Source organism: Pseudophryne corroboree, chromosome 2, assembly GCF_028390025.1.
Source record: "Pseudophryne corroboree isolate aPseCor3 chromosome 2, aPseCor3.hap2, whole genome shotgun sequence".
Classification (NCBI taxonomy): Eukaryota; Metazoa; Chordata; class Amphibia; order Anura; family Myobatrachidae; genus Pseudophryne; species Pseudophryne corroboree.
In genome coordinates this window covers 550,061,393-550,133,481 of record NC_086445.1, presented here as the reverse complement: position 1 = coordinate 550,133,481, position 72,089 = coordinate 550,061,393, and the positions used below count along the sequence as shown (strand labels likewise).

Here is a 72,089-nt window from a genome sequence, read left to right as displayed (position 1 = left end):
TGTTGCTAAGCTCAGTGGTTTACATACATCTCAATAGTGGGACGTCTGCACTGCGCAGGACCTGTTCTGTGCATGTGCAGAATGGGTCCTGTGTCATCGCATGCAGTGCCTCCTGAGCCGCAGTCTGATTAAAAGGTTGCCAGTGTCTGGAGTCGGGGGTGGGCAGAGCTGGGCAGCACTCTCAAAATCGGGACATGTCGACCCTATTTTCTTGGAGTAGCAAGGCCAGGGTCAGCCTTTTTCAACACAGATGTCCTGGCTCCTGTTAGGCGCGGCGGTCTTCGGCCGTGCCCTGACTGAGCAGCGGTCACGGCCGCCGCGCCTCTCTCCTTCCCTGTCCCCCGCACGGCGCCTAGCAACGCCAGGACGCCGTGCGCACGATAGCCGCCGGGTCCCTGGCAACGCAGGACGCCGTGCGTGCAGGGCCGCCGGGTGCATAGCAACTGGGACGCCACAGGTGGACCGCGTTCCCCGTTGCTAAGAATAGTTAATTAGGTTGCTCGTGGCAGCTGCACGGCAACTAGTAATTAGAGTCTGGGGGCTGGTCCTGCTGGCCCTCCTGTTATTGGCCAGCAGGGCCTTTTTATGTGAGCCAGCACACTGCAGCCCCGCCGGTGATAGCTTCTTGTATGCTGTTCCTGCCTTGCAGAACTCTGTTCCTGTCAGCCGTGTTTGGTGGATCTTGCTCCCTGCCCTTTGGTACTTTGGAGGTCCGAAGCTGGTCCTGGGAATCCTTCTAAGTCCTTGCGAACCTGTCTGTCATCTGGGGTTCTCGCCCGGTTTCGTGAGTAGCGGCTTCTGCCGCGTGTTGCGGCCTATGCCGCTTAGTGTTTACTTTACTGTGAATTGGTGCATTTGCGGAGGTTTCCGCTTTCACTGTCCTCCCCGTAACTCGGCGGTGCCGTGTAGGGGAGTGGACAGTGGTTTCTTTGTAGTTCTTTTCCTTTGGCGGCGTGCCGCACATACGTTTAGTTTTTAGGTAGTTTATAGTAGAGATGAGCGGGTTCGGTTTCTCTGAATCCGAACCCGCCCGAACTTCATGGTTTTTTTCACGGGTCCGAGCAGACTCGGATCCTCCCGCCTTGCTCGGTTAACCCGAGCGCGCCCGAACGTCATCATGACGCTGTCGGATTCTCGCGAGACTCGGATTCTATATAAGGAGCCGCGCGTCGCCGCCATTTTCACACGTGCATTGAGATTGATAGTGAGAGGACGTGGCTGGCGTCCTCTCCATTTAGATTATAAGAGAGAGAGATTTACTGGAGCTTAGGACTAGGAGGAGTACTGTAGAAGTGTAGAGAGTGCAGAGAGTTTACTAGTGAGTGACCACCAGACAGTGCAGTTTATTTAATATATCCGTTCTCTGCCTGAAAAAAGCGATACACACAGTGACTCAGTCACATACCATATCTGTGTGCACTGCTCAGGCTCAGCCCAGTGTGCTGCATCATCTATATATATTATATATCTGTCTGACTGCTCAGCTCACACAGCTTATAATTGTGGGGGAGACTGGGGAGCACTGCAGTGCCAGTTATAGGTTATAGCAGGAGCCAGGAGTACATAATATTATATAGTGAGTGACCACCAGACAGTGCAGTTTATTTAATATATCCGTTCTCTGCCTGAAAAAAGCGATACACACAGTGACTCAGTCACATACCATATCTGTGTGCACTGCTCAGGCTCAGCCCAGTGTGCTGCATCATCTATATATATTATATATCTGTCTGACTGCTCAGCTCACACAGCTTATAATTGTGGGGGAGACTGGGGAGCACTGCAGTGCCAGTTATAGGTTATAGCAGGAGCCAGGAGTACATAATATTATATTAAAATTAAACAGTGCACACTTTTGCTGCAGGAGTGCCACTGCCAGTGTGACTGACCAGTGACCTGACCACACTGACCACCAGTATAGTTAGTAGTATACTTATATTGTGATTGCCTGAAAAAGTTAAACACTCGTCGTGTGACTTCACTTGTGTGTTGTTTTTTTTTTTATTCTATAAAAATAAAACTCATTCTGCTGACAGACAGTGTCCAGCAGGTCCGTCATTATATAATATATAATATATACCTGTCCGGCTGCAGTAGTGATATATATATATTTTTTATATCATTTATCATCCAGTCGCAGCAGACACAGTACGGTAGTTCACGGCTGTGGCTACCTCTGTGTCTGCACTCGGCAGGCAGTCCGTCCATAATTGTATACCACCTAACCGTGGTTTTTTTTTCTTCTTTATACATACATACTACTACGACATCTCTTTATCAACCAGTCTATATTAGCAGCAGACACAGTACAGTACGGTAGTTCACGGCTGTGGCTACCTCTGTGTCTGCACTCGGCAGGCAGTCCGTCCATAATTGTATACCACCTAACCGTGGTTTTTTTTTCTTTCTTCTTTATACATACATAGTTACATAGACATCTCTTTATCAACCAGTCTATATTAGCAGCAGACACAGTACAGTACGGTAGTTCACGGCTGTGGCTACCTCTGTGTCTGCACTCGGCAGGCAGTCCGTCCATAATTGTATACCACCTAACCGTGGTTTTTTTTTCTTTCTTCTTTATACATACATAGTTACATAGACATCTCTTTATCAACCAGTCTATATTAGCAGCAGACACAGTACAGTACGGTAGTTCACGGCTGTGGCTACCTCTGTGTCTGCACTCGGCAGGCAGTCCGTCCATAATTGTATACCACCTAACCGTGGTTTTTTTTTCTTTCTTCTTTATACATACATACTACTACGACATCTCTTTATCAACCAGTCTATATTATTAGCAGCAGACACAGTACAGTACGGTAGTTCACGGCTGTGGCTACCTCTGTGTCTGCACTCGGCAGGCAGTCCGTCCATAATTGTATACCACCTAACCGTGGTTTTTTTTTCTTTCTTCTTTATACATACATAGTTACATAGACATCTCTTTATCAACCAGTCTATATTAGCAGCAGACACAGTACAGTACGGTAGTTCACGGCTGTGGCTACCTCTGTGTCTGCACTCGGCAGGCAGTCCATAATTGTATACTAGTATCCATCTCCATTGTTTACCTGAGGTGCCTTTTAGTTGTGCCTATTAAAATATGGAGAACAAAAATGTTGAGGTTCCAAAATTAGGGAAAGATCAAGATCCACTTCCACCTCGTGCTGAAGCTGCTGCCACTAGTCATGGCCGAGACGATGAAATGCCAGCAACGTCGTCTGCCAAGGCCGATGCCCAATGTCATAGTACAGAGCATGTCAAATCCAAAACACCAAATATCAGAAAAAAAAGGACTCCAAAACCTAAAATAAAATTGTCGGAGGAGAAGCGTAAACTTGCCAATATGCCATTTACGACACGGAGTGGCAAGGAACGGCTGAGGCCCTGGCCTATGTTCATGGCTAGTGGTTCAGCTTCACATGAGGATGGAAGCACTCAGCCTCTCGCTAGAAAAATGAAAAGACTCAAGCTGGCAAAAGCAGCACAGCAAAGAACTGTGCATTCTTCGAAATCCCAAATCCACAAGGAGAGTCCAATTGTGTCGGTTGCGATGCCTGACCTTCCCAACACTGGACGTGAAGAGCATGCGCCTTCCACCATTTGCACGCCCCCTGCAAGTGCTGGAAGGAGCACCCGCAGTCCAGTTCCTGATAGTCAGATTGAAGATGTCAGTGTTGAAGTACACCAGGATGAGGAGGATATGGGTGTTGCTGGCGCTGGGGAGGAAATTGACCAGGAGGATTCTGATGGTGAGGTGGTTTGTTTAAGTCAGGCACCCGGGGAGACACCTGTTGTCCGTGGGAGGAATATGGCCGTTGACATGCCAGGTGAAAATACCAAAAAAATCAGCTCTTCGGTGTGGAGGTATTTCACCAGAAATGCGGACAACAGGTGTCAAGCCGTGTGTTCCCTTTGTCAAGCTGTAATAAGTAGGGGTAAGGACGTTAACCACCTCGGAACATCCTCCCTTATACGTCACCTGCAGCGCATTCATAATAAGTCAGTGACAAGTTCAAAAACTTTGGGTGACAGCGGAAGCAGTCCACTGACCAGTAAATCCCTTCCTCTTGTAACCAAGCTCACGCAAACCACCCCACCAACTCCCTCAGGGTCAATTTCCTCCTTCCCCAGGAATGCCAATAGTCCTGCAGGCCATGTCACTGGCAATTCTGACGATTCCTCTCCTGCCTGGGATTCCTCCGATGCATCCTTGCGTGTAACGCCTACTGCTGCTGGCGCTGCTGTTGTTGCTGCTGGGAGTCGATGGTCATCCCAGAGGGGAAGTCGTAAGACCACTTGTACTACTTCCACCAAGCAATTGACTGTCCAACAGGAAGATGAAATATCACAGCAGTCATCCTACTGCAAAGCGGATAACTGAGGCCTTGGCATCCTGGGTGGTGAGAAACGTGGTTCCGGTATCCATCATTACTGCAGAGCCAACTAGAGACTTGTTGGAGGTACTGTGTCCCCGGTACCAAATACCATCTAGGTTCCATTTCTCTAGGCAGGCGATACCGAAAATGTACACAGACCTCAGAAAAAGAGTCACCAGTGTCCTAAAAAATGCAGCTGTACCCAATGTCCACTTAACCACGGACATGTGGACAAGTGGAGCAGGGCAGGGTCAGGACTATATGACTGTGACAGCCCACTGGGTAGATGTATGGACTCCCGCCGCAAGAACAGCAGCGGCGGCACCAGTAGCAGCATCTCGCAAACGCCAACTCTTTCCTAGGCAGGCTACGCTTTGTATCACCGCTTTCCAGAATACGCACACAGCTGAAAACCTCTTACGGCAACTGAGGAAGATCATCGCGGAATGGCTTACCCCAATTGGACTCTCCTGTGGATTTGTGGCATCGGACAACGCCAGCAATATTGTGTGTGCATTAAATATGGGCAAATTCCAGCACGTCCCATGTTTTGCACATACCTTGAATTTGGTGGTGCAGAATTTTTAAAAAAACGACAGGGGCGTGCAAGAGATGCTGTCGGTGGCCAGAAGAATTGCGGGACACTTTCGGCGTACAGGCACCACGTACAGAAGACTGGAGCACCACCAAAAAACTACTGAACCTGCCCTGCCATCATCTGAAGCAAGAAGTGGTAACGAGGTGGAATTCAACCCTCTATATGCTTCAGAGGTTGGAGGAGCAGCAAAAGGCCATTCAAGCCTATACAATTGAGCACGATATAGTAGGTGGAATGCACCTGTCTCAAGCGCAGTGGAGAATGATTTCAACGTTGTGCAAGGTTCTGATGCCCTTTGAACTTGCCACACGTGAAGTCAGTTCAGACACTGCCAGCCTGAGTCAGGTCATTCCCCTCATCAGGCTTTTGCAGAAGAAGCTGGAGACATTGAAGGAGGAGCTAACACGGAGCGATTCCGCTAGGCATGTGGGACTTGTGGATGGAGCCCTTAATTCGCTTAACAAGGATTCACGGGTGGTCAATCTGTTGAAATCAGAGCACTACATTTTGGCCACCGTGCTCGATCCTAGATTTAAAGCCTACCTTGGATCTCTCTTTCCGGCAGACACAAGTCTGCTGGGGTTGAAAGACCTGCTGGTGACAAAATTGTCAAGTCAAGCGGAACGCGACCTGTCAACATCTCCTCCTTCACATTCTCCCGCAACTGGGGGTGCGAGGAAAAGGCTCAGAATTCCGAGCCCACCCGCTGGCGGTGATGCAGGGCAGTCTGGAGCGACTGCTGATGCTGACATCTGGTCCGGACTGAAGGACCTGACAACGATTACGGACATGTCGTCTACTGTCACTGCATATGATTCTCTCAACATTGATAGAATGGTGGAGGATTATATGAGTGACCGCATCCAAGTAGGCACGTCACACAGTCCGTACTTATACTGGCAGGAAAAAGAGGCAATTTGGAGGCCCTTGCACAAACTGGCTTTATTCTACCTAAGTTGCCCTCCCACAAGTGTGTACTCCGAAAGAGTGTTTAGTGCCGCCGCTCACCTTGTCAGCAATCGGCGTACGAGGTTACATCCAGAAAATGTGGAGAAGATGATGTTCATTAAAATGAATTATAATCAATTCCTCCGCGGAGACATTGACCAGCAGCAATTGCCTCCACAAAGTACACAGGGAGCTGAGATGGTGGATTCCAGTGGGGACGAATTGATAATCTGTGAGGAGGGGGATGTACACGGTGATATATCGGAGGGTGATGATGAGGTGGACATCTTGCCTCTGTAGAGCCAGTTTGTGCAAGGAGAGATTAATTGCTTCTTTTTTGGGGGGGGTCCAAACCAACCCGTCATATCAGTCACAGTCGTGTGGCAGACCCTGTCACTGAAATGATGGGTTGGTTAAAGTGTGCATGTCCTGTTTTGTTTATACAACATAAGGGTGGGTGGGAGGGCCCAAGGACAATTCCATCTTGCACCTCTTTTTTCTTTTCTTTTTCTTTGCATCATGTGCTGATTAGAGATGAGCGGGTTCGGTTTCTCTGAATCCGAACCCGCCAGAACTTCATGGTTTTTTTCACGGATCCGAGCAGACTCGGATCCTCCCGCCTTGCTCGGTTAACCCGAGCGCGCCCGAACGTCATCATGACGCTGTCGGATTCTCGCGAGACTCGGATTCTATATAAGGAGCCGCGCGTCGCCGCCATTTTCACACGTGCATTGAGATTGATAGGGAGAGGACGTGGCTGGCGTCCTCTCCATTTAGATTAGGGTTGAGAGAGAGAGAGAGAGATTGACCTGAGGCTGTGATACTGTAGAAGAGAGTGCAGAGTTTAGTGACTGACGACCACAGTGACCACCAGACAGTGCAGTTGTTTGTTTTATTTAATATATCCGTTCTCTGCCTGAAAAAAACGATACACACAGTGACTCAGTCACATACCATATCTGTGTGCACTGCTCAGCCCAGTGTGCTGCATCAATGTATATATATATCTGACTGTGCTCAGCTCACACAGCTTATAATTGTGGGGGAGACTGGGGAGCACTGCAGTGCCAGTTATAGGTTATAGCAGGAGCCAGGAGTACATAATATTATATTAAAATTAAACAGTGCACACTTTTGCTGCAGGAGTGCCACTGCCAGTGTGACTAGTGACCAGTGACCTGACCACCAGTATATATAATATTAGTAGTATACTATCTCTTTATCAACCAGTCTATATTAGCAGCAGACACAGTACAGTGCGGTAGTTCACGGCTGTGGCTACCTCTGTGTCGGCACTCGGCAGCCCGTCCATAATTGTATATACCACCTAACCGTGGTTTTTTTTTCTTTCTTTATAGTCATACTAGTTACGAGTATACTATCTCTTTATCAACCAGTCTATATTAGCAGCAGACACAGTACAGTGCGGTAGTTCACGGCTGTGGCTACCTCTGTGTCGGCACTCGGCAGCCCGTCCATAATTGTATATACCACCTAACCGTGGTTTTTCTTTCTTTCTTTATACATACATACTAGTTACGAGTATACTATCTCTTTATCAACCAGTCTATATTAGCAGCAGACACAGTACAGTGCGGTAGTTCACGGCTGTGGCTACCTCTGTGTCGGCACTCGGCAGCCCGTCCATAATTGTATATACCACCTAACCGTGGTTTTTTTTTCTTTCTTTATACATACATACTAGTTACGAGTATACTATCTCTTTATCAACCAGTCTATATATTAGCAGCAGACACAGTACAGTGCGGTAGTTCACGGCTGTGGCTACCTCTGTGTCGGCACTCGGCAGCCCGTCCATAATTGTATATACCACCTAACCGTGTTTTTTTTTTCTTTCTTTATACATACATACTAGTTACGAGTATACTATCTCTTTATCAACCAGTCTATATATTAGCAGCAGACACAGTACAGTGCGGTAGTTCACGGCTGTGGCTACCTCTGTGTCGGCACTCGGCAGCCCGTCCATAATTGTATATACCACCTAACCGTGGTTTTTTTTTCTTTCTTTATACATACATACTAGTTACGAGTATACTATCTCTTTATCAACCAGTCTATATTAGCAGCAGACACAGTACAGTGCGGTAGTTCACGGCTGTGGCTACCTCTGTGTCGGCACTCGGCAGCCCGTCCATAATTGTATATACCACCTAACCGTGGTTTTTTTTTCTTTCTTTATACATACATACTAGTTACGAGTATACTATCTCTTTATCAACCAGTCTATATATTAGCAGCAGACACAGTACAGTGCGGTAGTTCACGGCTGTGGCTACCTCTGTGTCGGCACTCGGCAGCCCGTCCATAATTGTATATACCACCTAACCGTGGTTTTTTTTTCTTTCTTTATAGTCATACTAGTTACGAGTATACTATCACTTTATCAACCAGTCTATATTAGCAGCAGACACAGTACAGTGCGGTAGTTCACGGCTGTGGCTACCTCTGTGTCGGCACTCGGCAGCCCGTCCATAATTGTATATACCACCTAACCGTGGTTTTTTTTTCTTTCTTTATACATACATACTAGTTACGAGTATACTATCTCTTTATCAACCAGTCTATATATTAGCAGCAGACACAGTACAGTGCGGTAGTTCACGGCTGTGGCTACCTCTGTGTCGGCACTCGGCAGCCCGTCCATAATTGTATACTAGTATCCAATCCATCCATCTCCATTGTTTACCTGAGGTGCCTTTTAGTTGTGCCTATTAAAATATGGAGAACAAAAATGTTGAGGTTCCAAAATTAGGGAAAGATCAAGATCCACTTCCACCTCGTGCTGAAGCTGCTGCCACTAGTCATGGCCGAGACGATGAAATGCCAGCAACGTCGTCTGCCAAGGCCGATGCCCAATGTCATAGTACAGAGCATGTCAAATCCAAAACACCAAATATCAGTAAAAAAAGGACTCCAAAACCTAAAATAAAATTGTCGGAGGAGAAGCGTAAACTTGCCAATATGCCATTTACCACACGGAGTGGCAAGGAACGGCTGAGGCCCTGGCCTATGTTCATGGCTAGTGGTTCAGCTTCACATGAGGATGGAAGCACTCAGCCTCTCGCTAGAAAAATGAAAAGACTAAAGCTGGCAAAAGCAGTAGCACCGCAAAGAACTGTGCGTTCTTCGAAATCCCAAATCCACAAGGAGAGTCCGACTCCAATTGTGTCGGTTGCGATGCCTGACCTTCCCAACACTGGACGTGAAGAGCATGCGCCTTCCACCATTTGCACGCCCCCTGCAAGTGATGGAAGGAGCACCCGCAGTCCAGTTCCTGATAGTCAGATTGAAGATGTCAGTGTTGAAGTACACCAGGATGAGGAGGATATGGGTGTTGCTGGCGCTGGGGAGGAAATTGACCAGGAGGATTCTGATGGTGAGGTGGTTTGTTTAAGTCAGGCACCCGGGGAGACACCTGTTGTCCGTGGTAGGAATATGGCCGTTGACATGCCTGGTGAAAATACCAAAAAAATCAGCTCTTCGGTGTGGAAGTATTTCACCAGAAATGCGGACAACAGGTGTCAAGCCGTGTGTTCCCTTTGTCAAGCTGTAATAAGTAGGGGTAAGGACGTTAACCACCTCGGAACATCCTCCCTTATACGTCACCTGCAGCGCATTCATAATAAGTCAGTGACAAGTTCAAAAACTTTGGGTGACAGCGGAAGCAGTCCACTGACCAGTAAATCCCTTCCTCTTGTAACCAAGCTCACGCAAACCACCCCACCAACTCCCTCAGTGTCAATTTCCTCCTTCCCCAGGAATGCCAATAGTCCTGCAGGCAATGTCACTGGCAATTCTGACGAGTCCTCTCCTGCCTGGGATTCCTCCGATGCATCCTTGCGTGTAACGCCTACTGCTGCTGGCGCTGCTGTTGTTGCTGCTGGGAGTCGATGGTCATCCCAGAGGGGAAGTCGTAAGCCCACTTGTACTACTTCCAGTAAGCAATTGACTGTTCAACAGTCCTTTGCGAGGAAGATGAAATATCACAGCAGTCATCCTGCTGCAAAGCGGATAACTGAGGCCTTGACAACTATGTTGGTGTTAGACGTGCGTCCGGTATCCGCCGTTAGTTCACAGGGAACTAGACAATTTATTGAGGCAGTGTGCCCCCGTTACCAAATACCATCTAGGTTCCACTTCTCTAGGCAGGCGATACCGAGAATGTACACGGACGTCAGAAAAAGACTCACCAGTGTCCTAAAAAATGCAGTTGTACCCAATGTCCACTTAACCACGGACATGTGGACAAGTGGAGCAGGGCAGGGTCAGGACTATATGACTGTGACAGCCCACTGGGTAGATGTATGGACTCCCGCCGCAAGAACAGCAGCGGCGGCACCAGTAGCAGCATCTCGCAAACGCCAACTCTTTCCTAGGCAGGCTACGCTTTGTATCACCGGTTTCCAGAATACGCACACAGCTGAAAACCTCTTACGGCAACTGAGGAAGATCATCGCGGAATGGCTTACCCCAATTGGACTCTCCTGTGGATTTGTGGCATCGGACAACGCCAGCAATATTGTGTGTGCATTAAATATGGGCAAATTCCAGCACGTCCCATGTTTTGCACATACCTTGAATTTGGTGGTGCAGAATTTTTTAAAAAACGACAGGGGCGTGCAAGAGATGCTGTCGGTGGCCAGAAGAATTGCGGGACACTTTCGGCGTACAGGCACCACGTACAGAAGACTGGAGCACCACCAAAAACTACTGAACCTGCCCTGCCATCATCTGAAGCAAGAAGTGGTAACGAGGTGGAATTCAACCCTCTATATGCTTCAGAGGTTGGAGGAGCAGCAAAAGGCCATTCAAGCCTATACAATTGAGCACGATATAGTAGGTGGAATGCACCTGTCTCAAGCGCAGTGGAGAATGATTTCAACGTTGTGCAAGGTTCTGATGCCCTTTGAACTTGCCACACGTGAAGTCAGTTCAGACACTGCCAGCCTGAGTCAGGTCATTCCCCTCATCAGGCTTTTGCAGAAGAAGCTGGAGACATTGAAGGAGGAGCTAACACGGAGCGATTCCGCTAGGCATGTGGGACTTGTGGATGGAGCCCTTAATTCGCTTAACAAGGATTCACGGGTGGTCAATCTGTTGAAATCAGAGCACTACATTTTGGCCACCGTGCTCGATCCTAGATTTAAAGCCTACCTTGGATCTCTCTTTCCGGCAGACACAAGTCTGCTGGGGTTGAAAGACCTGCTGGTGAGAAAATTGTCAAGTCAAGCGGAACGCGACCTGTCAACATCTCCTCCTTCACATCCTCCCGCAACTGGGGGTGCGAGGAAAAGGCTCAGAATTCCGAGCCCACCCGCTGGCGGTGATGCAGGGCAGTCTGGAGCGACTGCTGATGCTGACATCTGGTCCGGACTGAAGGACCTGACAACGATTACGGACATGTCGTCTACTGTCACTGCATATGATTCTCTCAACATTGATAGAATGGTGGAGGATTATATGAGTGACCGCATCCAAGTAGGCACGTCACACAGTCCGTACTTATACTGGCAGGAAAAAGAGGCAATTTGGAGGCCCTTTCACAAACTGGCTTTATTCTACCTAAGTTGCCCTCCCACAAGTGTGTACTCCGAAAGAGTGTTTAGTGCCGCCGCTCACCTTGTCAGCAATCGGCGTACGAGGTTACATCCAGAAAATGTGGAGAAGATGATGTTCATTAAAATGAATTATAATCAATTCCTCCGCGGAGACATTGACCAGCAGCAATTGCCTCCACAAAGTACACAGGGAGCTGAGATGGTGGATTCCAGTGGGGACGAATTGATAATCTGTGAGGAGGGGGATGTACACGGTGATATATCGGAGGGTGATGATGAGGTGGACATCTTGCCTCTGTAGAGCCAGTTTGTGCAAGGAGAGATTAATTGATTCTTTTTTGGGGGGGGTCCAAACCAACCCGTCATATCAGTCACAGTCGTGTGGCAGACCCTGTCACTGAAATGATGGGTTGGTTAAAGTGTGCATGTCCTGTTTTGTTTATACAACATAAGGGTGGGAGGGCCCAAGGACAATTCCATCTTGCACCTCTTTTTTCTTTTCTTTTTCTTTGCGTCATGTGCTGTTTGGGGAGGGTTTTTTGGAAGGGCCATCCTGCGTAACACTGCAGTGCCACTCCTAGATGGGCCCGGTGTTTGTGTCGGCCACTAGGGTCGCTAGTCTTACTCACACAGTCAGCTACCTCATTGCGCCTCTTTTTTTCTTTGCGTCATGTGCTGTTTGGGGAGGGTTTTTTGGAAGGGACATCCTGCGTGACACTGCAGTGCCACTCCTAGATGGGCCCGGTGTTTGTGTCGGCCACTAGGGTCGCTAGTCTTACTCACACAGTCAGCTACCTCATTGCGCCTCTTTTTTTCTTTGCGTCATGTGCTGTTTGGGGAGTATTTTTTTGAAGGGCCATCCTGCGTGACACTGCAGTGCCACTCCTAGATGGGCCAGGTGTTTGTGTCGGCCACTTGGGTCGCTTATCTTAGTCACACAGCGACCTCGGTGCAAATTTTAGGACTAAAAATAATATTGTGAGGTGTGAGGTGTTCAGAATAGACTGAAAATGAGTATAAATTATGGTTATTGAGGTTAATAATACTATGGGATCAAAATGACCGCAAATTCAATGATTTAAGCTGTTTTTTAGTGTTTTTTGAAAAAAACACCCGAATCCAAAACACACCCGAATCCGACAAAAAAAATTCGGTGAGGTTTTGCCAAAACGCGGTCGAACCCAAAACACGGCCGCGGAACCGAACCCAAAACCAAAACACAAAACCCGAAAAATTTCAGGCGCTCATCTCTAGTGCTGATTGGGGAGGGTTTTTTGGAAGGGACATCCTGCGTGACACTGCAGTGCCACTCCTAAATGGGCCCGGTGTTTGTGTCGGCCACTAGGGTCGCTAATCTTACTCACACAGTCAGCTACCTCATTGCGCCTCTTTTTTTCTTTGCGTCATGTGCTGTTTGGGGAGGGTTTTTTGGAAGGGACATCCTGCGTGACACTGCAGTGCCACTCCTAGATGGGCCCGGTGTTTGTGTCGGCCACTAGGGTCGCTAATCTTACTCACACAGCTACCTCATTGCGCCTCTTTTTTTCTTTGCGTCATGTGCTGTTTGGGGAGGGTTTTTTGGAAGGGACATCCTGCGTGACACTGCAGTGCCACTCCTAGATGGGCCCGGTGTTTGTGTCGGCCACTAGGGTCGCTAATCTTACTCACACAGCTACCTCATTGCGCCTCTTTTTTTCTTTGCGTCATGTGCTGTTTGGGGAGGGTTTTTTGGAAGGGCCATCCTGCGTGACACTGCAGTGCCACTCTTAGATGGGCCCGGTGTTTGTGTCGGCCACTAGGGTCGCTAATCTTACTCACACAGCTACCTCATTGCGCCTCTTTTTTTCTTTGCGTCATGTGCTGTTTGGGGAGGGTTTTTTGGAAGGGACATCCTGCGTGACACTGCAGTGCCACTCCTAGATGGGCCCGGTGTTTGTGTCGGCCACTAGGGTCGCTTATCTTACTCACACAGCGACCTCGGTGCAAATTTTAGGACTAAAAATAATATTGTGAGGTGTGAGGTATTCAGAATAGACTGAAAATGAGTGTAAATTATGGTTTTTGAGGTTAATAATACTTTGGGATCAAAATGACCCCCAAATTCTATGATTTAAGCTGTTTTTTAGTGTTTTTTGAAAAAAACACCCGAATCCAAAACACACCCGAATCCGACAAAAAAAATTCGGTGAGGTTTTGCCAAAACGCGTTCGAACCCAAAACACGGCCGCGGAACCGAACCCAAAACCAAAACACAAAACCCGAAAAATTTCAGGCGCTCATCTCTAGTTTATAGCCCCTAGCGTGGTTGTTTCAGTTAGAGGTCTCCTTGTTATTACCCTGTCTCAGTTCACGCCTTGTCTCTCTTTAAGACCTGAGGGGGCATCGGAGTTGGGCAGACCTAATCCGCCCTTCAAACGCGGCAGCCATGGGCCCAAGAAACCATAGTCGTTCAGGCGTGAATTGATAACACGGGTAAGACAACGGAGGTAGGGTGCTAGGGGCTATTTCCTTCCCATTTCCCAATCCCAGCATTCCGTCTTGGTGCTCAGGACTCACTACATAAGATCTCCCCTGTCCTGAGCATCAGGACCGTAACATTATCACCGGCCCACATAAAAAAAAAAAGGGGGGTTTAATTTTTTCCGTTGTATTGGTGGGCCTAGAAATTCGGCCTCATGAATCCGGCAGGTTTAGGGCCAAACCCCAGTCAGCTTTTGGTTAACCAAATACAGGAATTAACTCAGATGGTTCAGGACCTTACTCTTCGGGTGAGATCGCAGGAAGATCTTTTGTGAGCCTCCCCGAGTATGGTTCCAGAACCAAAGATGCATTTACCTGACCGTTTTTCGGGTAACCGAAAGGATTTTTTTAATTTTAAGGAAGCTTGTAAGCTTTATTTTCGTTTAAGGCCCCATTCCTCTGGTACTGAGTCTCAGCGGGTCGGGATTGTGATGTCTCTACTTCAGGGTGAACCACAGACCTGGGCGTTTGGGCTAAGAGCGGATGATGCTGCTTTGTTATCAGTAGACGCCTTTTTTAAATCCTTAGGCCTCTTATATGACGACCCAGATAGAGAAGCATCAGCTGAGAGTCACCTGCGTGCCCTTAAGCAAGGCAAAAATCCTACAGAGGTGTATTGTACCGAATTTCGCCGTTGGTCGAACGACTGTGGCTGGAATGACCCGGCCCTGCGCAGTCAGTTTCGCCTCGGTCTGTCGGAAGTGATTAAAGACAGTCTCCTTCAGTACCCCGCTCCTGAGACTCTAGACAAACTCATGGAGCTCGCTATTAAAATTGATCGTCGTCTCCGAGAGTGGAGGGCTGAAAGAGGAACAACTTTTAGGCCTAATCCATGTGTATATACTTTTCCTGAGGACGTCGAGGAGCCCATGCAAATGGGTCTCTCCCGGCTGTCCCCAGAGGAAAGAACCAGAAGGTTAAGTTCTGGTCTATGTTTGTATTGTGGTGGTAAGGGACATATTGCACGTAACTGCCCGAACAAGCCGGGAAACGCTCTGACCAAGTGAATTGTGAGGGGGTTCACTTGGGTCTGCAGTTAATCTCTAATAATTCTCTATTAGTTACGGTAAAGATTTCCTTTGGCAGCCTCTGTTCATTGGTGTCGGCCTTCGTCGACAGTGGAGCTGCAGGAAATTTTATGGATTTAGCTTGGGCTAAGGCTTTAGGCGTTCCACTGATACCCTTAGATAGACGTATCACCATGCACGGCTTGGATGGGGGTCCGCTTTCCAATGGGGTTATTACTCACCGCACACCTCCAGTATTGCTGACAGTGGGGGCCCTACATTCAGAAGAAATAGAATTTTACCTTACACATTGTCCGGCAGTTCCAGTAGTTTTGGGTCACCCCTGGCTTGCCTTTCATAATCCCACCATAGATTGGCGGTCTGGGGAGATTTCCCAATGGGGTCCTTTTTGTGTTAAGGAGTGTATTTCCCATCATGTCCGGGTTGCGGCAGTTACCCCAGAACTTATTCCTCTGGAATATCAGGATTTTGCTGATGTGTTCTCCAAGGGTAATGCGGATGTTCTGCCTCCCCATCGGTCCTATGACTGCGCTATAGATTTAGTTCCCGGGCCACTTTACCTAAGGGGAGATTATATGCCCTCTCCGGGCCAGAAACCACGGCTATCGATAATTATATCCAGGAAAGCCTGAAAAAAGGCTTCATTAGGCCTTCGAAATCTCCTTTGAGTGCAGGATTCTTTTTTGTTGAGAAAAAAGATGGGTCGCTCAGACCATGTATTGATTTTCGGGCTCTGAATAAAATTTCTGTTAAAAACACCTACCCTTTGCCTTTGATTTCAGTACTTTTTGATCAGTTACGCTCTGCCGTTATCTTCTCAAAAATCGATCTTAGAGGAGCTTACAATCTCATCCGAATAAGATCTGGGGATGAGTGGAAGACGGCTTTCAGCACACAGTCGGGTCATTATGAATACCTGGAGATGCCCTTTGGGCTGTCAAATGCTCCTGCGGTATTTCAAGACCTCATCAATGATGTTCTTCGTGACTTTCTTGGAAAGTTCATTGTCGTTTATTTAGACGACATTTTGATTTATTCTGAGTCTCTGGAACAACATATTACCCATGTGCGTCTGGTTCTTCAAAAACTACGGGAGAATCATTTATACGCAAAACTAGAGAAATGTGATTTTCACATCACGGAAGTGTCCTTCTTGGGGTATATTATTTCTCCCCAGGGATTTTTCATGGAACCGAAAAAACTCCAGGCCATCCTTAATTGGGCGCAACCCACAAATTTAAAAGCAATTCAGCGCTTTTTAGGGTTTGCAAACTATTATAGGTGGTTCATTCATACCTTTTATGATTTGGTCGCTCCTATAGTAGCATTGACTAAAAAAGGAGCGGACCCTTCCAATTGGTCGCCTGCAGCCGAGTCTGCCTTTCGGGCCTTAAAGCAGGCCTTTGTCTCGGCTCCTGTTCTCAGGCACCCTAACCCGGAGCTCCCCTTTATAGTCGAGGTAGATGCCTCAGAGGTTGGAGTGGGGGCTATCCTATCTCAGGAAGATCCGGAGTCTCAGGAATTACACCCTTGTGCCTTCATGTTCAGGAAATTCTCCTCCGCAGAATCCAACTATGACGTTGGTAATCGAGAATTGCTGGCAGTTAAATGGGCTTTCGAGGAGTGGAGGCATTGGCTGGAGGGAGCTAGGCATACTATTACAGTGTTTACTGACCATAAGAACCTGCAGTATATTGAGTCAGCTAAACGGCTTAATGCTCGGCAGGCACGTTGGGCATTGTTTTTTACTCGTTTCAGGTTTATTATCACCTTCAGGCCCGGTTCCAAAAATACTAAAGCTGATGCCCTGTCACGTTGTTTCTTCCGGTTCACAATAACCATCCTGCTACTACCCCCATAGTTCCATCATCTGTCATCCGGGCAGGCCTCACACAGGATTTATTTACTCAGTTAGTCCAGCTTCAACAGCAGGCTCCTAAACCGACTCCTGCTGATCGTCTCTTTGTCCCTGAATTTCTGAGAGGCACTGTTTTAGCTGAGTTTCATGACAACAAAGTCTCTGGTCATCCAGGTATCACTAAGGCCTTGGAGTTAGTCTCTCGCTCGGTGTGGTGGCCTAGTCTTTCTAAAGATGTAAGGGAATTTGTCCATTCCTGTCAGGTTTGTGCACGGCATAAGGTTCCTCGTTCATTGCCGATCGGGCAACTCGTACCTTTAGCCGTTCCTCTCAGGCCATGGTCACATATATCCATGGATTTCGTGGTGGACCTTCCTCTTTCAGCCGGATTTCGAGTCATTTGGGTGGTAGTAGATCGTTTTAGTAAGATGGCTCATTTCATTGCTCTTCCCCGATTACCCTCTGCTCAAGGATTGGCAGTCTTGTTTCTCCGTCATGTGTTCAGGCTCCATGGGTTGCCCAGGGATATTGTCTCTGATCGGGGTCCGCAATTCATTGCTCGTTTCTGGAAACGTTTTTGTGCCTCATTAAATATGAAACTCTCTTTAACATCTGGGTACCATCCACAATCTAACGGACAAACCGAACGAGTTAACCAGTCATTAAAACAGTATTTACGGTTGTATTCGGCCAAACTCCAGAATGATTGGTCTGAATTTCTTCCGTTAGCCGAATTTGCTTATAATAACTCTTGTCATTCTTCCACCAAGGAGTCCCCATTCTTTTCAGTCTTTGGCTTTCATCCTAGAGCCAACTCTTTTTTTCCTCATTCTCCAGTCTCCTCGTTGACCTTAACCTCCCACCTCAGAACAATTTGGAAAAAGGTGCACCTTGCCTTGAGAAAAGCTGCCTTCCGAGAAAAGAAATTTTCTGATAGGCTCCGACGTCCTTGCACTTTTAAGGTGGGAGATAAGGTATGGTTGTCAACTCGCAACATCAAGCTCCGACAACCTTCGGCTAGATTGGGACCCAAATTTATTGGACCATCCCTTATCATTAAGAAGGTCAACCCAGTTGCTTTTCGGCTACGCTTGCCGAGATCTCTCAAAATTGGCAATACTTTTCACTGTTCTCTTTTAAAACAGTATTTTTCTTCCAGGAGATTTCCTCGGAGGACTTCCCAGGGTAGATCCCCGGTGGATGTTCAGGGGCAACAAGAGTTTTTGGTGGAGAAGGTTTTAGATTCTAAGCTTTCTCGGGGTCGTCTCTATTTTTTGGTCCACTGGAAAGGTTATGGCCCTGAAGAAAGATCTTGGGTGTTGGATAAAGATTTACATGCTCCCAAGCTGAAGAGGATTTTCTTTCAGGAGTTTCCTCAGAAACCTGGCTCTAGTGGTTCTTTAACCCCTCCTCAAGGGGGGAGTACTGTTAGGCGCGGCGGTCTTCGGCCGTGCCCTGACTGAGCAGCGGTCACGGCCGCCGCGCCTCTCTCCTTCCCTGTCCCCCGCACGGCACCTAGCAACACCAGGACGCCGTGCGCACGATATCCGCCGGTTCCCTGGCAACGCAGGACGCCGTGCGTGCAGGGCCGCCTGGTGCATAGCAACGGGGACGCCACAGGTGGACCACGTTCCCCGTTGCTAAGAATAGTTAATTAGGTTGCTCGTGCAGCAGGGCAGCTGCACGGCAACTAGTAATTAGGGTCTGGGGCTGGTCCTGCTGGCCCTCCTGTTATTGGCCAGCAGGGCCTTTTTATGTGAGCCAGCACACTGCAGCCCCGCCGGTGATAGCTTCTTGTATGCTGTTCCTGCCTTGCAGAACTCTGTTCCTGTCAGCCGTGTTTGGTGGATCTTGCTCCCTGCCCTTTGGTACTTTGGAGGTCCGAAGACGGTCCTGGGAATCCTTCTAGTCCTTGCGAACCTGTCTGTCATCTGGGGTTCTCGCCCGGTTTCATGAGTAGCGGCTTCTGCCGCGTGTTGCGGCCTATGCCGCTTAGTGTTTACTTTACTGTGAATTGGTGCATTTGCGGAGGTTTCCGCTTTCACGGTGCCGTGTAGGGGAGTGGACAGTGGTTTCTTTGTAGTTCTTTTCCTTTGGCGGCGTGCCGCACATACGTTTAGTTTTTAGGTAGTTTATAGCCCCTAGCGTGGTTGTTTCAGTTAGAGGTCCCCTTGTTATTACCCTGTCTCAGTTCACGCCTTGTATCTCTTTAAGACCTGAGGGGGCATCGGAGTTGGGCAGACCTAATCCGCCCTTCAAACGCGGCTGCCATGGGCCCAAGAAACCATAGTCGTTCAGGCGTGAATTGATAACACGGGTAAGACAACGAAGGTAGGGTGCTAGGGGCTATTTCCTTCCCATTTCCCAATCCCAGCATTCCGTCTTGGTGCTCAGGACTTACTACATAAGATCTCCCTGTCCTGAGCATCAGGACCGTAACAGCTCCAGGAGCGTGAACAGCCTGACTATCCTGAGTAACATGAGGGTTACTCACATGACTGATCATGCAGGTGATCTGATGCTGCGTCTTCAGATGCAGCAGTGGATCACTTAAGCATGCAGGAGGTGTCTATTTACTCAAGGCGCCTCCTGCTGCTTTTGCATATTTTTGTACATATTTTGTATATTTTCATATTTTAATCCTCAAGAATAGGCTAACACAATTTGTTTATTGAAAGAAAAATACACTTATCTATTAGAAATACAACCAGGCATTATAATGTTAGATAAAGAAATGTCACAATCTACAACACACCTGCTAACATATAGCTGGAATGGGCTGAGGGCCGCAGCCAAGCCTTAGGAGATCCTCATCACTTATGTATGTATTACTGTAGATTTGTTTTGTTCGTTTATGCTAGGTAAATATACATATATATATAGAGAGAGATGATATAGATTCTGAGGAATCCGAGGCCCTCCGAACATTGGGATCCGAGTCCACCCAAGCCATGAGACTCAGATTCCCATTCAAGGTCGAACGCCATCTTCTTGGCGTCGGATTCTTGCGGGATTTGGATTCTATATAAGGCACGGCGGCCAAGACTCAGCGTAGTGTCTGTACTGTATACCAAGACTAACAAGTGGCTCTGCTGGATAGTGGCTGTGTATATAAGGCACATTGCATGATAATTCATGCTGCACTATACTTTGCTATGCTGTGTTGTGTCCAGACTCAAAAGTGGCTGTGCTGTGTAGTGACTGTGTATAGGTGGCATGCTGCTGTATGCTGCGTTATACTCTGCTATATTGGCTGTGCTGTGTCCAGACTCACAAGTGGCTGTGCTGTAAAGTGACTGTCTATAGAGGTCATGTTGCTGTGTGCTGTGCTATACTCTGCTGTAAATTGTACTGGTTGGTGTGCTTTGTTCACATGCATCTATAAGCCTTGTGATTCACACAGTTTGAACCAAGCTGCAAGTTTAAAAATAGAAAAATAATATATATATATATATCTATTGTTTTTGCACTGGTTGATTGGTGTGCTTTACTCAAGTTCATTTTTTCACATGCATGTATAAGCCCTGTGATCCCCACAGTTGCAACCAAGCTGCAGGTTTAAAAACAGAAAAATAAAATGTATATAATATATCTATTGTTTTTGTACTGGTAGGTTGGTGTGCTTTACTCAAGTGCACTTTGTTCACGTGCATCTATAAGCCCTGTGATCCGCACAGTGATCTGCGACTTGACAAATGGATTTCTATCAGTTTAGACAAGAGCAACAAAATACTAATGCAACAGCTGCTGCCACCAGTCATGATGATGATGCTAGTCCAGCAACGTTATCTACTACAGCCGATGCTGAAGGGCATAGCGGGTCTAAGTTAGGGTATATACCAAATAAAAAAACCAGTATACTATATACAGTGTTAAAGAAAAATACACCTCTTATAAAGGGAAGGGTTGGTGCACAAAAACATAAAACTGCCAACATGCCATTCACCACACACAGTGGCAATGAAAGGCTCAGGCCTTGGCCTTTATTTCTGAGTGGTGGTTCTGCAGCATGAGCCATCTTCTTCTGTCTCTCATGATGATGCAAGACCTTTTCACTCAGAGTCTAGAAGATGTGTAGAAAAACTGAAAAGTAGAACAAACTGTAGAACAAACTGTGCAATAATTCACACACTGTCCTCATAGAGAAGCCTCTTTCACCTCCTTCAAGTGCTAACTAATTAAAAATCCTGATCTGACTGTTTCATACTTGAGTGGGGGTAGGCATAGGTTTTTGGTGTGGCAGTTGCCATTTATTTTGTACACTTCACCACCCACCATATACTGGCCCTATATATACTGCACCCCATACTCTTCCATATTCTGTACCCCCACCATATACTGCCGCTATAGATAACACTGCACCTCCGTACCCCTCCATATAGTGCCCCTATATACATGGCACCCCCCCTTCCTCCATTACTGCTGCTGCCATATACCACATACTCTACACCACCTCTTCGTTATACTATGCTGCAATAACAGGTTATTTGGCATCCTAGAAATCGACAACAAGTAGCAGCTGTAACCTGAAAGCAGGTGCAGGAATCTACAGATGGTCCCACAACACTCAGAGCAGAGGCACCAGGGACACATGTGGCCACTTACTGGAGGGGAGAGATGGTGAATCAGTCTGGAAGGAAGTGGTGAGGCCCTGTGTGGTGTGAGCAGTGCGGTGACCGAGAGGAGGAGGTGTCGGTGATGGGGCTGCAGATGATGCTGGTGAGGAGGAGGCAGATAACTGGCTCAGATGCTTTATATAAATTTGTGTTCCGTCGGAGGGGCGGGGTCCAGTGCTTGCCCCTCCCACATCCCTCACGGTTCATTCCCAGATCCTTCTGGCCAGTTGCTGTGGCTACTGGTGTCCTCTACCCCCAGATTGGCCAGGAGCTGTGCGGGGACTGGTGAGCTTACACATGCCTGTACTAGAGTATATAGTGCAGCATCATCAGGGCCGGACTGGGACCAAAAATAGGCCCTAGCATTTTTGAAGCACACAGGCCCACCTCGGTGTCAGCATCTGACTGCTCCCCTTACTACTCCCGACTCCTCCAACTTCTTAGTCTATGCTCTTACAAATATAATTAATATTATAACAACATACAAGTGTACATCATACTGTATTAAAATACACACAACCAGTGGTTGAAGTGGAAATGTTGAAGTGGGGGTATGGAAAAATAAAGGTTGTAACTAAGCGCGTGCACTCCAGATAAGGGGCGTGGACACGCACGCACCCCATTCACTAGAATGAGAGCGTCTGTGCACTCCTGGCAGGGCTAAGCGGCGACCAATCAGAGAGTGTCCCATAGAGGTACCCACAAAAATGGGTGTGGACAATTAAAATGGGACGTGATACACAGACATATGCCCCCAATAGTGCAGTGCCAGATCCACAATTGCCCCCACAGTGCCAGGTATACAAATGCCCCCACAGTGCCCAATCCACAAATGCCCCACAGTGCCAGGTATACAAATGCCCCAACAGTGCCAGATCCACAAATGCCCCCACAATGCCAGATCCACAAATGCCCCACAGTGCCAAGTATACAGATGAGAAAAAAATTAGTATCACTTATCCGGCGCTGTTATATAGAGGATGGTCCGCAGAGATGGTACTATGCTGACTTTCTCTTAAGGCAATCAGCGATTGTATCCAGATGATTATATATGAAAAGAAAAGGGTTCATATAGTGAAGAACCATACAGACATCTTTAATTACACAATGGACATGAAATATACATAAAAAATACACATAGAAATGATTAGCTCCACATGGACTATGTAAGCAGCATAATGTCCAGCTCAGATGTAATGGATGTAATTACCAGAATTTCAGAATCAGCACAACACAAGAGAGTCCCGGGCACCCTTGATATCTGCTTAGCTGTACTCAGTCTCCCGGCATTACAGTCATGCGTCTGTTCTGGGCTGCTGCTGCTATCCTCTCCTAAGTATACAGATGCCCCCACAGAGCCAAGTATACAAATTCCCCCACAGTGCCAGGTATACAAATGCCCCCACAGTGCCTGATCCACAAATGCCCCACAGTGCCAGGTATACAAATGCCCCCACAGTGCCAGATCCACAAATGCCCCCACAGTGCCAGGTATACAAATGCCCCCACAGTGCCAGGTATTCAAATGCCCCCACAGTGCCCGATCCACAAATGCCCCACAGTGCCAGGTATTCAAATGCTCCCACAGTGCCCAATCCACAAATGCCCCACAGTGCCAGGTATACAAATGCCCCCACAGTGCCAGATCCACAACTGCCCCCACAGACAGGTATACAAATGCCCACACAAATGCCCACACAGTGTCAGGTATACAAATGCCCCCACAGTGCCAGGTAAACAATTGCCCCCAAAGTGCCAGGTATACAAATGCCCCACAGTGCCAGGTATACAAATGCCCCCACAGTGCCCAATCCACAAATGCCCCACAGTGCCAGGTATACAAATGCCCCCACAGTGCCAGATCCACAAAAGCCACCACAGTGCCAGGTATACAAATGCCCCCACAGTGCCAGATCCACAAATGCCCCCACAGTGCCAGATCCACAATTGCCCCCACAGACACTGTGGGGGCAATTGTGGATCTGGCACTGTGGGGGCAATTGTATACCTGACAGGTATACAAATGCCCACACAGTGTCAAGTATACAAATGCCCCCGCAGTGCCAGGTAAACAATTGCCCCCAAAGTGCCAGGTATACAAATGCCCCACAGTGCCAGACAATTGCCCCCACAGTGCCAGGTATACAACTGCCCCCACAGCAGTGCTGCAGCTGCTTACCGCTGCTGCGCTGCTGCTCCTCCGGCTGTGATGTGAGGGTGTCAAGGAGAGCTCAGAGCGCGGGCATGCGGCTATGTCTGGCGCCGGCGTGTAGGACTTCAAACTAGCCGCCGGTTCGTGAGCCATTCAGAGCTCGCGGAACGGCAGCTCCTGATTGGCTGCCGGTCCGCGAGCTCTGATTGGCTCACGAATCGGCGGCTGGTTTGAAGTCCGCTACACGCCGCCAGTTATAGCCGCGCTGGCGCTCTCTCCTTTCCTGACAGCTGACACACGCTGCCGCCGGACTGAGCGGCAGCGTGTCTCAGTGACACAAGCGGGGGTCGGCTGGACTGACCCACGTGGCCATCGGCCCTTCTGGCATTTGCCAGAAGTGCCAGATGGCCAGTCTGGCCCTGAGCATCATTATAGCCTGCCCATTACAGATATACAGTATTTATATATAAATAAAAGGTTAATGCTACAGACACACTTGCTCAGCATGACAGAGCCCCGACTCACAGCAGTAGGACTTCCAGAAACCCGGCAGCTCCTGTGTGAGTAGCGACCGCTCTCTCTCCTCCCCTATAATCTGGCCCTGGCATCCATAATTTTGATAGGCATTTAACTAGTAACCAGGGGCGTCAGAATGGGGGGGGGGGGGGGGGGCAAGGGGGCAGCTCGCTCCCCCCAAACATGAGAGAGGCGCCCAGGTCCGGCGCTACCAGCTCTGGGTCTGCAAAGCAGGGAGGCACTCTCCCTGCTCTGCTGCTGCCGCTGCGCCTGTCACACTGCATGACAGGCAGCGGCGCCGGCATCACAGGGATGGGAGGAGAGGTTAGATCGTAGTCGCACTCTCACTGTGACTGCTGCAGCAGGGGAAGTCCCTGCATCTCACTGCTGTCCCTCTCGTCTCCTCCTCCCTGATATCAGCAATAGGGTCAGATGAACATGTGCCGAGCTGTGATTGGAGGAGCTCGGCACATGCTGATTAGAAGAGCCCCTGATTGGAGGAGCTGTCACATGCTCCTCTGACCCCTGGAACACGGAGGATGTCACAGCATGGCCCCTGTGTGAGTATTCAACCTGCCTCCTCTGTCTTCATAGCTCCTGCCTGTCTCTGCCACCCTCTCTATGCAGCTGCTGTCTCTCTCTCTCTCTGACTGCTACATGTTCTCTCTCTGCCCATCATCTCTCCCCCTCTCTCTGCCCATCATCTGTCCCCCTCTCTCTGCTCAGCATCTGTCCCCCCTCTCTCTGCCCATCATCTGCCCCCCTCTCCACAGCATCTGTCCCTCCTCTCTCTCTGCCCAGCATCTGCCTCCCCTCTCTCTGCCCAGTATCTGACCCCCCCACTCTCTGCCCAGTATCTGACCACCCCCACTCTCTGCCCAGCATCTGACCCCCCCACTCTCTGCCCAGCATCTGCCTTCCCTCTCTCTGCCCAGTATCTGACCCCCCCACTCTCTGCCCAGTATCTGACCACCCCCACTCTCTGCCCAGCATTTGACCCCCCCACTCTCTGCCCAGCATCTGCTCCCCCTCTTTCTGTCCATCATCTGCCCCCCTCTCTCTGCCCATCATCTGCTCCCCTCTCCGCAGCCTCTGTCCCCCTTTCTCTGCCCAGCATCTGCCTCCCCTCTCTCTGCACATCATCTGCCCCCCTCTCTGTAGCATCTGTCCCCCCTCTCTCTGCCCATCATCTGCCCCCCTCTCCGCAGCATCTGTCCCCCCCCCTCTCTCTGCCCCCCCTCTTTCTGCCCATCATCTGCTCCCTCTCCCCGGCATCTGCGTCCCCCTCCTTTCTCTGTCCAGCATCTGTCCCCCCTCCTCTTTCTGCCCAGCATCTACCTCCTCTCCTCCCTTTGCCCATCATCTGTCCCCCTTCTCTCTCAGCCTAGCATCTGCCCCCCTCTCCCCAACATCTGTCGCCCCCCTCTCTCTGCCCATCATCTGCCCCCCCCCCCCTCTGCCCAACATCTGCCTCCCCTCCTCTCTCTCTGCCTGGCATCTGCCTCCCGCTGATGGTGCTCCTGTATACCAGCACCTCTGCCCCTGCTCACGCCGCACTGGGAGCGCTGCGGTTGGATACCAGCCGTACAGCTGCGGAACTACTCACCGGTGCCCAAAGCAACAAAGGGTCCCACCGCAGTAGTATGAGCAGTACTAATAATGAGTCAAACTGACTCATTATAGTACTCCAAGTACACAGCCGGCTGCGGTACATGACAAAGAGGAAAGTGGCGGGCCGGGGTCTTCTGTTTCCTTCCATCCCCTTCTCTCTCCTCTGACTTCCTCCGCTGGCAATGACACACTGCTGCTTCTGGCTGAGGTCTGACTGTGACATCTGATCTCATGACGTCCCCAGTGCAAAAATTGAGGAGAGGACGCCCACTGCAAGATACCCGCTTTTGCAAATTTGTCAATATACCAGAAGCCAGCCAGTGCTTACCTAAGCACAATGAGATATTAATTTATGTACTGTATGTGGGGCTGAACTGTCAAGCTGACACAGAGACCAGCCAGGGTACAGTATATATTATTCAACTGCCTGCACACTGTCAGAACATCTAACGCTGCATCCCCATGCACAGAATCCGACACCTGGGAGTTTTGTGTCCTAACCCTCCCCCTCTACCCCCCTAACCCTCCCTACCTGCAGCCTCACCCTAACCCTCCAATCCCCGCAGCCTAACCCTAACGCTCCCTCACCGCAGTCGAACCCTAACCCCCCCCGCCCCTCTTTAGTGCCTAACCCTCCCCCCTTAGTGCCTAACATTCCCTCCCCGCAGCCTAACCCTAACCCTCTTCCTTAGAGCCTAACCCTCCCCACCCCGCAGCCTAACCCTCCCCGGGGGTGCAAAACCCTAATCCCCCCTTTCACACAGCCTAAACATAACCTCCCCCCCTCCCCGCAGCCTAACCCTAACCCCCCCCTTCCCGCACACTAAACCTAACCCACCCACCCCCCACCCCCACGTCCACCCTCCACGGCTTACCTCTCCGGTTGCCCAGCACACAGACGTCCAGGATCCGGCGCCAGGATTGTGATCCTATTCGGGATGCCAACGCCAGCATTCCGAGCAGTGTCGGAATTCTGACGTAGGTATTTCGACTGCCGGGATCCAATGCTTACCATGTTGCTGGTAATGCTAATAATCATAATGATGCCCCGACACATATGCCTTTCATGTCACCCACTGTCACAGTGTGCTGGGAAGCTAGGGGCGCCCAAACTCAGATTATATCTTGCCCCCCCCCAACCTAAAAACGTTCTGACGCCCCTGCTAGTAACTAATAAATTTCATGATCTGTGTGACTCAACAAGACTTGGCAAGATGCCAAGGGGAGTGTCACAACCATGCTATACTGCATTTGCACATTAACTTTTCTGGCCCATCGTTCTAAGCATGTGTGAGGTAAGTGTGAGAGATATACATACAGTATATGTGGAAACATCCCCTTACACATCCTGTGTTCGCCCCTGGGGCAAGATGGAGGCATTGAGCAGTGTTTGCAACTTTCAGCAGGACACAGGTTAAGCAAATATGCAAGCATTGATTTTGATTGTATAAATGTACTTACATGCAACTCTAAATTAGGCCTTATGTGTGAACCTCTAGAGATATGAAGAAGGACATCAATAACTGTATTTCTGAATCTGAAGATTGGAGAGCTCAGTACCACCAACACGGTGAACTCCTACTGTCAGTTTGTAGTGGTTAAAGATATACAGTAACATATTTACAGTCGCATTTCTATGTAATTCTAAAATAATTCTCTGGCAAATTAGTAATTTTTGACACTTTAAAAATCCAAATGGTTAAACTGGTGGCATGTGTCTGGTTTGTAAAATAGTTATGCATTTCAATTCAATGGACCTATGCCAAACCTGGCACTCTATCAACAATAAAACCTGCCAAAAAAAGCACAAGCTCCTCACTTTTCCAGTATTCTAATCCCCCCTTTGTGACATTTAAATAACAACTAATTTAGGTCCAAATGTGCATGTCGTGGCAATTAGTGATAGTGATACCCCCTTTCATTTGGAGAGCCGCTAAACAAAATGACAAAAGTCTGAGCAGAACTAGTGCTTCATTTAGAAATAGCTTAGGAAAAAACAGATGAACCAATCAAGGCTCCCTAATGTGGACAGATAAATGTGTGATATGATGGTAATGTTTTTAAGAAGATTCAATATAAATATTAAATAGCAACATAAATCAAAGTGTTAATAGAAGTCATCAGGGTTGGTGTAAGCTTTCCAGGAACCAAAGGCGGAACTACCGCCAGTGCAACCAGTGCGTTGCACTGGGGCCCGCCTCTGTCCAGGGGCCCAAAGCATGTAATGAGTCAAACTGACTCATTACATGCCGCTGTGTGCTGCGGGCAACCGCTGCCCGCAGCACACAGCTGCCCGGACAGGAGAGGAGCAGCGGTACGGGGGAGAAGAAGGAGGAGGGAGGTGGAGGAGGGAGCCGCAGCAGCGCTTTGTTACTGGTTGAGGCGCTGCTGCTGCTGGCCCTCTGCTTCACTATAGGCTGTCTTCCGAGAACAGCCTATAGTGAAGCAGAGCGCCAGCAGCAGCAGCGCCTCCACCAATAACACAGCGCTGCTGCGGCTCCCTCCTCCACCTCCCTCCTCCTCCTTCTCTCCTGCCCGGGAATCGTGAGTGACCAGAAGCTGCACCGAGGAGCCTGAGCCAGCGGAGAGGGTAAGTATAATTCTTTCTTTCTTTCTTTCTTTCTTTCTTTCTTTCTTTCTTTCTTTCTTTCTTTCTTTCTTTCTTTCTTTCTTATCTTTTTCTCTAACGTCCTAGTGGATGCTGGGGACTCCGAAAGGACCATGGGGAATAGCGGCTCCGCAGGAGACTGGGCACAAAAGTAAAAAGCTTTAGGACTACCTGGTGTGCACTGGCTCCTCCCCCCATGACCCTCCTCCAAGCCTCAGTTAGATTTTTGTGCCCGAACGAGACGGGTGCAGGCTAAGGGGCTTTCCTGAGCTGCTTAGTGGAAAAGTTTAAAGTAGGTTTTTTATTTTCAGTGAGACCTGCTGGCAACAGGCTCACTGCATCGAGGGACTAAGGGGAGAGAAGCGAACTCACCTGCGTGCAGAGTGGATTGGGCTTCTTAGGCTACTGGACATTAGCTCCAGAGGGACGATCACAGGCCCAGCCATGGATGGGTCCCGGAGCCGCGCCGCCGGCCCCCTTACAGAGCCAGAAGACTGAAGAGCTCCGGAAAATCGGCGGCAGAAGACGTCCTGTCTTCTATAAGGTAGCGCACAGCACCGCAGCTGTGCGCCATTGCTCTCATGCACACTTCACACTCCGGTCACTGAGGGTGCAGGGCGCTGGGGGGGGCGCCTTGAGACGCAATAAAACACCTTTTTGTTGGCAAAAAATACATCACATATAGCTCCTGGGCTATATGGATGCATTTAACTCCTGCCAAATTTCCATAGAAAAGCGGGAGAAAGGCCGCCGTGAAGGGGGCGGAGCCTATCTCCTCAGCACACTGGCGCCATTTTTCCTCACAGCTCCGTTGGAGGAAGGCTCCCTGACTCTCCCCTGCAGTCCTGCACTACAGAAACAGGGTAAAACAAAGAGAGGGGGGCACTAAATTGGCATAGAAATATATACAGCAGCTATATTAGGGAAAAACACTTATATAAGGTTATCCCTGTATATATATAGCGCTCTGGTGTGTGCTGGCAAACTCTCCCTCTGTCTCCCCAAAGGGCTAGTGGGGTCCTGTCCTCTATCAGAGCATTCCCTGTGTGTGTGCTGTGTGTCGGTACGTTGTGTCGACATGAATAAAGAGGAAAATGGTGTGGAGGCGGAGCAATTGCCTGTGTTAGTGATGTCACCCCGTAGGGAGTCGACACCTGACTGGATGGTCTTATGGAAAGATTTACGTGATAGTGTCAGCACTTTACAAAAGACTGTTGACGACATGAGACAGCCGGCAAATCAGTTAATACCTGTACAGGCGTCTCAAACACCGTCAGGGGCTATAAAGCGCCCGTTACCTCTGGTCGATACAGACACAGACACGGACACTGACTCCAGTGTAGACGGTGAGGAAACAAACGTATTTTCCAGTAGGGCCACACGTTACATGATCACGGCAATGAAGGAGGTTTTGAACATTTCTGATACTACAAGTACCACAAAAAAGGGTATTATGTGGGGTGTGAAAAAACTACCCGTAGTTTTTCCCGAATCAGATGAATTGAATGAGGTGTGTGATGAAGCGTGGGTTTCCCCCGATAAGAAACTGCTAATTTCTAAAAAATTATTGGCATTATACCCTTTCCCGCCAGAGGTTAGGGCGCGTTAGGTAACACCCCCTAGAGTGGATAAGGCGCTCACACGCTTATCAAAACAAGTGGCGTTACCGTCTCCTGATACGGCCGCCCTAAAGGAACCAGCTGATAGAAAGCTGGAAAATATCCTTAAGAGTATATACACACATACTGGTATTATACTACGACCAGCAATCGCCTCAGCCTGGATGTGCAGTGCTGGGGTGGTTTGGTCGGATTCCCTGACTGAAAATATTGATACCCTGGACAGGGACAATATATTATTGACTATAGAGCATTTAAAGGATGCATTCCTATATGTGCGTGATGCACAGAGAGACATTTGCACTCTGGCATCAAGAGTAAGTGCGATGTCCATTTCTGCCAGAAGAGGATTATGGACGCGACAGTGGTCAGGGGATGCGGATTCCAAACGGCATATGGAAGTATTGCCGTATAAAGGGGAGGAGTTATTTGGGGGCGGTCTATCGGACCTGGTGGCCACGGCAACGGCTGGAAAATCCACCTTTTTACCCCAAGTCACCTCGCAGCAGAAAAAGATACCGTCTTTTCAGGCTCAGTCCTTTCGTCCTCATAAGGGCAAGCGGGCAAAAGGCCACTCATATCTGCCCCGGGGCAGAGGAAGGGGAAAAAGACTGCAACAGACAGCATCTTCCCACGAACAGAAGCCCTCCCCCGCTTCTGCCAAGTCCTCAGCATGACGCTGGGGCCTTACAAGCGGACTCAGGCACGGTGGGGGCCCGTCTCAAGATTTTCAGCGCGCAGTGGGCTCACTCGCAAGTGGACCCCTGGATCCTGCAGGTAGTATCTCAGGGGTACAAATTGGAATTCGAGACGTCTCCCCCTCGCCGGTTCCTGAAGTCTGCTTTACCAACGTCTACCCCCGACAGGGAGGCGGTATTGGAAGCCATTCACAAGCTGTATTCCCAGCAAGTGATAATCATGGTACCCCTCCTACAACAGGGAAAGGGGTATTACTCCACGCTGTTTGTGGTACCGAAGCCGGACGGCTCGGTGAGACCCATTTTAAATCTGAAAGCCTTGAACACTGACATAAAAAGGTTCAAGTTCAAGATGGAGTCACTCAGAGCAGTGATAGCGAACCTGGAAGAAGGGGACTACATGGTGTCTCTGGACATCAAGGATGCTTACCTCCATGTCCCAATTTGCCCTTCTCACCAAGGGTACCTCAGGTTTGTGGTACAGAACTGTCACTATCAGTTTCAGACGCTGCCGTTTGGATTGTCCACGGCACCCCGGGTCTTTACCAAGGTAATGGCCGAAATGATGATTCTTCTTCGAAGAAGAGGCGTCTTAATTATCCCTTACTTGGACGATCTCCTGATAAGGGCAAGGTCCAGAGAACAGTTAGAGGTCGGAGTAGCACTATCTCAAATAGTACTACGACAGCACGGATGGATTCTAAATATTCCAAAATCGCAGCTGATTCCGATGACACGTCTGCTGTTCCTAGGGATGATTCTGGACACAGTACAGAAAAAGGTGTTTCTCCTGGAAGAGAAAGCCAAGGAGTTATCCGACCTAGTCAGGAAGCTCCTAAGACCAGGCCAGGTGTCAGTGCATCAGTGCACAAGGGTCCTGGGAGAGATGGTGGCTTCTTACGAAGCGATTCCATTCGGCAGATTCCACGCAAGAACTTTTCAGTTGGATCTGCTAGACAAATGGTCCGGATCGCATCTTCAAATGCATCAGCGGATAACCCTGTCTCCAAGGACAAGGGTGTCTCTCCTGTGGTGGTTACAGAGTGCTCATCTCCTAGAGGGCCGCAGATTCGGCATTCAGGATTGGGTCCTGGTGACCACGGATGCCAGCCTGAGAGGCTGGGGAGCAGTCACACAGGGAAAAAATTTCCAGGGCTTGTGGTCAAGCATGGAAACGTCACTTCACATAAATATCCTGGAACTAAGGGCCATTTACAATGCCCTAAGTCAGGCAAGGCCTCTGCTTCAGGGTCAGCCAGTATTGATCCAGTCGGACAACATCACGGTAGTCGCCCACGTAAACAGACAGGGCGGCACAAGAAGCAGGAGGGCAATGACGGAAGTGGCAAGGATTCTTCGCTGGGCGGAAAATCATGTGATAGCACTGTCAGCAGTGTTCATTCCGGGAGTGGACAACTGGGAAGCAGACTTCCTCAGCAGACACGATCTCCACCCGGGGGAGTGGGGACTTCACCCAGATGTCTTCCACATGATTGTAAACCGTTGGGAAAAACCAAAGGTGGACATGATGGCGTCTCGCCTCAACAAAAAACTGGACAGATATTGCTCCAGGTCAAGGGACCCTCAGGCAATAGCTGTGGACGCTCTGGTAACACCGTGGGTGTACCGGTCAGTGTATGTGTTCCCTCCTCTTTCTCTCATACCAAAAGTACTGAGAATCATAAGAAGGAGAGGAGTAAAGACTATACTCGTGGCTCCGGATTGGCCAAGAAGGACTTGGTACCCGGAAATTCAAGAGATGCTCACGGAAGAACCGTGGCCTCTACCTCTAAGACAGGATCTGCTCCAGCAGGGACCATGTCTGTTCCAAGACTTACCGCGGCTGCGTTTGACGGCATGGCGGTTGAACGCCGGATCCTGAAGGAAAAAGGCATTCCGGATGAAGTCATCCCTACCCTGATCAAAGCCAGGAAGGATGTAACCGTACAACATTATCACCGTATTTGGCGTAAATATGTTGCGTGGTGCGAGGCCAGGAAGGCCCCTACAGAGGAATTTCAACTGGGTCGATTCCTGCATTTCCTGCAAACAGGACTGTCTATGGGCCTCAAATTAGGGTCCATTAAGGTTCAAATTTCGGCCCTGTCGATATTTTTCCAAAAAGAATTAGCTTCTGTTCCTGAAGTTCAGACGTTTGTCAAGGGAGTACTGCATATACAGCCTCCTTTTGTGCCTCCAGTGGCACCTTGGGATCTCAATGTAGTTTTGGGATTCCTAAAATCACATTGGTTTGAACCACTCACCACTGTGGACTTGAAATATCTCACATGGAAAGTGGTGATGCTGTTAGCCCTGGCTTCAGCCAGGCGTGTATCAGAATTGGCGGCTTTATCCTATAAAAGCCCGTACCTAATTTTTCATACGGACAGGGCAGAATTGAGGACTCGTCCTCAATTTCTACCTAAGGTGGTTTTAGCATTTCACTTAAACCAACCTATTGTGGTGCCTGCGGCTACTAGGGACTTGGAGGATTCCAAGTTGCTGGACGTAGTCAGGGCCCTGAAAATATATGTTTCCAGGACGGCTGGAGTCAGAAAATCTGACTCGCTGTTTATCCTGTATGCACCCAACAAGCTGGGTGCTCCTGCTTCTAAGCAGACGATTGCTCGTTGGATTTGTAGTACAATTCAGCTTGCACATTCTGTGGCAGGCCTGCCACAGCCAAAATCTGTAAAAGCCCATTCCACAAGGAAAGTGGGCTCATCTTGGGCGGCTGCCCGAGGGGTCTCGGCTTTACAACTTTGCCGAGCAGCTACTTGGTCAGGGGCAAACACGTTTGCTAAATTCTACAAATTTGATACCCTGGCTGAGGAGGACCTGGAGTTCTCTCATTCGGTGCTGCAGAGTCATCCTGACAATGTCTATAATATTTGTCCTATTAAAAACACGTTAAAGGTTAAAGAACACAGTACGCAATTGGCGCAAAAGGTACCACAAGGGTATGCGCAGACGCTGTGCACAGGGTGTGAACACAGGCATTGCAGATACTTACAGAATTAAACTAGAATAACTATACCTTAAGGAATGTACTTATACTGTAAACCTCTGTGTAGTGGTAGAGTGTAGATGCAACACAGTGTAACCTTATTAATTTAAAAGCTGTTCGAGCGTCACCGACGCTCTGAGAATACTTAACACTATAAGAAATACACAAATACCGTGCTTAGGGTCTAACGCCTTATATGAATGTTTATACTTGCAAAAGAATAATACAATACAAGTCACACACTACAATATAACATAGACTAACTAACCAGATAACTACACAGGAAATACAATACAATACAATTACGTTTAAGGGAAAAAATGAGGGAGAAAGAGGAGAAGAGAGAGAGAGAGAGAGAGATATGGCTCACAATAACTATAAAGACAATATGGTTGCAGAGAAGCTTACACATGTGAGGAACAATCGCTGCGCAGTTAGTCAATGCTGAGAATCTTTGTGGAGAAAATACTTGAGCTTCCCATACTGGCTGTCCCTATATACACAACCCTACAATACCGCATGGGACAGAAGCTAGACTCCATTTTGGGAAAACTCCAATGATTCCAAAGACTGCAACACATGGTTGAAAGGGGAAGGGGAAGACACCCAGCAGCAGCCATTTCTTACAAACAAACTAATCTTATTCCACATTCCAATCCAACTTCCTAGAACCATCTCAATAACCAGAGCATATTCATCACAAGACCAGATCGCAATGTAACCACACATATCAGCCTGCCATTGCTACCAGCACATATTCCCAGATCTATCACACAAACAAGTTACAATATCCTATTTAAACCAGCACCATTGACCTTAAAGCAATCTGTCTATATTTCCTTATCTAGCCATGTGAATTCAATACTTAGCCTTTAGCTTGGAGGTCAGTCCTGGGGATGTAGCCGTCATGCTGCTGGGTGCCAGGTAGCTGTGTGAGTGAGTGAGCCCTGTGATTTCCAGTGGATAATATCATACCTGCACTCCAGCTGTGGGGGGGTGTCAACCACAGGAAGTGTGTCTTTCACAGTATGTGGGCTGTCTTGTATCAGTGAGCTGAGCATGTGAGCTTGGTTATGCAAAATGTTGGGTGATGACTAACACATTCCTGTCTTCTGGAGAGCTATTGTTTGGCGAATACAAAACAAAACCCTGTCTCTGGGTTTTGTTCGATATTCATGATGTCCACTTTCAGTTGAGACAATGACATCTCAGCAATCATTCTTCTGGAGACAAACCCTAACCCATTCGTAAACACAGGTGTTGGCCCTCCTCATTGAGTCTCAAAGCTCAGTGTAATTAAAGGCCATTGTACTCCGTCTGCGGGAAAGATACTGATTTGGAATACAATTAATCTTCAATTACTATTCCTGTGCTTAACTATGCATAACACCATGTGAAGCCCTCCCAACATGCAAACTATTGTTTGGGGAATCTCTAAGGTCAAAGAGCCATTTGAGACCCACTGATACCTGCTGGACTCAGGGGAATATTAACTTATAAAATACATTATATGGTTAAATTATGTAACGATTGAGTCGCACGCTGGGCACACAGAAACTCTACCGTAAATGCGCATACAGTGCGCCTGCGGGTGCACGTAACAGTGGGTATGCGCACACACGGGAGAGCGCACGCATGCGCAGCGCGGACATGTATGAGGTGCAAATATGGCAGTGTGCATAGTGATATTTTTCTGACTTTGACAGTCCACCCTTTGGCAGTCAACAATAACTGCCACTTCCTAAAACATTTCAAAAGGAGAAAAATATATGTCAAGTGTAAATACATTTCCATGGTTGGGTTGGGGAGGAGAAAGAGAAGGTGTGAAAAGGGTATGACCTAGTGAGATAGCAAAAGCATGTGTGTATGAATCCATGTTTGGGGGTCATGTATCATCGTGCCGTACGTGTTTTAAATCAAGCTTCGAGGTATTGCGAAGTATACATTTGAATTCCTTCTTATCCCGTATCAAGGGTCTGTGGATGGGCTGTCAAACTCTACCGAGCTCATTTCGGCGTTTTGCGACAAAATGGGGGAGCACATTTTAGTTGATGATACATGAATGGGGGGATATGTGATTGCTGATATCTGTGCCTGTATTCCCTATCGACTATGTGTGGCATTACCTGAAGGTTGTAGAAATGAAGATAAAGAACAATTATGGTAAATGCAGTGGTATTCTATGTCAGGTTAATGAACATTTGTCGGTTGAAGTCTTGTTCGGTGTCTGTTGAATGCAGTCTTCTTTGTGCTTTTGCCCAAAAGGTGCGAGCAAAAGCTTTGTCAATGTCCATAGACTTACAAAAGTGTTGGGCTAGCGTAATTTTAAAATTTCTAGGGAAACTGGGGGTCTATGGCATAGTTCATCAAATATCTGTGTATAAGGTTGTCAAAACTTCTTCTTTGATCCATCAGTTGTCTGTATACTGGATCATCAAATTCCTCGTCCAAGTGGGTCTTTTTACCTTGGAGAAAACAGAAAAACAGGTGAAAGAAACGGACCGTATAATCGCATTTTCATCACATCATTGTTTCTACCGTTGGGTCATAAATCAAATCTATTGGAATTACAATTTCCTCACTCCTTAGACTCATTACCTCAGGTAGTACTTTTCCAATATAACACAATCCTTCAGAGTTTGGGGCAAGCCACTTATACGCCTTCCTCCCGCATATGAAATATGCATCATCGGGGAGGACATATGGGACGGAGTAGGACATTACCATATTACACATCTTCCATGTGAAATCTCCTAACCCTAATTCTCCCATCTGTTTAGTACATGTATCAGTTTGTACGATATGTGCACAGTATCCTGGTGATACCTCTCCAACTCTCGTAATCCTACTTCCTAGGGTATACCTATATCGGAAAGATTTTTCTCTACTGGCTATGTGGCGTATAAGCTCTGTATCTGTTGGCATTCTATCTGCTCTATATGAAAAGGTCATGGTTTGGTTACTCCATGACACTTCCCAATTTCCCGGCTTTCGGGGATTGGTAATGTTAAAACATACTAGGGATCTATCCACATGATATTGGTGGAGCTTCAAACTAGGAGGACTATAGATATTAAACCTCCTGTCCACCGGTCTCCCACCCTTTAGCTCAAGTACCTCCCCTACCGTTAAAGGAAATGGTACTAGCCCTGATTTGCTATGACCTTGAGGTACTTGAGAGCATACCCAACAATCTGTTTGATTTAACACACTACCCACTAAGGAGTGATAGTTACTCAATGGATGCCGGTTCATGTTAATGTTAAAACTGGACTGACATTTCTTGATGCACCCATCCTCTACTACACTGTCACAGAGTCTACAGATACAGTTCTCTTTTCAGCTAACAATCCTTCACAATGTTTACAAATAACATGGCTGCTAGATCGTTTCCGGTACTCGCCTTTGCTTGGTGATTGTGTTGCTATTGGAAATTTACACCTCCGTCTCAGTCATCAGAAACCCATTCTGGATCCTTTCTCGACCTCACTGGTACTCTCACCGAAACAGACTGCTCTGGTCAACATCAGGGTCAACATGAAAACACGGATCACAGTCTCTTGAGGCGAGTCCATCTTACAGGAGGAGAAAAGGAGAAATTTGTAATGGGGGTATAGGAAAACAGTTTGAGGGAGAGAGAAACTTGTTACGATAATTAGTTCTCTAGTCTTGTTGTTCTTAAGGTGCTGTCTCTCAGTCTTCCAAACGAACATTCCGGTGATGCAATATTCCTTCCAAACCAGCGAACTTTCTGTAAGGAGCAAAAAATCTTGCATTACCATTTGTCTAACTGATGTGTGACATACCATCTTTAAAACATGAAAACATGAGTGAGAAGAGAGAAACCAAAAACAAAAACAAAAGAGAGAGAGAACAATTCATATATATATATATATATATATATATATATATATATATATATATATATATATATATATAACATAACACATCAATAAACAACAACAGGAAAAAAAAAAATTTCAGACATTTTTAAACATTGTCAGATCATCAGGCTGTCATTTCTACATGTCCAATGGTTTCCTTGCGCAGTCCCTCCCACCAGCACCTCCATACTCCACCCTCTGTATCTGGCCAGGATACATTGATGCGGATAGGTCATGCTGGGGTTTGGTAGACTTCTGCAAAGACCAAGCAGATATGCAATGTTTGAGTCCTATCAATAATCGTCAGAGATGGGGAGAGAAAAGAAACATTTCACAGATACATTTACAACGTTTCACCCGGTCATTCCTGTGTCTTCAGGGAATGACCTCCCAATTTATTAACTGTTACCTCAGGCTTACCATCAGTCCTAATGATCACCTTTTATAATTTGGTGTGTCATATTCATGCTCATATTCATGTCTAGGGGGTCTGACTTTATGTGGGCTGTTGCAGTTACTGGCATAATGCCCTTCTCTTTTGCAAAGATCACAAACCCTGGGCTTCCTCCAAGTGTCAGTGAAATGGGGTCTTGGTTGATTTGATGCCTCCTCAAACGCTTGGATGCTCATCACCATCAACCGCTTTCCCTGTACCTCCCTGATTCCTTGGATACCATGATTATGTCGTTGTCTAGGGAGTTGATATACCTTCTGTGAATCTTTGATCATACACTTAGATCTTTCCTAGGATCTGGGAAATCAGACATGATTGATCTCAATTCTGTCCGGGACCAGGGATGGCGCATTGCACTGTCCTTGACGGGAATGATTCCCTGATCGTCAGTCTTCCCATTGGGGACTGTGATCACCCTGACAGGACTAAACTCAATTACATCACCTTGTTTTGGTCTTACAATATGGGGTACATTTGTTTGTGCGTGATATAAAACTTTGTACGTACCAGTGGACACGACCTCACCTGACCCTCCGTTAGGGGGTTTGATTATTGCCTTTACCGATTTGGTCGCGTCCACCTGGATGTCTTGTAGGATGGCTTCTGGAAGAGGTGCCGACATCGTTCTGGGCTCACTTTCTTGTTTGTATTCCTGAGGGAAGTTTGACATGGGGTGCGACTTGCACAGGTTAACATTTGTGATTTTTACACTTTCATTTTTATAAACATTATTACATTTGTTACTTTCATTCTTAATACAGTTACTAAGTGCATTTTTATCGTACAACATTGTGCCATTTCTCTGCAACCATAATCCTTTCCATTGCCATGTCTCTCTTCCCAAGATGAGGGTCAGATATGTAAGTTAAATTTCTTTGCATTTCACTTTCCTGTTGCCATAATTTTAAACAATCATAATGTTTGATCCGTCTCTTTACTGATTTAATGAGACATATCCTCCTCCTTAAATTTTGTAACACTTCTGGGCTGAAGCTGCCTACTCTTGGGAATTTCTCCCCGTCATGTACAGTCATTCTCTCCCATTCATCACATAAAACCTCTGTGTGTAAACCATATTTTTCACACATTACGTACCTTGCCGACCCGACTGGTCGGTTCACTGAATCAACCCGAACCGAGGTTGATCGCCCCCTTCCTGAACAATTGGCCCCCATAACTTGCAGGTGTTGCTTTCACCACCTCTGACCTTTAATCAGGGTCTTCAGCGAACCCTTACAAAAACCAAAATGTTCACGATAGGCTGACGGTGGCGGTTTACCGAGTACCCCACTCACTCGCCCACATCGACCAATACGACCTACACACTGCCTTAGCGCTGGCGTACTCGACCCAGGGCCCCTATGAACCTCTATTTACTGGAACATGCGATGGATATCCGCAGAACACTTACTCTTTCCAGTAACTATTGGTTGTTGGACAATTCCTGAGTGACCAGCGAACTTCCCTTCAGAAAATAAAAAATTACACAAATCACGTCAGAATGTACAAATAGTGTTTATGACCGGTTTCGTACACAAATGGTACTGGTCAGATTACTAATGCACACAATTTCGTGCGGTACAATCGTTCAGCACATAAGCAACTAATCTTATGTGCAGAGCGACCAGTGGAATCGAAAATTTCGGCTGCGAATTCCTTCAGCCAGAGCTTTATTGGCCTATATGGGTTCTGCACCAACCCCCTGGGTTGTGCCTTTTTCTCTTATTTATAGCGGACTTCTTTGTCTGCTGTACCTGGACCTCCTGGTCTGTGCTACAGTATGACCTCCTGGTCTACTATACTCTACTGCTCAAATTTTATGTTTAACCAGAGATGCCTCCCTAGCCACCATGCACGTCACTTACATGTATGTTCAACCTCAAAAATTGTATAAACTTAAAAACACTCACTCATCACATGTACACTTTTGTTTCTATTTCTATTTCTGCGCAGAAATTTTCTTTAGACCAGATGTGTTGTGAATTTGGAGAAGGATCTGTTAATCTAAATTTCGGACACTAAAATAGACTTGCGCTACTTACCACGTTGCCACCTTTCCGCCTGTTGCAATAACACTATCGTGTGATTTGAGTTACGTGGGCGTACCGGGACGCTCCGTCGCGTAATATACGCTGCGTGCGTCGGCCTTTGAGTTGCGTACGCGACTCTCAGCCCTTTGTTAGAGACACGTGCACGCGAAGCAAGTATCCACCGTAACACAATGTACACGTTTATCAATGTAGATGATCCCCGATCATCTACCGAGCACCACACTGACTTCTCCTTGTATCTCAGGCAAAGCTGTGTGTGTTTGTCTACACCTTAATGTATTACTTTTACTCTTTAACTATGAAATAGCGGCAAATCTCTCTTAGCACGTTTATCAATTATAAAAATGGCAACCAGGAAAGTGAGATGTGAAGATTACACAAATGAACATGCAATTCTAAATTAATCTAATAACACATATTGATGTAAGCACACGCATATAGATATTACATATAAGTACCAATCACTATTACTTATGATTGACTATGATATAGATTAAATAAATGCATATAAAAAAAACTCATTAAATGATGATTTCTTTTTGACAATGGATGGCTGATTATTTCCTGAGTCAACTGAAAATCAGCCGCTTAGGAAAAAAAAATAAAAAAATAAAAAAAATGTGACCTTCCCAAAATGGCCGCTGCTCCTCCCCCTTTTACCTCCATGAGGGTCACACAAAATGGTGGACAGACCATGCTGCTTCTTGTCACAAAGAAAGTCATCATTCAAACTCCTAAAGTTATCATGCTATGCAGGGCGATTAAAAATAATTTTAAACCTATTTAAACAGACAAACCATCCAATCTGCGTGTGTAGTTGGCACCAAATAGAAATAAAAAAAAAAACAGATTTTCAAAGACAAAAACGTACTGTTCCTACCTTCCAGTTCCCGAATTCCCTCAGCACTCCTTACCAGGTGAAGCAGACAATTAACTGGTCAGCACTGACCTCCAAACGGTTTAACGAGGGATACTACCTTCTCCGCCCTTTGCTGATCGATAATGTCTGCTAAAATTACCTAGTGCAGATATGTGAAGACCGGAGGAGCCGCCAATTGACAATGTCTATAATATTTGTCCTATTAAAAACACGTTAAAGGTTAAAGAACACAGTACGCAATTGGCGCAAAAGGTACCGCAAGGGTATGCGCAGACGCTGTGCACAGGGTGTGAACACAGGCATTGCAGATACTTACAGAATTAAACTAGAATAACTATACCTTAAGGAATGTACTTATACTGTAAACCTCTGTGTAGTGGTAGAGTGTAGATGCAACACAGTGTAACCTTATTAATTTAAAAGCTGTTCGAGCGTCACCGACGCTCTGAGAATACTTAACACTATAAGAAATACACAAATACCGTGCTTAGGGTCTAACGCCTTATATGAATGTTTATACTTGCAAAAGAATAATACAATACAAGTCACACACTACAATATAACATAGACTAACTAACCAGATAACTACACAGGAAATACAATACAATACAATTACGTTTAAGGGAAAAAATGAGGGAGAAAGAGAAGAGAGAGAGAGAGAGAGAGAGAGATATGGCTCACAATAACTATAAAGACAATATGGTTGCAGAGAAGCTTACACATGTGAGGAACAATCGCTGCGCAGTTAGTCAATGCTGAGAATCTTTGTGGAGAAAATACTTGAGCTTACCCATACTGGCTGTCCCTATATACACAACCCTACAATACCGCATGGGACAGAAGCTAGACTCCATTTTGGGAAAACTCCAATGATTCCAAAGACTGCAACATATGGTTGAAAGGGGAAGGGGAAGACACCCAGCAGCAGCCATTTCTTACAAACAAACTAATCTTATTCCACATTCCAATCCAACTTCCTAGAACCATCTCAATAACCAGAGCATATTCATCACAAGACCAGATCACAATGTAACCACACATATTAGCCTGCCATTGCTACCAGCACATATTCCCAGATCTATCACACAAACAAGTTACAATATCCTATTTAAACCAGCACCATTGACCTTAAAGCAATCTGTCTATATTTCCTTATCTAGCCATGTGAATTCAATACTTAGCCTTTAGCTTGGAGGTCAGTCCTGGGGATGTAGCCGCCATGCTGCTGGGTGCCAGGTAGCTGTGTGAGTGAGTGAGCCCTGTGATTTCCAGTGGATAATATCATACCTGCATTCCAGCTGTGGGGGTGTGTCAACCACAGGAAGTGTGTCTTTCACAGTATGTGGGCTGTCTTGTATCAGGGAGCTGAGCATGTGAGCTTGGTTATGCAAAATGTTGGGTGATGACTAACACATTCCTGTCTTCTGGAGAGCTATTGTTTGGCGAATACAAAACAAAACCCTGTCTCTGGGTTTTGTTCGATATTCATGATGTCCACTTTCAGTTGAGACAATGACATCTCAGCAATCATTCTTCTGGAGACAAACCCTAACCCATTCGTAAACACAGGTGTTGGCCCTCCTCATTGAGTCTCAAAGCTCAGTGTAATTAAAGGCCATTGTACTCCGTCTGCGGGAAAGATACTGATTTGGAATACAATTAATCTTCAATTACTATTCCTGTGCTTAACTATGCATAACACCATGTGAAGCCCTCCCAACATGCAAACTATTGTTTGGGGAATCTCTAAGGTCAAAGAGCCATTTGAGACCCACTGATACCTGCTGGACTCAGGGGAATATTAACTTATAAAATACATTATATGGTTAAATTATGTAACGATTGAGTCGCACGCTGGGCACACAGAAACTCTACCGTAAATGCGCATACAGTGCGCCTGCGGGTGCACGTAACAGCGGGTATGCGCACACACGGGAGAGCGCACGCATGCGCAGCGCGGACATGTATGAGGTGCAAATATGGCAGTGTGCATAGTGATATTTTTCTGACTTTGACAATCCGCACTCTCCCGCCCGTTTGGGAGCTTTGGTATAATCCCCATGGTCCTTTCGGAGTTCCCAGCATCCACTAGGACGTTAGAGAAAATAAGAATTTACTTACCGATAATTCTATTTCTCATAGTCCGTAGTGGATGCTGGGCGCCCATCCCAAGTGCGGATTGTCTGCATTACTTGTACATAGTTATTGTTACAAAAATCGGGTTTTTGTTGTTGTGAGCCATCTTTTCAGATGCTCCTTCTGTTATCATACTGTTAACTGGGTTCAGATCACAAGTTGTACGGTGTGATTGGTGTGGCTGGTATGAGTCTTACCCGGGATTCAAGATCCTTCCTTATTGTGTACGCTCGTCCGGGCACAGTATCTTAACTGAGGCTTGGAGGAGGGTCATGGGGGGAGGAGCCAGTGCACACCAGGTAGTCCTAAAGCTTTTTACTTTTGTGCCCAGTCTCCTGCGGAGCCGCTATTCCCCATGGTCCTTTCGGAGTCCCCAGCATCCACTACGGACTATGAGAAATAGAATTATCGGTAAGTAAATTCTTATTTTTTCTTTCTACAAAAAGGGGGACTGTCTGCCACAATGTGTAAAAAGGGGGAATCTGCCTGCCGCAATGTGTAAAAATGGGGAATCTGCCTGCCGCAATGTGTAAAAAGGGGGAATCTGCCTGCCGCAATGTGTAAAAATGGGGAATCTGCTTGCCACAATGTGTAAAAAGGGGGAATCTGCCTGCCGCAATGTGTAAAAAGGGGGAATCTGCCTGCCGCAATGTGCAAAAATGGGGAATCTGCTTGCCACAATGTGTAAAAAGGGGGAATCTGCTTGCCGCAATGTGTAAAAAGTGGGAATCTGCCTGCTGCAAGGTGTAAAAAAGGGGATGCTGTCTGCCGTAATGTGTAACAAGGGCACGCTGTCTGCCGTAATGTGTAACAAGGGCACGCTGTCTGCCGTAATGTGTAAAATGGGGACGCTGTCTGCCGTAATGTGTAAAAAGGGCACGCTGTCTGCCGTTATGTGTAAAAAGGGCATGCTGTCTGCCGCTATGTGTAACAAGGGCACGCTGTCTGCCGTTATTTGTAAAAAGTGTACGCAGTCTGCCGCTATGTGTAACAAGGGCACGCTGTCTGCCATTATGTGTAAAAATGGCACGCTGTCTGCCGTTATGTGTAAAAATGGCACGCTGTCTGCCGTTATGTGTAAAAATAAGAATTTACTCACCGGTAATTCTATTTCTCGTAGTCCGTAGTGGATGCTGGGTACTCCGTAAGGACCATGGGGTATAGACGGGCTCCGCAGGAGACTGGGCACTCTTAAAAGAAAGATTAGGTACTATATCTGGTGTGCACTGGCTCCTCCCTCTATGCCCCTCCTCCAGACCTCAGTTAGGGAAACTATGCCCGGAAGAGCTGACATTACTAGGAAAGGATTTGGAATCCAGGGTAAGACTCATACCAGCCACACCAATCACACCGTACAACTCGTGATAACTATACCCAGTTAACAGTATGAACAATAACTGAGCCTCTCTCAACAGATGGCTCATACAATAACCCTTTAGTTAAGCAATAACTATATACATGTATTGCAGAGAGTCCGCACCTGGGACGGGTTCCCAGCATCCACTACGGACTACGAGAAATAGAATTACCGGTGAGTAAATTCTTATTTTCTCTGACGTCCTAGTGGATGCTGGGTACTCCGTAAGGACCATGGGGATTATACCAAAGCTCCCAAACGGGCGGGAGAGTGCGGATGACTCTGCAGCACCGAATGAGCAAACTCAAGGTCCTCCTCAGCCAGGGTATCAAACTTGTAGAATTTTGCAAAAGTGTTTGAACCCGACCAAGTAGCAGCTCGGCAAAGTTGTAAAGCCGAGACCCCTCGGGCAGCCGCCCAAGAAGAGCCCCCTTCCTCGTGGAATGGGCTTTTACTAATTTAGGATGCGGCAGTCCAGCCGCAGAATGTGCAAGCTGAATCGTGCTACAGATCCAGCGAGCAATAGTCTGCTTTGAAGCAGGAGCACCCAGCTTGTTGGGTGCATGCAGGATAAATAGCGAGTCAGTTTTTCTGACTCTAGCCGTCCTGGAAACATAAAGTTTCAGGGCCCGGACTACGTCCAGCAACTTGGAATCCTCCAAGTCCCTAGTAGCCGCAGGCACCACAATAGGTTGGTTCAAATGAAACGATGATACCACCTTAGGGAGAAATTGGGGACAAGTCCTCCATTCTGCCTTTTCCATATGGAAGATCAGATATGGGCTTTTACATAACAAAGCCGCCAATTCTGACACACGCCTAGTCCAAGCTAAGGCCAAAAGCATGACCACTTTCCACGTGAGACATTTTAGCTCCACGGTCTTAAGTGGCTCAAACCAGTGGGATTTTAGGAATCCAACACACGTTAAGATCCCAAGGTGCCACTGGAGGCACAAAAGGGGCTGAATATGCAGCACCCCTGTAACAACGTCCGAACTTCAGGCAGTGAAGCCAGTTCTTTTTGAGAGAAAAAGGGATAGGGCCGAAATCTTGACCTTTATGGATCCTAATTTTAGGCCCATAGTCACTCCTGACTGTAGGAAGTGCGGGAATCGACCCCCCTGGAATTCCTCTGTAGGGCCTTCCCGGCCACACACCAAGCAACCTATTTTCGCCATATACAGTGAAAAAGTCTTGCTGTCACGTCTTTCCTAGCCTTTATCAGCGTAGGAATAACTGCATCCGGAACGCCCTTTTCCGCTACGATCCGGCGTTCAACCGCCATGCCGTCCAACGCAGCCGCGGTAAGTCTTGGATCAGACAGGGTCCCTGTTGCAACATGTCCTGACTGAGAAGGCAGAGGCCATGGGTCCTCTGAGAGCATTTCTTGCAGTTCCGGGTACCGAGTCCTTCTTGGCCAATCCGGAGCAAAGAATATTGTTCACACTCCTCCGTTTATTACAATTCTCAGCCCTTGGGTCTGAGAGGAAGAGGAGGGAATATATAGACCGACTGGAACACCCACGGTGTTACTAGTGCGACCACAGCTATCGCCTGAGAGTCCCTTGACCCAGCGTAAAACCTTTTTTATCTTTTTATTGAGGTGGGACGCCATGTAGTCTACCTGAGGCAGTTTCCATCAATTTGCAAAACTGCGTGAAGACTTCCTGATGAAGTCACCACTTTCCCGGGTAGAGGTCGTGTCCACTCCCGGAACGAACACTGCTGACAGTGCGCTTACTTGATTCTCCGCCCAGCGAAGAATTCTGGTGGCTTCTACCCTCGCCACCCTGCTCCTTGTGCCGCCCTGGCGGTTTACATGAGCCCCTGCGGTCTGACTGGATCAGAACCGGTTGGTCGCGAAGCAGGAACTCCGCTTGACTTAGGGTGTTATACATGGCCCTTAGTTCCAGGATATTGATGTGAAGGCAAGTCTGTTGGCTTGACCACAAACCTTGGAATTTTCTTCCCTGTGTAACTGCCCCCCACCCTCGGAGGCTTGCATCCGTGGTCACCAGGACCCAGTCCTGAATGCCGAATCTGCGGCCCTCGAGAAGGTGAGCACTCCGCAGCCACCACAGGAGAGACACCCTGGCCCTGGGGGATGGGGTGATTAACCGATGCATCTGAAGATGTGATCCGGACCACTTGTCCAGTAAGTTCCATTGTCCTTGCCTGGAACCAGCCGAAGGGGATGGCCTCGTATGATGCCATCATCCTTCCCAGGACTCGAGTGCAGTGATGCACTGACACCTGTTTTGGTTTTCAATGGATTCCTGACCAGTGTCATGAGCTCCTGAGCTCTCTCTATCGGGAGATAAACCCTCTTCTGGTCTGTGTCTAGGATCATGCCTAGGCGAGGCAGATGAGCTGTAGGAACCAACTGCGACTACGGAATATATAGAATCCAGTCGTGTTGCCGTTTCACTTCCAGAGAAGGTGATACGCTGTCCAGCAACTGCTCTCTTGATCTCGCTTTTATGAGGAGATCATCCAAGTATGTGATAATAGTGACACCTTGCTTGCGCAGGAGCACCATCATATCCGCCATTACCTTGGTGAAATTGGTAATGACAATGCCGTACCGCAATTCTGAGGTACGCCTGATGAGGTGGATAAATAGGGACACGAAGGTATGCATCCCTTATGTCCCGATTAATTTCAGGCTTGCAATGACCGCTCTTAGCGATTCCATCTTGAACCTGAACCTTTTCAGGTATATGTTCAGGGATTTTAATACAATATGGGTCTAACCGAACCGTCTGGTTTCGGGATTATAACATGGTCGAATAATAACACCCTCTTGTTGAAGGAGGGGACCCTTGACCACCACCTGTTGAAGATACAATTTACGAATTGCAGTTAACACTGGCTCCCTCTCTTGGGGGGAAGCCCGCCGGGTCCTCGGTGAGGGGGCATCTTCTCACAGTCCAGCTTGTATCCCTGCGATACAATATCTATTGCCCAGGGATCTAACAGGGAGTGAACCCACTTGTGGCTGAACTTACGAAGGCGTGTCCCCACCGGGCCTAGCTCCGCCTGTGGAGCCCCAGCGACATGCGGTGGATTTTTGTAGAGGCCGGGGAGGATTCTGTTCCTGGGGACTAGCTGGGTTGTACAGCTTCTTTCCTCTGCCCCCGGCTCTGACAAGAAAGGACGCACCTCAGACTTTCTTGTTTCTTTATTCGAAAAGCTGCATTTAATAATGTCGTGCTTTCCTAGGCTGTGCAGGAATATAAGGCAAAATATCAGAATCACCAGCTATAGCTGTGGAGACCAGGCCCGAGAACCTTTCTCCACACAATCCTCAGCCTTCCATATGCCTCTTAAGTCGGCATCATCTGTCCAATGTATATTCTACAGGACACGTCAAGCAGAAATCGACATAGCTTTTGTCTCTAGGACCCAGTATACTCATGTCCCTTTGGGCATGCTTTATAATTATATATCTATCACTTAAGACAGCATCTTAAAATATGTATATGCATACTAGGGTCTCAATCTCTGCTGATAAGGTACCTGTCCACGCTGCCACAGCGCTATAAACCCATGCCGACACAATCGCCGGTCTGGGTAGTATACTAGAATGTGCACACTATCTGCAGGATCCCTGAGAATAGCTAGTGCAAACAGGACTCCCAAGGGGAAGATTCTCAACACATCCTGGCCCTAGTGGGGAAAGGATACAGCCTGAGAATTCTCTTGTGGGAAGCTGCCGTCTCTTGTCTGGAGATTCCCGCTCTTTTTCCTCATGAGAGGAGGGAAATTTACCTCAGCATTCTTCCCATTAACATGTGTACTCTCGTGTCAGGGACATATGAGTCATCAGTGATATGCAAATCATCTTTTATTCCAATAATCATATATTGAATATCTTTTAGCCCTCTTGGCTGTAACTTTGCATTATCGTAGTCGACAGTGGAGTTAAACTCCGTGTCGATACTTTGTTATTTTGGATAGTGAACATAGAGAGACTCTGAAGGACTCTGTGACATAGGGACAGACCAGGGTAGATTTCCTTTCTGTTCCCTAACCTTTTGTGCAATAATTTTACCTCAGCACTTACACATATCCAAACAGGTGTCGGCGTTGTCGACGGAGTCACCCTCCCACACACATATCCGCTCTATCACCTCCTTAGAGGAGCCTTTTACCTCAGACATGTCGACACACGCGTACCAACACACCACACACACAGGGGATGCTCTATTTGAAAACAGTTCCCCCACCAGGCCTTTTGGAGAGACAGAGAGAGAGTATGCCAGCACACACCACAGCGCTATATAATACAGGGATGTACACTATACTGAGTGATTTTTCCCCTATAGCAGCTTATATACACAGTTTTGCGCCTAAATTTATGTGCCCCCCCTCTCTTTTTTACCCTTTGTGTACCAGGATACTGCAGGGGAGAGCCTGGGGAGCTTCCTTCCAGCTGAGCTGTGAAGAGAAAATGGCGCCGGTGTGCTGAGGAAGAAGGCCCGGCCCCCTCAGCGGCGGGCTTCTGTCCTTTTATGTACTTTAATGGCGGGGGTTAATGCACATATACAGTTTATCAGACTGTATTATGTGCTTTTCGCCAAGTAAGGTAATCTAATTGCTGCCCAGGGCGCCCCCCCCCCCAGCGCCCTGCACCCATCAGTGACCGGAGTGTGTGGTGTGCTAAGGGAGCAATGGCGCACAGCTGCAGTGCTGTGCGCTACCTTAATGAAGACCGAAGTCTTCAGCCGCCGATTTTCAACTTCTCCTCGTTCTTCTGGCTCTGCAAGGGGGACGGCGGCGCGGCTCCGGGACCGGACGACCGAGGACTGGGCCTGTGTTCGATCCCTCTGGAGCTAATGGTGTCCAGTAGGCTTAGAAGCCCAAGCTAGCTGCAAGCAGGTAGGTTCGCTTCTCTCCCCTCAGTCCCACGTAGCAGTGAGTCTGTTGCCAGCAGATCTCACTGAAAATAAAAAACCTAACAAATACTTTCTTTTCTAGGAAGCTCAGGAGAGCCCCTAGGGTGCATCCAGCTCTGGCCGGGCACAGATACTAACTGAGGTCTGGAGGAGGGGCATAGAGGGAGGAGCCAGTACACACCAGATATAGTACCTAATCTTTCTTTTAAGAGTGCCCAGTCTCCTGCGGAGCCCGTCTATACCCCATGGTCCTTACGGAGTACCCAGCATCCACTAGGACGTCAGAGAAAAGTGCACGCTGTCTGCCGCTATGTGTAAAAAGGGCACGCTGTCTGCCGTTGTGTAAAATGGGCACGCTGTCTGCCGTTATGTGTAAAAAGGGGGGCGCTGTCTGCCGTAATGTGTAAAAAGGGGACGCTGTCTGCCGTAATGTGTAAAAAGAGGAATCTGTCCGCCGTAAGGTGTAAAAGAGTCTCTACCTGGTGTAGTGGTGCTACTGTGCGGCGTAATTTGTATAATGGAGACTACTGTGCACCGTTTTATGAATTGGTATTATTTTGTGGCCACACCCCTTCCCCACGAAGCCACGCCACTATGTATTTTTGCACGCGCCTACGGCGCGCACTGCCCTTGTTTTGCATGCAGGGGTGGGGCTCCGATGCCGTTTCTTGCACACAGTGCTAAAATGTCTAGTTACGGCACTGTTGCTAGGTATCCATTTCTCGGGCCCTGAGCAGGTCCCCCTCACCAGATCCTCTCCAGGGGTGAGGGGTGGACTTGGATGGGATGGGGGGCCCAAAGCATTTTGTCGCACCTGGGCCCACCGCTCGCTAGTTCCGCCACTGCCAGGAACCCAATGTAAAGCTTCACTCTGCCTCCCCTTCTTCTCCATTACCCTCTTCCGGGTTCAGTATGAATTACCGCTGATCGGGATGCCGGCTGTCAGTATACCGACAGCGGCATCCTGGTAGGTAGTATGCCTGCAGTCGGGCGAGCGCTCGAAAGCCACTTGTGGGCTCGCTGCACTCGACACGGTGCGAGCACAGTGGCTTGCGCAGGTTATATTCTCTCTCCATGGCTGTCGTGGACACCCACAGATGGAGAATAGCATGTCTTGCCGGTATTCTGGCGTCAGCATTGTACCGCTTGTCGGGATTCCAGCGTCAGTATTCTGATAGCCGGGATCCTGAGCGACGGTATCTTAACCGCTTCCCCCTCTTCCTAGCCCCTCACACACATACCTGACTTAAATACTTTAATATTATTGAATGATTGCATTTATTAACAAGAATGCTTATGCGTATACATGACCTGGCTTTGCTGGGTCACATATGCGCATTGCGCGGTAGAATTTAACCCTTATTTGGGATTTCAGTTCCACTTTTGCAGATTCAAAAAAAGAAGTTTAACAGATAGAAAACTTCCTAACTGCATATAGATTTAATTTAATTGAATTATAAGGTCTAGCACCAAAATCTTTGTTGGGCTTATTTAACTAAAACAAAGCCAACACGTCAGCTGAGCAATACTTACAGTAGTTTACTGGTGACACTGGCTGGGAGCAGTAAACAGCAACTTACTACATTGGTGTCAGTATGGACCCTTTGGTGCATGTGACGTGATGTTGATAATGATAATATATTTATTTTATAGAAGAATGTTGCAATATTTAATATTACTATATATACTTTATTAATTTATTTTAAATACATAAATGCTTTATTTTATTATTTTAGGTTATCCATGTGGATGAGTTCTCTCATGCAGCGCCGCTGTCACAGTGACCATATTTGTTGAATGTCAGAGTTTTGCGTGGTCCGAGAACTACATAAGTCACCAATGTCTCCCGATGTTCGCCGATGTTGCAGTGTGCACAGTCCAGCCAGCGGGTCTGCACAACACTCAGATAAGGAAAGTGGACATTTAACGCTCATACACCCAGAGACTCCATGTAATAGCATTTGCATATATTAGCACTTTAGCTGTGTCCGCATTTGCAAAAGAATCAGAATCAGGCCCTGAGTGACGTGAGAGAGCGTGATGTAAGAGAAAGGTAGCCTATCTACCTACTGGCATATTTATAATGGGTGCAGTGTGTGCGGTGCACATGGGCCTTTGAGTGGGATCAGTATGAAATGCCGGCGGACGGGCTCCCGGCTGTCATGATCCCGACAGCGGGATTCCATCTGCCGTAATGGTGGCAGTGGGGCGAGCGATAGAAAGCCTCTTGCGGGCTCACTGCGCTCACCACGGTGTGGGCACGGTGGCTCGCTGCACTCACCACAGGTTCTATCGCGTTTTGCGATCCAACCAGAATTAGGAACACAGAGTGATAAATGACCCACTAAACCAGCTCCTGTCATTTTTCAAACACAGCCTGTTACATGACAGTTAGGAGCTGATTGGCTGGTACTTTATTACTCTTTATCTGTCTCCACTTTATCACTTGTTAATGTAGATATATTGCAGGAATGTAGTGATATAGTGTGGGGAGATAGTTGGGGGGTAATGCTGTGATATAGGGGGTGATTCAGTAAGGATAGCTTATGCGATCCTTACTGCATTTCCCCCACATGTGCAGAACGGGTCCTGTGATCTCAGCCAGGAATGCAAACATCTTCCTGATTGACAGGCATTGGTGTTCGGAGGGAGGGGCAGGGCTGGCCAGTGTTCAGGAAAACAGGGGCGTGTCGCCCCTGTTTTCCATGATTGGCGTGGTCAAGGACTGCAGTTTCCTTGGCCTCACAAGGCCATCGGGGCGTCAAGCCTGCTGTTGCAGATGATCATCGCGGCTGATGGTCGTGATGTTCATCACAGATGCGATTGCATCGCAAATGGATTGAGGAGGTGATTTGCACCTCTTCCTGCATTTGCATTGCAACAATTTTCAATTGCAATTGCAATCCTTAGTGAATTAGGCCCATAGTACGGAGATGTAGTGTGGGAAGGTAGTGTAGTGATATAGCGTGGGGAGGTAGTTGGAGAGGTAATGCTGTGATACAGTGCAAAGATGTAGTGTGTGGTGTGTTTGAGGGAGGGGGCCCCAAACTGGTATCTTGCCTAGGGCCTCATGAGGTCTATATCCAGCTCTAATTCTTATGTAGGGCCTTCAGCTGGAACCTTACCAATCTCTTTAACTATGTCCTACCTAAATATTTATCTTAGGTCACAATGCACTGTACATTCTCTGGATCTTCTGTAATATATATTTTTATTCCAAAATATTTCTACTAAGCAACACCCAGAATTATAATGTGTGTGTGTGTGTGTGTGTGTGTGTGTGTGTGTGTGTGTGTGTGTGTGTGTGTGTGTGTGTGTGTGTAAAATTGAAGTAATACTAAAAATGTGATATAGTTTTCCACAAAATTGAATAGTGAAGGCACAGTCATTAAAGTAACTGCCTGACTCATACAGTATTCAAACATATGTAAAGAATGATGGTGTATTGTGCCTTCCTTCCATTCATAAGGCAATTACATACCATTTAAGAACCAAGAAATAAATCAATACACTGTCTGTTGTTCCTTTTTCTGTAGATTAGACTCTGCGACTTATGCTAAAAGACTACTCTACAGATCTAATAAACCTCCTTCAATCTAGAATTTCTTGCAGCATTTGAAAACATCCCAAAAATGTACTTTGTGACTTCAGCTCTCATTTCCGTGCCAGGTGCTGGATACCTAGAAAAAAGGATTCAATATGGGGTTCTCGAGCAGTAACTTTCCACAATAGAAAACCAATGAGGTTCTAAACAAAGAGTATTCTGCTTTATTTCACTGTGCACGTGCCCTCTGTGTGAATGGTACAGATGAGTAGTAAATGACATTCCAGCGGCTGCCCATAACCCATAACCTTTCCAAATGACAAAGGATAATGATCCTAGGAGACGGGCCCATGATGAACATCAGGGGAAAGCAGAGAGAACAATTAGCAGTATCTCATAGACTGCATTCAGAAAACATCTGCTTCGTTTAGGAAAGATCACAGAGTTGCATTCCCCACATATGCTACATTTCCTATCTTTTCTTAACCCTTCCAGTCAGTGGTCGACATACCCGAAAGAGGTAACACTATGATAAAGCGCATCAATGTGTGTGTGTGTTGGTGTGTATGTGTCTGTCTATCTATCTATCTATCTATCTATCTATCTATCTATCTATCTATCTATCTATCTATCTATCTATCTATCTATCGTATATGTTCATTTACCTTGCAAAGTACTCTTGTACCTTGCATGTGTATTTAAAGTGACAGAGTTTGTAGGTCCCTTGTGGCTGTGCTTGCCGTATGTGCTAGCTTCCATAAGTCCGTAATTTTTTAATGCTGGCAATCTTTAGTTAACAATTTATATGTCTGTTTTCCTATAACTCAAATTCCTGATGCAAGTCACCTGGATGGATGGGGGTAGATTAAGGAAATATGGGTGTCCAGTGTTTTAATTTATAAATTACTGTTAGTTGCATAAGATAGCATAGCTAAAATTAATAAAAGATCTTTATAAAACATGGGACCTTGCTGTTATTAGCACAATCAGATGTGATTCATAGTTCCTTTGGCAATTGCATCATACAAGTCTTTCCATTAGGTGTAGAACATGACCACTGTATAGACGGTCTGTCGACTTGGTAACACTGATGATCATTATTTTCTCAACAAAGTGCCCCTGCTTTTTCCAGGCAAAACAATAGTCCTCACTGATCTTATTACTTTGCTTTGTGTAAACTGTAATAAAGTCAGTCTAAAGTTCGCTTTGTTTGCTAAAGTGATGTGGCATCTGGTGTGTCTAGTTTTGCAGAGTAGCCAAAAATAGATTTTATTTTGCAAATTGATATATTATTACCAAAATGAGTTGAAGGAATGGAGAGAGACATTTGTAGGGACATTCCTTGCTATTCAGAAGAGCACGTGGATACTTCTACTTAGTAAAAGAAACTAATTTGTGCACCAATGTTGAGCTGGCAGAGACTGGATCTATCATATCATTTTATTGGTCTACATTTTGGTTAATTTGAAACAAAACTTAAAACACATACAGTACAGTACAAATGTCATATGACATGAAGGCAAAAAGGGCCGTCACAGGGTATACAGAGGGGCTGGGGCTGGGAAACCGGCGCTCGGGATCCCGGAGGTCAGCATACCGACCCCAGGATCCCGACAGAAGATTGTCGGCAGGGGGTGCGAGCGCAACAAAGCCCCTTGCGGGCTTGGTGGCTCGCTGTGCTCACCACAGGTTTTATTCCCACTCTATGGGTGTCGTGGACACCCACAAGTGGGAATAGTCCCTTTGGGTCGGCATTCTGTCTGCCAGCATTTTTATTGTTCGGGATCCTGGTGTCGGTATGGTGACTGTAGGGATTCCGAGCACCGGTCACAAGACCGCATCCCATACAGAAAATACACTGATGATACCAGTCTGTCAGGGCATTTTGCGGCCAGTATCACCAGCGCCCTGAGACTGATGTAAAGCTTTAGAGAGTGCCCAAACCCCACCTGTGCCCCCCACTAATGACAGTGTAACTCATGTAATGTCTGGCAACATCATAATTCATATATTCATGCCATTACACAATGAAAGAAGGAGCATCACTAATCTCATCATCTGTAAGTGAGTGCTGCATGTGGGGAGATCTAAGGGATGATGTTTAGGTCTGAGGGGCACATGGGAGGACTTGTGGTCATGTGAGGAGGTCTGAATGGTATGTAGGAGATCTATTGGCAAGTTGAGAGGGTTTTTTTGCATTAAGGGACATGTTGGGATTTCTAGGGTCTGTATAGGGAGACATGAGAAGGATATGAGGAGGTCTGATGGCATGTGTTGTGGGTGGGTCTAATATTCATGTAAGGGTGTGTGGGAAGTCTGATCAGCATGTGGGGAGGTCTGATAGGCATCACAAGTGCATGTGTGGAGATCTGATGGCATGTGGGGAGGTTTGATGAGCAGCTAAGGGGGGGGGGAGGGGTAGTCTTACATATATTATGATCAGAATATTAAACTAAAACTTATGTGATGCACATATAAGCTAGATACATATATGATTTAGAATTTATTTGAAGCTACAGTATATATCAATTATATAATTTTGAAATAATTTCTTCATGCTATGCTACCTATGTTAGTAAAACTGGTCCCTTTACAGTAATAACTTAAAGAGATGGGGTAACCAAACACTGGTTGGGGTTAAGTCAGGGGACAAATATTGGAAAGATAAAAAGTGAAAATGGAGGATGAGAAGAAGAGAAAAGAATTGAGTGTGTTTGTGCATGTGTGTGGGAGGGTTGTGGTGTTCCTGAAGACAGGCAGTTATTGCTCAGACATTAGAATGCAAAATACTGTACAGTATATGCAATCTTAGGAGGGGTGATTCAATTGCAGGTGTTAAGATAACAATGATGAAAAGGGTACTAGCCTTCGGCTTTAACACCTGGGACTATTTAATTGCACTCCCTTTTTTAACTAACACCATTGTTAACGACCATTAAATTAAAGTGTTAAAGGGCATAAGCATGTGTTAACGGGCGTTAACACACAGAAGCCTTGAAAAGTTCATGGATTTGTGTGTTAACAGGGTCGCGGTAACCCATTAACCTCCTAGTTATCTTGGATTTTTTTTCGCTTCTGTTCAGACACGTAAAAAAAATCCCTGATAAATGCTGCCGACGAGCTAATTTCGGGCCTAGTTGAGTAGCCCCGGGGGATCAATTAGTCCATGGTAAATTTCTGCGGCTAATTGAATTCCCCCTTAGTGACTTTGATAGCGGAATGATTGTTGGTGTCAGACAAGGTGGTTAGAGTGGAATGCAAATGAGCATCTATGAATGCACAGTATGTTGAACCCAGGGGCGTATTGGGATGGAAAACCAGCCTGGGAAATTTCTGTAAGCAGCCCTAATGGAGGCACAGTCCGCCGAGGAGGTGGGGTCTGCTGAAGGGGGCAGGATCCCTCCTCCTAGGGACTGATTCTGAGTTGGACTAAATCGCGGCCTTCCTTCCGCCTTTTGCTGCAGTTACATCTGCAACCAGGGCCGTCTTAACAGCAGTGTAGGCCCCTGGGCACAGCAATGCACTGGGCCCCCTACCCATCCTCCAGTAGTAGGGGTGGGGGTGCTATCAGTGGCTGCTTTGATGCCCCGTGGGTGGTAGGTGGTGTTCTATCTTCCACTCAGCATGTAGGACCTGGAGCAGTAATTTCTGCTAATTACTCCTTTACTGCACAGATGGGAGCATTGGGCTGAATGAAGAAGCCCTGGTACATGACTTCCGGGGTGGTAGGGGGTGTTTAATACGTAGGGGAGGGGTGGATAGTGGAGTGGGCTTAATATTGATCATTTTCTGGTGGGAGGGCAGATTGCTTGACTGCAGATATCTCAAGTTTCTGAAAATATATTTCTTAGCTTTGAATGGGATAAAAGCATAGAGAGTCCCACCTTTCAGAAGGTTCTGGGGACTTGGGGATCTAAAACTGCTTATTAGGCGTGTGGCGCTGGAACAGCTGCTTGAAGGCTGATATCTCTAGTTCTGGGCATAGTATAGACAAGTTTAAGTGTCCACCAAAAGGGGAGAGTCACAGCTTTTGGATTATAGGCTCAGAAAATCTCTAAGTCAGACAGAATCCAAGATATCTGGCTGGAAAGAGCAATTAACAGGCTTAGATGGGGACCACTGCTTTCAAGTCGGATATCTCTGGTTCCCCAAGGCCGATTTTCAAAAATCTGGTACCCCTGGAAAGAGGGGACCCTCAGCTATCAGTCTAGGGCCCTTATACTCCTGGGGCCCTTGGGCAAGAGCCCATTGAGCCCATACGAAAAGACGGCCCTGTCTGCAACTTTATTGTAATGCTGAACTGCTACAAAACCTTTCCCTGGTATACAACTGTGCTTCTGAGAATGCAAGGACGCCCACTGTCAATATCTAGAGATGGTGCAATCATGCTTTGTGCGTCGTAGGACGCCACTATTAGTCACCAGTGTGAGCAGTGCCCAATGTTGGACTCCGGAAAGGTAAGCATTTAAAAATGGGTGCAATGTGTGCGGTGTGGGCCCCCATGGATTCAGGTGTCCGTGTGCACAGCCAACATTGCATCCATTATAGAAACGCCAATGGGTGATAGAGACCTGGCGAGGGAAAGGAGGGGTCAGAGAGACAGGGGGTGATAGAGACAGACACGGGGTGGGGAAATGAAGTGTCAGAGAGACAGAGGGGTGATAGAGACAGACAAAGGGTGGGGGGAGGTGGTGTCAGAGAGACAAAGGGGTGATAGAAACAGACACGGGGTGTGGGGAGGTGGTGTCAGAGATACAGAGGGGTGATAGAGACAGACACAGGTTGGGGGGACGTGGTGTCAGAGATACAAAGGGGTGATAGAGACAGACACAGGGTGGGGGAGGTGTCATAGAGACAGAGGGGTGATAGAGACAGACACGGGGTGGGGGAAGGTGTCAGAGAGACAGAGGAGTGATAGAGACAGACCCGGGTGGGGGGAGGTTGTGTCAGAGAGACAGAGGGGATAATAGAGAAACAGATGCTGAGGGAAAGGAGGTGTCAGAGAGACAGACTCAAAACAAACATGGGGAGAGGAAGAAGTCAAGGCTGGGCTGGAAAAATAGCGGACAAACTGGTCTCTCATCACTTACCCCCTCTTCTACTGCCACTAGCCGTTCCCAGTGCAGTTCACATGGGTTCCACATCACACATGTGCAGTGGTAGAGTCCGTGGCAGTGCTGCTATTTCAGTGCTTGAAACAGGCTGGGCCAGGGAGGAGCGAGGCAAGTGTAGAGTGCCCCTGGTTAATCTGCCAACGCAGTGTGCAGTGTGCCACAACTCTTGAAGATCCAAACGGCCACACCCAGCCAGGCATCGCACCTATGGTCATTTGACTGAAGACTTTAATATAAAGGAGGCTAAGTGTGTCTTTGTATCCCATTTTTTTTTATTTTTCCATACCATTAGGCGCTATATTTACTCCAACGTACTATATTACTATCACTTGTGTGTCTCACTAACACACATCTTATTGTGAAAAGCTGCCACTCAGTTATAGTTGAGGGGTGTATTAATATTTGTGTCGCTATTACCGGTCTAAGACACTATTACCGGTCTAAGTTCACTTACTGTGTGTGTATATATATATATATATATATATAGTGTCAGAGTATGGCCTTGGCCTTTAATAAGATTAACTGAGCCAGGACAGTCGGACTTAATCCCTTGATGTATTGCTCTCTCTGTATTGTATTTCTGCTGAGAACAATAGATGAAGGGTTTATGCTAATAAACCTTGGTGTGCCTAGGCACAGCAGGGAAGACAAGATGAGCGTGGCTCCATCTGTATACCATAAGTAGCTGGGCTAATAAGATTTACATAGGGGAGGAACAGATTTAGGCCTTGGGCTTCATATCAGATAACTGGGATAGAGCTGGGTGGAGCTCAGCCTTTAAAAAAGCACTGGTTCCTGTGGATGAGATCAATCCTGGAACAGCAGATGTTCTGTAGTACTGTGTTATCTTAGAGCTAGGAATTGCCATGATGAAATGCTTTTGTTTTGTGACAGCTGACTGCCATCCTGACAAACAAAGCACACTGTTAAATTTATATTGTAGAGACATCTAGCAGTTGTCTGTGTTACATGTGGAGTTACAACTGTGGTGCTTAGGTAAGCCAGACACTGCTTTCCACCCACCCCAATAGGTGAAATGGAGGAATTGATGAAAGTTATTTTGGAAATCACTGCCACTCAACAAGCATAAGAGCTGGAAATAGCTAAGGCCCAAAAGTAGGCCACTACACTGCTATATACACAACTGAGCCTATTGATTCTGAAATGAAAAGATAGGGGGTTGCAGGACATTCTGCATAAAATGAAGCCAGCAGACAATGTTGAGTCGCATCTTGCAGCATTTGAAAAAAAAAAAAAAAACCCTGCAAAAAGTCTGGTTGGTAACTGGTTCAAAATGTTATCAACTTACTTGTGCAGTGAAGCTCAAAAAATCTACATGGATTTAGAAGGAATACACCTAACGCAAGAAATTTTGCCTTGCATTTGAATCATTGCCACCAGAAGAACCAACAATTACATGACTGATGCTTTGAAAGTGTTTTGTTGCAACTCTTATCAACTAGAGCATACCTCCCAACGGTCCCAATTTTGGCGGGACAGTCCCGTTTTTCACGGTCTGTTCCGCTGTCCCACCCATGGGTTACAGTGTCCCCCGAGTGGGGGGGGGCAACTTGGTAGATCCCACCCTCTGTCACTCGCTGCCCTAAGCAGAGCAGCGGTGAATAGATGCTGTGCGCATGCGCACAGCGTCTATTCCTGGCAGAGAGGGACAGGGGGCATGACCAGCAGCTCTCTGAGCGCTGTCCATGCCCCCATAATGACAAAACCGGGGGCGTGGCTTGCAAGCGTGACGGTTGTCGTGAGACCACGCCCCCTTCTCATTAGGCCACACACCCTAAATTCGGGCCTACGTCCCTCCTCGATTCACACCAAAGTTGGGAGGTATGCTAGAGGTTAATTTGGCAATGTAAATCAAGGAGATTCTAGCAATAGATCTCTTCACATGGGGTCCTTAAAAGAGTCTTCAGAGGACTGTCCTACAAAGTGATCCACGAATGCTTGACAAAATCACCATCACTGTGGAGAGGTTTCTTGAAATCCTGCGGCTGGGAGCAGGGGCTCTGTCATGCTGAGTGTGTGTGTGTGCGTGTGTGTGTGTCTGTGTAGAGTTAGCGTTTTATATACATACTGTAAATACTGTAAATCTGTAAGGGGCAGGCTATAATGATGTTGCATTATATACACCAGTAGTGGCACATGTAAGCTCACCAGTTCCCACACATCTCCCAGTCTGGGGGTAGAGGACATCAGTAGCCATCAGCAGCTGTCCGGGAGGTGTGGGGGGGGGGGGGGGTGGTCTTGGCATGGCCTGCGAGTGGGAGCAGCACACAGTATATAAAGCTTTATATGAGGCTCTTTTGCGCATGTGAGGAATCTCACTACTCACGTGAGATCTCACATGCAGCCCAGAGATGGCACCCACTACAGCCAGGGACACCTCTGTGCCTGCTGTGGAGCTAGGGCATCACCATATGTAGGTGTCAAAATCGAGGTGTCAGAATGACCACTGCTGACCGTTCATACATTGCTCCTGCATATCGGCGTACTATCTTTTAGATAGCAGCACCGATATAGCTCCCCTGTCACTGAGCCTGCACCACCGCTGTCATACATGGGGAAGAAGTGGTATTAGTGCACATAAAGTGTGCTGATACCACTTCTCCCTCATAACGAAGGGTCATACATTTACCCCAAGGTCATCCCTTCCTGCTGGACTGATTCACCTTCTCTCCCCGTCGGTAAGTGGTGACACGTGTCCTAGGTTCCTCCGATCTATATATAGATTCATTTAAAAGTAAGTGGAAATGAAACAATTTGGTAGAACATCCAGTCAATTTTGAATATGAAAGGTCTTTATAAATGAAAACTACCACACCAAAAACCTACCCCTACCCCCAATCTCTCTCCCCTGCACCCTCTCTCTATATACAGCAAGTGTGAAACAGTCAGATCAGTATTTTTCATTAATTAGCAATTTAGCAGCAGGCTGTAACATCCCCCTGCATTAACTTTAAGCTGTGACAGTTTGCAGCACACAAAGGAATAATTTAGCCTGTGAGGTGGCCGACGCACATAAAAGAGGTGAGGAGCAGCATTAGCCTTTTGTTATATATATATATATATATATATATATATAAATATACTGAAAGTACAGCACCACATGCAGTGGTAAATAAACTCAGAATAATGGTCAGACTTTTGACCGTCAGATATACTCCCTATTGGAGGGCGTCAGCCAATCCCTAGATTTTTTTTAGCAATGGCAAGTTGCTAAGGTTTTTTTTTGGATATGTAGATAGGTACTAGGGATTCGGCGAAGAGTGGTGTACCTTGCGAAAAATACTTAGAAGACAACCTTACTAGTTTAAAATATATAAATATATAGACTAGAGAGATGTTTATATGAAGATTTAAAAAAATGACAAATTTATTACATGTATTTCAGCAGTTTAGACAATAAATATAATATGAGGGAAAAGGTTGTATATGTCACTATATATAAGCAGTTCTCACTTAAAAAAAGGGGAATTTGCTTAAAAGATTATTACATAAAAAATGGTAAAGTGCATACGGATGGTATGGTAAAAAATAAAAAGTATAACACATGAATAATATATATGTGATAAATGATCATAAAATGTATATAAAATCTTTAAAAATAGAAGGTTATCTTGTTATGGATGGTCAAGGCAAAGCTACCTCCGCAGGTCCTCACTGCCGCATGCCTGGTTCCCGTTCCCCGCTGTCGTGCCCCTTCCGCTTCTGACATCATGTCGCTATGGAGACGCACCGCTTGCACGTCACCAGCCCCACTGTGCATAGAACAGGAAGTGCCGGGTGCTACAGCTCTGGTCGTGGATCCCTGTAGTGCCCATGGCTCGACCACGGTCAGACCTGTAATGACGACAAACAATACATAATAACATACATATACAACCAAAAAATACATATATACAAACACCAAAAAAAAGAACATGCTAACTACATGGGGAATGCTAAACTACAGAAAAATCTTAAGCCATCGCAGCAAGCTATGATAAACACTAAATTCTAAATTCAATACCATCCCAGGGCTGTGTTACCATATATAAATACCTAATGTAGCATACCTCTCGATCATATGGTATACTAACTGTACTAATGAAGCATCCCATAATGGGAAGAAAACTTCACTTAAAAGGAAACTAGCCCTTGGAGAAATGTATCCAGACAAGCCAGAAACGCCCCACAGTACTATAGGGCATTCTAATTAATCTTGTGATTCAATCCATGTGGGGTAAACGTATTTAGTCTCCTAATCCATCTGGACTACCTCTCCAACAGGATCTTAGCCCTGTCATCCCCTCTCAATGGAAGAGGTACATACCAAAATATTTGAGGTCACTCAGCGTATGATGTGCCACCTTAAAATGGCGTGCCACCGGTTGGTCAACCACATTTCCTTCAAGGGTCAATTTGATGGCCGACCTGTGGGCTGCCATCCTTTCACTCAATTTGCGCGTAGTTTGACCAATGTAATAAAAACCACACGGGCAAACTATCGCATATACCACAAAGGCCGTACTACATGTGATGACATGTCTAATGGTATACCTTTTTTCCATATGGGGGTGTTTGAAATCCTTACAGGCCACCATGTATTTACATGTTGCACATTTCAGACATCTATAGCATCCCGATGTTTTATAATGCACATTCGGCTTCCCTACAGTGTCCATCTCAGTAATACCAGTTCTAACTAGGCGGTCCTACTGGCGTAGGACAGAAGCACCGCTTACCTCGCCAGGTGGAATACCCGGCATTTTCACCACTTGGAATCTGGTAACTTTAAATTGGTTATCCCTGCATGGCCATTGTTTTAAATAATATTGGAACATTTACATCAGTTACCTGGCCGATACAGATGTCCATGGACAATTATTATGGTCATAAGACTGGCATTGAGGCTTTTCTATTTTGATTTTATTTATGTGTATTTTAATGTCATTTTATTGTTTATTAAATTTGCATACAGTATTCTACATTAGCATCTGGTTAGCGCTGTTTACACACTTTTAATTTTATTTGGAATAGATCTCTGTATGCAATTCTCCATCCTTCAACATAACTTTAACTTCCAAAAAGTTGGCTTCAGTACCACTACATGAATAAGTAAATTTTATAGGGGAGGCTAGGTTATTGATCTCCAACATGAGAGACTCAAACTCATCCTGACCACCACAGCAGGAACACATCGTCGATGTATCTCGTATACATTAAGATCTTATCTGCCACCTCTGGATTGCTAAAGAACATCTTTATTCTTGATCAAACTTATATAAGCATACGAGGGTGTGACTGATGAGCCCATCGCGCACCCTCGCAGCTGCAGGAAGAATTACCCATCAAACAAAAAATAATTCCGATACAGTGTAAGCTCCAAGAGCGTAAAAAACAAATCATGGTCAAATAGACTCTGGAAAAAATTCCTCTCTAAAAATGCTTTCACAGCCCGCATCCCCTCACTATGCGGGATCGACGTATACAAACTACATACATCTAAACAGCACAATAGAGTGTTAGATGGAATGTCACGGAGTTCCTGTAGTTTAATCAAAAAAGAATTGGTGTCCTTAAGAAATGTCCTTTGGGTAATCAATAACGGCTGAAGGATACTGTCCAACAACTGTGCCACTGGTTGAAAGAGCGAGTCCCTCGCGGAAATGATAGGTCTCCCGGGTGGAAGGGTATCATGCTTATGAAGCTTTGGCAGTGTGTACAACACCGGATTTTTAGGATGATCCACACATAATGCCTTAAATATCTTTTCAGGAAGCAGATGTTTATCCGTTGCTTTTCTCAAAATATCAAACAACTCTTTCTGGTAATCAAGGACAGGATTTGTCCTCAGCTTCTGGCAGACCCCCACCTCTGCTAATTGTGTCTTGATCTCATTCCTGTAGTATTCTAAATCATGTCACGTCTAGCAAAGTTTGGGGATCCGGCAGCTGAGATTTGTCAAAGGAGGTAGCAGGCTGTGGAAGAACAAGATGATGGGGTTGGATATAGTTCCTTTGCATGGGACACGGAGCAATGAAGGATGTAGGCGGGGTTTTGAGAGTCAATGGAAAGTATTTATTATGTACAGAGCTGAGGTAGAAAACTGAGGTTGGTGAACGGTGACTAGAGAACGCAGTCGTAGACAAAGAACTGTGGAACTGTGAGTGAGGGTAAAAACGAGGCTGAAGACAAGAACCGTGGACTGTGACTTCTAAGATTAAACAAGCAAAAAAGGAAAGAGAGCGCAAATAGACTTGAATTATTCCATATTTATTATATCTAAAATTGCACATACACCAAAATTAGTTTAAACTATACCAATTGGCAACTGGATTTAAAACAACTTAGTACTTTAAAAATATATTTCATAGCATAGGATCCCTAACACTCGAATATCCTTATGGTTCCACTCAAGTAATACCCTACTGATTACCAGATAATTTTCACAGGTGTCCTTTAGTGAAATCAATGTAGAAAGAGTCCAAGAATGGTGAAAGACCCTTATTTATATCCACCAGTCACGTCCTGTGTGATAATACATGTATTTATACCGTAATCATGGTTATTGTTTCTTTTAAGAAAGAATTGAAACAGTTAATGTAGCAAATATACTGATGCTTCAGGTAGCTAAAAGTCAGTTTGTAAAGCAGGCTTTATCTCATATTGCAGCCTCTCTAGAGCGTCTCCGTCTGCCGCTCTCTACCTTAATCACTTATTGTGTTCAGAGCGGTTAGGCTTACCGCTTCCCGAGCGTTTTGGTCCACGGCGCTGGGATTGCGCGCACCGCCTGGCGTGTCCAAGGTGATTGTAGCTGCGGCGCCTGTGTTCAACTCTCAGTGCCCGACTGGACCGCTGGCTCCAGGCACGTGATCGGCAGCCACGGTCCCTGCTTTGCAAAGGGACCAATGCAGGTGGCTCCAGACCCAGGACCGGACTGTCCAATAAAGTGATTGATGCTGAAATCGGTGGCAACCAAATCCGTGAAGAGTGTTTGGATCCTAAAACACCCTGACGCGTTTCTCGACCGTTATAAGCTGGTCGTTTCTTCAGAGGGAAGGAATATTCTATCCCATCAGGTCTCCTTATTTAAAGAGACCTGAGAATGAAATTAGTGCAAACACCTGAGAGTCCACCTGTTCTATTAGGTCTCAGGGAAGCGTGTGCATACAGGATTCTAAATGTATACTCATTTGAATATAAATCAGCATGACCCAAAATTATATATCTCCTTACAGCATTAGAACTATTATTATAATAAAATAAGTTTTGATAATACATATAGAATAAATAATTAATCCAATATAAAATATAAACTATACTATACAAAGTGTATAAAATACATAAATGTATATAAAATATATAGATATATGAACACATAAATATACAATCATATATATATAGAGAATGAGACAAGCGAAGACAGCAGTACCATGTCAATTAAACAAAAACACACATGTGGAAAATATATTACTAAAATATATATATATATATACATATATACATATATATATAATACATATATATTAAAAATTCACATATCATTCTAAAAATTATACATGATAATATACACATAGAATAATACCCATCCACATTCTCCTATATAGAATTTGTAGGATTATGCAAACTGTATCAAACCTATATAAACTATTACTTATTGAACTGGTCATGTGGAACAACACCCACAGGTCTAAACAGCCACTATAATAGTGACAACACCACCCATATTAAGTCATATTATGTTCTGTTGTATTAGCCTCACTCAGACTAAATACTAACGGTAGTGATGTCCGACATATCAACTGAAACACAGAATAACAATATAATAAGATAAAATTAAAAAAACATACATAGGAGTAGAGAAGCACATACAAACTCTACCCATCCCTATTCACACATGTTGATAATTTATTCATATCTTTATCTCAGTTCATAGGTTACATCTATTTACATTAGACTACATCTCTCTATTCAAAGGGGAAAGGAGTCTAAGGATAGGATATGAGTCTAGAAGAATAGGGAAACTCAAATGAAATTACCCCAAAGGAGAATATACTCGGGCGCAAACTACAGGATATCTACAGGGACCCCGAACAATCCTCTGATGGCAATCCACCTAAAGAATTGAAAGAATATATAAAGGTGTATAGGAAGGGGAAGGAGCACCAATAGAGGATTAATCCGAGTGGGTGGATGGCCCTGTAACACCCTAGGAAGAGAGATATATTTACACTCGATCCGCCTAGGGTGAAACAGGTGCCAACCCAACCCCTCCGGTTCCTCTATATTCATTGACAAACTGTACTAAAGATATTCTTATAAATCAGTAGAACATAGGCCCCTTAGAAGCAAATGGGTCCCAGCCTCAACCAACAACTAGAGACCAATGTCCAGTGCCAATACTGAGAACCCATCAGATGGCATTGAGTTCCACCGTGTCATTCAGACCATGTGGACTCAAAGTATGTAATTGAAATATCCAGAAGGCTTCGCGCATGCAGAGCCTTCTAAACCTATCCCCTCCCCTCATGGTGAAGCTAACATGTTCAACGGCTCTAATCATGAGACCACTCATGTTCCCCTTCTGACATATCGAAACATGACTGGACAGACTATGAGTCTTAAGATTCTTAGCAATGTTTCTCTTGTGCTCCATAAATCTCTCATGAAGGGGGCGAATAGTGCGACCTACATACTGCAGGCCACATTTACACTGTATAACATAAATTACATAATTTGTCCTACAATTCATGAAACTTTTTATCTCAAATTCCTCTGATCTATCGAAAGACTTGATTTTTTTACATTTGTTTTCAGCAAAAAGACAAGTGACACATTTATCCTTACCACACTTAAAAACCCCATTAGGTTTCGGGGGTAATCTCAACGTGTCCCTTCCCGTGTCTATATGTGCCCTCTTAAATAGACTCGGTGCTAGTTTTTGTTTAAGGGAATTAGCCTTTCTAAACACCACTAGATTTCTTTCCATTAGTGTGGTTTCTAATAATTTGTCAGATTTTAGAATCGCTGAATTCTTATTAATGATCCTTTTAATCTCACTTGCAGCTGTGTTAAATTGGGTAATGAATGATATTGACCTATCCCCATTATTATTTTTATTTCCTTTGTTGTTATTACTAGTATTCTTACTGGGGGATTCATACTCCACCTTTAACCTTTCTGGATGGACCAATGTAGACCTAGATTTAAGTTGAGTCTCTCTAAGGGCTTTATCAATAATGTGTGTAGGATACCCTTGCCTTATGAATGCAGCATACATAGTTGCTGCTTGATTATTAAAGGCTTCTTCTGTAGAGCAATTCCGGCGAAGCCGTTGGAACTGACCCTTCGGTATATTCACCTTCCATGGTCTATAGTGACTACTCGCAAAATGTAGATAATTGTTACAATCCACATCTTTAATAAATGTGGAAGTAACAATCTCCATATCCTGAATTGCAACCGTAATATCTAGAAAATTAACCGACACCTTACTAAAATTATTAGTGAATTTTAAACCCATTGTGTTTGAATTAAGAGAATCAGTGAGATGTGAAAATGGTGAAATACCCTCATCCCAAATAAAAAATAAATCATCAATATATCTCCCATAGAGGACCAGGCCTGCACCGAGATTGCCACCCCAAATCTGGTGTTCCTCGAACCACCCCAAAAAAAGGTTCGCGAAACTCGGCGCGAACCTGGTCCCCATGGCTGTGCCTTTAGTCTGTAAATAAAATTGTGAATCAAAAGAAAAATAATTGTGCTCCAATATAAACCTCATTGCTGACAAAATAAAAGTGCGAAAGGAAGAGTCCACCTCTGTGTCATAATATAAATAGTGGTTGACTGCCAGAAGACCTAATTCGTGGGCTATATTAGTGTACAACGCCTCTACATCGTATGTTAACAATATATATGAATCCTTCCAAAGTATGCCCTCTAATTTCTGAAGGAAATGTGTAGTATCCCTAATATAAGAGGGAAGAGCCTGGACATATTTTTGTAAATGTGCATCTATGAAGGCAGACAAATTGGATGTCAGGGATCCCACCCCTGAGATTATCGGTCGTCCAGGTGGAGACACCAAAGATTTGTGTACCTTCGGCAAATGGTAGTAGATGGGGATGATGGGATATTTTACCATCAAGAATGTAAAGATTTCTTTATCTATATTCCCCTCATCTACTGCCATCTCCAATAGGGATCTTAATTCACCCTGGTAAGTCCCTGTGGGATCTCTTCCAATCTTTTTGTAAAATGTTATATCATCCAGTTGTCTATGAGCCTCTGAGAGATAATCTTCCAGATCCTGAATGACCAGGCCACCACCCTTATCGGCCTGTTTGATAATAATTCCCTTATCCTGTGTGAGCTTTTTAAGTGCCGCTCTCTCTGATCTTGACAGATTATCTCTCAGGGCCAAGGACTCTTGTTTAGTACAGAGTTCCCTAAACTCTCTCATAGTTGTTGTATAGAAGCCTTCAATATAAGGACCCCTATATTGAAGAGGATAAAACTCAGATGGTGATTTAAACTTCCTGGAATCTACCCCCTTAATGTCATAGACTTTCTTTAGTTTATTAGCACCTGGGGTATCCTCCACCCCCCTATTTTCATCAAGAAGTGATTCCAAGATCCTAAGACTCTTATCATCCTGTCTATCCAAGCATATTGGTGACCCCCTAATATCTTTACTTTGCAAAGATTTTTTTATGAAGTACCTTTTCCTACTCAGAGTACGGACAAATCTATTAAGATCCACAAAAAGCGTAAAAAGGTTTGGTTTATCCTCTGGGGCAAACTTCAAGCCCCTATTAAGGAGGGAAATTTCAGCTGGTGTAAGAATCTTTTTGGAGAGATTAAAAATACTCCTATCATTTAAAACCTTCTTACGCTTTTTGTGGGTATTTTTGACCCCTCCCCTGCAGCCTCGAACCCTTCTTCTTTTCGGGGTGAGTACTTTTCTTGTGTTTTCCCACAGATTGTCTTGTGGGTCCCCCGATGAGGGATGTCGTCTCTCTAAAAAATTCACCTTAGTCTGTTTATTCTGGGGATCTTCTCTTTGATTAACTCTGCCTGGGGGAGTCAAATCACCAGAACTTAGGACCTCATATCTATTCCTATGATTCCTATCTCTCCATGTGTCCTTACTGAACAGTCTCTGTCTCTGAGGCCGTTGTCTCTGAGGATTATTGGAATACCTACCATTGTCATAGTGAAAAGATCTCTGTGTCTCCCCTGTATCTCCATATGAGGATAGCCTTCCTCTATTTGTAACCCCATACCTCTTCTTAGATCTAGGAGAAACTCCATTGTATTGCCTCCTAAAAGAGGTAGTGTCCTCTCTCTTATTATATGTCCGCACCTGATCCTTATCATAGTCCTCTCTATCTCGATTCAATTTCTTATGTTTCAAAGAGATCAGGGACTTTTCAAAGTCCTGAACTTTCCTATTGACTCTCTGATCTTTCCCCTCAAAATCTGGATGATTTGAGTGGGTGAGGAGTGATTCTTGTATTTTCTCTATCTTAGTTTGAATAGTTTGTATTTTATGTTCCCTATGTTTAATAAGAAGCTTCATCAGGCTCCTAGAACATATATCTAGAGTACTATCCCACTCTGTCAGAAACTCAGGATCATCCTTAAAGGAACAGGATTTAAATAATCTTAGACCTCTTGGGATCATATTTTTATCCAAATACTTTTGCAGTGTTACTTGGTCCCACCAGTGTCTGGTCTCCGCAATGAACAAGTCCTCAAGTTCATTGAAGAGACCAAACATATCCACACAATCATCTGTATTCGATTGTTCCACATGACCAGTCTCCTCAGACATGTAGTGCTGTCTCCTTTCAAGGCGTTCTGCCATACACCTCAAAACAGGCATATTACTCAGTCTCAAAATAAATTATAAAAAATTCAAAATCTTTATCCCAATGCACACACTAGTTTCAACACAGGTTCGCAAACGGCAGCCTTATTGCTAATAAGGTATACAATCCACTAAAAAAGGAAAGGCGCCTGTGATAGAACCTGTGTTGAGATGCTATTTGCTGCTCTCAGAATAGGGTATTAGCGTCCCTATATAGAGTAAACAAGCAAAAAAGGAAAGAGAGCGCAAATAGACTTGAATTATTCTATATTTATTATATCTAAAATTGCACATACACCAAAATTAGTTTAAACTATACCAATTGGCAACTGGATTTAAAACAACTTAGTACTTTAAAAATATATTTCATAGCATAGGATCCCTAACACTCGAATATCCTTATGGTTCCACTCAATACCCTACTGATTACCAGATAATTTTCACAGGTGTCCTTTAGTGAAATCAATGTAGAAAGAGTCCAAGAATGGTGAAAGACCCTTATTTATATCCACCAGTCACGTCCTGTGTGATAATACATGTATTTATACCGTAATCATGGTTATTGTTTCTTTTAAGAAAGAATTGAAACAGTTAATGTAGCAAATATACTGATGCTTCAGGTAGCTAAAAGTCAGTTTGTAAAGCAGGCTTTATCTCATATTGCAGCCTCTCTAGAGCGTCTCCGTCTGCCGCTCTCTACCTTAATCACTTATTGTGTTCAGAGCGGTTAGGCTTACCGCTTCCCGAGCGTTTTGGTCCACGGCGCTGGGATTGCGCGCACCGCCTGGCGTGTCCAAGGTGATTGTAGCTGCGGCGCCTGTGTTCAACTCTCAGTGCCCGACTGGACCGCTGGCTCCAGGCACGTGATCGGCAGCCACGGTCCCTGCTTTGCAAAGGGACCAATGCAGGTGGCTCCAGACCCAGGACCGGACTGTCCAATAAAGTGATTGATGCTGAAATCGGTGGCAACCAAATCCGTGAAGAGTGTTTGGATCCTAAAACACCCTGACGCGTTTCTCGACTGTTATAAGCTGGTCGTTTCTTCAGAGGGAAGGAATATTCTATCCCATCAGGTCTCCTTATTTAAAGAGACCTGAGAATGAAATTAGTGCAAACACCTGAGAGTCCACCTGTTCTATTAGGTCTCAGGGAAGCGTGTGCATACAGGATTCTAAATGTATACTAATTTGAATATAAATCAGCATGACCCAAAATTATATATCTCCTTACAGCATTAGAACTATTATTATAATAAAATAAGTTTTGATAATACATATAGAATAAATAATTAATCCAATATAAAATATAAGCTATACTATACAAAGTGTATAAAATACATAAATGTATATAAAATATATAGATATATGAACACATAAATATACAATCATATATATATAGAGATTGAGACAAGCGAAGACAGCAGTACCATGTCAATTAAACAAAAGCACACATGTGGAAAATATATTACTAAAATATATATATATATACATATATACATATATATATAATACATATATATTAAAAATTCACATATCATTCTAAAAATTATACATGATAATATACACATAGAATAATACCCATCCACATTCTCCTATATAGAATTTGTAGGATTATGCAAACTGTATCAAACCTATATAAACTATTACTTATTGAACTGGTCATGTGGAACAACACCCACAGGTCTAAACAGCCACTATAATAGTGACAACACCACCCATATTAAGTCATATTATGTTCTGTTGTATTAGCCTCACTCAGACTAAATACTAACGGTAGTGATGTCCGACATATCAACTGAAACACAGAATAACAATATAATAAGATAAAATTAAAAAAACATACATAGGAGTAGAGAAGCACATACAAACTCTACCCATCCCTATTCACACATGTTGATAATTTATTCATATCTTTATCTCAGTTCATAGGTTACATCTATTTACATTAGACTACATCTCTCTATTCAAAGGGGAAAGGAGTCTAAGGATAGGATATGAGTCTAGAAGAATAGGGAAACTCAAATGAAATTACCCCAAAGGAGAATATACTCGGGCGCAAACTACAGGATATCTACAGGGACCCCGAACAATCCTCTGATGGCAATCCACCTAAAGAATTGAAAGAATATATAAAGGTGTATAGGAAGGGGAAGGAGC

The 72,089-nt window shown here is 45.9% G+C and overlaps 1 long non-coding RNA gene across 2 annotated transcripts; it reads left to right on the top strand.

The window, feature by feature from the left end:
• Positions 1-24,511: 24,511 nt before the first annotated feature.
• Positions 24,512-54,033, top strand: LOC135050966 (uncharacterized). Of its 2 annotated transcripts, XR_010241955.1 has the most exons (3): positions 24,512-24,760; positions 51,140-51,354; positions 52,940-54,033. It is a non-coding gene; the product is annotated as an uncharacterized LOC135050966 (long non-coding RNA). The 2 variants fall into 2 exon arrangements; XR_010241954.1 differs by lacking the exon at positions 52,940-54,033 and having other exon boundaries at positions 51,140-52,729.
• Positions 54,034-72,089: the final 18,056 nt, after the last annotated feature.